General features: G+C 36.5%; 2 protein-coding genes across 2 annotated transcripts; both read left to right on the top strand.

Annotated features, from left to right (window-relative positions):
• Nucleotides 1-19,384: 19,384 nt before the first annotated feature.
• On the top strand, nucleotides 19,385-37,552 carry TRIM69 (tripartite motif containing 69). The gene is made up of 7 exons (XM_087859159.1): nucleotides 19,385-19,420; nucleotides 20,430-20,906; nucleotides 21,716-21,811; nucleotides 24,336-24,653; nucleotides 25,411-25,433; nucleotides 25,516-25,640; nucleotides 37,011-37,552. The coding sequence occupies exons 1-7, from the start codon at nucleotides 19,385-19,387 to the stop codon at nucleotides 37,550-37,552; spliced, it is 1,617 nt and encodes a 538-aa protein (XP_087715285.1).
• Nucleotides 37,553-44,448: 6,896 nt separating this feature from the next.
• On the top strand, nucleotides 44,449-60,243 carry TERB2 (telomere repeat binding bouquet formation protein 2). Its single transcript, XM_045812274.2, has 7 exons — nucleotides 44,449-44,512; nucleotides 44,627-44,708; nucleotides 45,460-45,599; nucleotides 47,314-47,375; nucleotides 50,534-50,619; nucleotides 56,706-56,794; nucleotides 60,101-60,243. Exons 1-7 carry the CDS (start codon nucleotides 44,449-44,451, stop codon nucleotides 60,241-60,243), a joined length of 666 nt encoding a protein of 221 aa, XP_045668230.1.
• Nucleotides 60,244-61,329: the final 1,086 nt, after the last annotated feature.

Below are 61,329 nucleotides of genomic sequence, written 5' to 3' on the forward strand. Positions count from 1 at the left end.
TCTTAATATTTGCAATAATATTTTGTCTAATATTAGTAAAGCCGCTCCCTCTCTCTTTTGGTAACTATTTGTATGGAATATATTTTCCCACCCTTTATACTTTTAATCTATTTGTATCTTTGCATCTAAAGTGAGTCTCCTGCAGACAGCATATAGTTGGATCTTGTTTCTTTTATCCATTCTCCCAAGTTCTTTTTTTTAAAAGATTTTATTTATTTATTTGACAGAGAGAGAGACAGCCGGTGAGAGAGGGAACACAAGCAGGGGGAGTGGGAGAGGAAGAAGTAGGCTCCCAGTGAAGCAGGGAGCCCAATGTGGGGCTCGATCCCAGGACCCCGGGATCACGCCCTGAGCCGAAGGCAGACGCTTAACGACTGAGCCATTCAGGCACCCCCCATTCTCCCAAGTTCTGTCTCTTAATCAGAATTTAAGATATTTGCTTATAAAGTAATGACTAATTATAGAAAGATGCATTTTACCATTTTGCTATTCAATTTCCACATGTGGTATCTTCTTTTTTTCTAAACTCCTCTATTACTGCATTCAAACTGATCTTTTCTTAGTGAGCCATTTTGGTTCCCTTTTCATTTCTTTTTCTATGTATTATTTAGTACTTTTTCTTAGAGGTTACCCAGGGAGTTACAAATAATATCTAAAATTCCAAACAATCAAGTGTAGACTGATACGAACTTAGTTTCAATAGTATAGAGAAACTCTATTCCTTGTCAGCTCCATTTCCCCCTTTATTTTGTTATTGTCACAAATTACATCTTTATATATTGTGTGCCCGTTAACATATGCTTATAATTATTGTATTATATATTTTTCTTTTAAATCATATGAAAAAAAGTTAAAAATAAAAATCTGCAAAAATATTGGCTTTTATATTTACCTATGCAGCTGCCTTCACCATTGTTTTTCATTTCTTCATATAGCTTTGAATTACTTCTCAGTGTCCTTTTATTATAGCCTGAAGGACTGACTCCCTTTAGTGTTTCTTGCAGAGTAGGAACTACTAGTGTTGACCTTCATCAGTTTTTGTTTATTTGGGGATGCCTTAACCCCTCTTGCAGTTTTGAAGGATAGTTTTGATGGATATAGTAATCTTAGCTGACAGTTTTCTTTCTTCTATACTTTAAATATGTCATCCCATTGCCTTCTTTTATTTTTAAGATTTTATTTATTTATTCGACAGAGATAGAGACAGCCAGCAAGAGAGGGAACACAAGCAGGGGGAGTGGGAGAGGAAGAAGCAGGCTCATAGCGGAGGAGCCTGACGTGGGGCTCAATCCCATAATGCTGGGATCACACCCTGAGCCGAAGGCAGATGCTTAACCGCTGTGCCACCCAGGCACCCCCATCCCATTGCCTTCTTGCCTCCATGTTTTCTGAGGAGAAATCAGCTATAAATTTTGTTGAGGATCTCTTGTACATGATGTATTGCTTCTCTCTTGCTGCTTTTAAGATTCTGTCTTTGTCATCTGACCATTTGACTATAATGTGTTTTGGTGTGGGTCTCTTTGAATTTATCCTGCTTGGAGTTTGTTGAATTTCTTGGATGTATAGATTCATGTCTTTCATCATATTTGAGAAGTTTTCAGCCATTATTTCTTCAAATATTTTTTCTTCACTTCTTTTTTTCTTCTCTTTTACTGGGACTCCCATTATGTATATGTTGGTATTCTTGATAGTGTCTCACAGGTCTCTTAGGCTCTGTTTGTATTTGTTCATTCTTTTCTCTTTATGCTCTCCAGTGAATTTTTTTAATTTCAGTATTGTACTTTCCATTTCCAAATTTTCTATTTGGTTCTTTTTTATAATTTCTATCTCTTTATTGATATTCTTTATTTGGTGAGATATTGTACACCTGACTTTCTTTAGTTCTTTGTCGATGGCTCCTTTAGCTGTTTAAGCATATTTAATATGGATGGTTTAAGGTCTTTGTCTAGTTTGTCCTTGGGTTCCCTTAAGGACAGTATCAATTGGGTTGGTTTTTTGTTTTGTTTTGTTTTTTTCTGTGAATGGGCCATACTCTCTTGTTTCTTTGCATGCCTTTTTTGTTTAAAATTGGATATTCTGAATATTTTAATGTGGCAACTCTGGAAATCAGATTTTCCCCTTCCCTGGTATTTGTTGTTGCTGCTTGTTGGGGGTTGTTGTTTTTTGCTTGTTTCTTTCTTTCTATCTTTTTTTTTTAACAGATTTTCTTTATTTATTTGAGAGACAGAGAGAGCGAGCACGAGCAGGTTGAGGGGCAGAGGGAGAAGAAGAATCCCTGCCAAGCAGGCAGCCCAATGCAGGACTCAATCCCAGGACTCAGAATCATGACCTGAGCTGAAGGCAGACGCTTAACTGACTGAACCGCTCAGGCACCCTGCTTAATAACTTTTCTAAACTACTTTTTTTAAGTGTGTTATTTTTGTCACATGTGGCCACTGAAACCTGTTTTCCATGAGATTAATGGTCAGCTAGCAGTTTGACGGAGTTTCCTTAAATGCTTGGAGCCAAGAAGAGAATTAAAAAAAAAAAAGGAAAAGTACTCTTCTAATCTTTTCTAATTGGCTCTGTGATGGGGCACTCCTTGAACACTTAGCCAGGCCACTTAAAACTCTGCTGTGGCCTTTACTTCCTGCTCACATGCACCCTGAAGGTCAGTAAGAGGTGAAAACTTAGGGTCTTCTCAGGCTGTTTATGAGCAGGTATCCAGACCTGGGCATGCACATGGGCTTCTTGATTCCTTGCCATACATGGGAGCTTTTAAAAGCTCTTATTCCCCATGTATCTTATTTTTCAACTTCTTCCTTCCTAGGCATTTAAGTCTATTTCTTGTCCTAACTATCCTCTCTTCCCAACGGCTGCTGTCTCCTAACCTTTTGCCTTTACATACCTTCAGCAAATGCATCCCAGGAAGCTGTCTCAGCCCTGGGAACTCTGAGTTGGGCAAAAGAAAGGCAAGCCCTTGTTCTGGTCCTCAAGGGAGCCACCAGACAGAACAGAACACACCACAGTTCTTTGAGAATAAGGTCCATACTCCCTCTGGCACTAGCAAACTGCACCTACTGCAACCTACAATTTAGGGAGTGAAAAATGTAGATGAATGATTTAAAATGCTACAAGTATACTCTCACTACCATGTGGCAGCTTCTTCCTTAAGTTTTCCCTTGGTTGTTATAAGTTTTTGACTAGATCCCAAAGTTCTGCAAAAGTTAATTCTCACAGTTTTGCAAATTTAATAGTTGTTTTTGTGGAGTTCTCCCTGAAATTCCCTATTCTGCCCTTATTAGTATGTCAGTCCTAGATTCAGTTTTTTCAATCTTCTGCATTTATCACTTAAAATTAAAATTTAGAGATTAAGCATATTTAGTTTAGGTGAGGAAATAAAATGAATCTAGCAGCCGCTAAAGGCCCATTTCAATGTTACCTTGTAGAAAAGTATGCAATGGTTACCATTTCAAACAATAGGAAGGACTGGGCTCCTTTTTCAGTTTAATCCTTTTCCTGACTACTCTTGTTTCATTGATTGATGTTCTTTAAAAAAAAAAGATTTTGTTTTTTTTTATTTGACAGAGAGAGCGAGAGAGCACAAGCAGGGGGAGCAGCAGAGGGAGAGGGAGAAGCAGGCTCCCCGCTGAGCAGGAGCTCAATGCGGGGCTCAATCCCAGGACCCTGGGATCATGACCTGAGCTGAAGGCAGACACTTTACAGACTGAGCTATCCAGGCGCCCCTCATTGATTGATGTTCTTAAAGTACTGTCTGGAGCCTCTGTTGGCTTCCAAAACCAAAATTGCAAAAGTGTTCAGAACTACAGAGAAATAATTTTTCTCCTAAGTACTCTTCTCAAAATGAGGGGTTGGAAATACTAGGTAATTATAGTATCTGCTTAGTTCACTGACTTTGGACTTGGGCACCTGAGTCTATCTAGAATAAATAAGAGCAGATCTGCTAGCTCAAAATAACTGATCAATAGTAAAAAGTCTGGATTATGGAAATCAATCAGAATCTGGGTCCCAATTGGCCCATTGGAAAAGAACCTTGGCTAGACTTCTCTCTTCTTTTCCTCTTCATTTCTTTTCTTTTTCTTTTTTTTTTTCTGTTTTTTACAACTTCCTCTTGGGTAGCCTTATACATAGACAAAGGTGGTCATGTAAGTGATATGATTAGAGCAGAACCAGGAAAGCAACATCTAAAAGAAATTTTATATACTCAAGTCTGAAATTCTGTGATTTAAAATGTATTACTTGGGATTGGAGAGGAAGATCACAGAGTAGGAAGATCCTAAGCTCACCTCCTCCCATGGACATACCAAGCCCACAAGCACATATAGAGCAACTCTCCCAGAGAATGACCTGGAGACTAGTAGAACAGCTCTTCCGCAGCCAAAGATATAATGAAAAAGCCACATTGAGAAAGGCAGGAGGGGCAGTGACACAGTCTGGTTGGAAACCAAATGTTGGTGTGGTAACCCACAAGGGAGAAGGATATCACAGGCACCAAGGTCCTCCCTGAGAAGTGAGGGGTTCAAGCCCCATATCAGGTACTCTCTGCCTGGGGATCTGCACTGGGAAGATGAGTCCTCATAACACCTGGCTTTGATAATCAGTGGGGCTTAAATCTGGGATTGCTGGAGAGCTATAGGAAACAAAAACTCTACTCTTAAAGGGCCCACAAACAATCTCTCTTGCTCCCAGACTCAGCACAGAGATAGTCATTTGAAAAGCATCTGGAGTATAGGTGAAAGGTATTTATTAACTAATATTAGGTGTGTGCTCTCAGGGCAAGGATCTGTAGGAACTTCCTCCAGGAAGTATGGCAGGCATCATTTTTCTTGTCCTCTTTCAGCATAGTTGGACTGATGCTGGCAGATAACAGTTCTAACACTCTCCATGCACCTTGCTAGCACTGATTTCCCAGCCCCAGTGCTCCCCTGCAGGCCCACCATAACCATTCTGACTCATCAAGTGTTCTGCCAAAGTGGTTGCCCCCCAACCACCACACCAAGTGGGCCACTTCAGCTGGGAGCAGTGCCTTGAAAAGTGACTCCTGGGGGCACCTGGGTGATTCAATCAGTTAAATGTCTGCCTTCAGCCAGTGTTATGATCCCAGGATCCTGGAATTGAGCCCCACATCAGGATCCCTAGTTGGCAGGGAGTCTGATTCTCCCTTTCCCTCTGTCCCTCCCTGCCACTTGTGTTCTCTTGTGTGCTCTCTCTCTCTCAGATAAATAAATAGAATCTTTAAAAAAAAGAGAGCGAGAGAGAAAGAGAAAAAGAAAAGATAAGAAAAGAAAAGAAAAGGAAAGGAAAGAAGAGAAAAGAAAAGAAAAGAAAAGAAAAGAAAAGAAAAGAAAAATCACTCCTGTCCTGGGAGGCAAGGGGGCCAGCCCCACCCACCAGCACACCTGAAATGATCACAGCCAGGCCTTGCAGCCAGATATACTAGGAGCCAGCCCCACTCACCAGCATGCTCACAGGAGGTGCAACCCAGGCACAACAGGAGGACACAGGCAGCCCACAGAGGAGACACCCTTGGAGGGCCTGGTTCTGCTGACCAGGAGGGATTGCACTTCTGGGCTCCACAGGATGCCTTCTACATGAGACCACTACCTTCAAGAACAGGAAATGTAGCTGACCACAGAGCATCAGACAAAATGAGAAGACAAATATGTTCCAATAAAAGAACAAGAAAAAAACTCAGAAAGAGAACTAAAAAAAATTGAGATAAGCAATTTACTTGATAAAGAGTTCAAAGTAATGGTCATAAAGATAGTTCAATGAACTTGGAAGAAGAGTGGATGAACTCAGTAAGAACTTCAACAAAAAGGCAGAAAATATAAAAAGAACCAATCAGAGCTAAAGAATACAATAAGTGAAATGAAAAACACACCAGAGAGAAGCAACTGCAGATTAGATGATGCAACATGAATCAGTAATCAGGAAGACTGGGTGATTAATGGAAAGTGTCCAGACTAAACAGAAAAAAAAAATTTTTTTTTTTAAAAAATGAGGATGGGGTGTTTGGGTAGCTCGGTCAGTTAAGTGGTTGATTTTGATTTTGGTTCAGGTCATTATCTCAGGCTCCATGCTCAGCAGGGAGTCTGCTTGAGGAGGAGTCTCTTTCTCCCTCTCTTCCTGCCCCTCCACCTGCTCTTTCATGCACTCTCTCTCTCTAAAATAAATAAATAAATCTTAAAAAAAATAAAATAAAAAATGAAGACAGGTTAAGGGACCTCTGGAACAATATCAAGTGTACTAACAGTCACATTATAGGGGTCTCAGAAGAAGAAGAAAAGAGAGCCAGGGGCAGATAACCTTCTTAAAGAAACAATTGCTGAAAACTTCCTAATCTGGGGAAGGAAACAGACATCTAGGCCTAGGAATCACAGAGTCCCAAACAAGATGAACCCAGAGAGGTCCACACAGACACATAATAAAATGTCAAAAATTAAAGATAAAGAGCGAATCTTAAAAGTAGCAAGAGGAAAGCAGCTAGTTACATACAAAGAAGCACCCATAAGGCTATTAGCTGATTTTTCATGGAAACTTTGCAGGTCAGAAGGCAGTGCCATAATATATTCAAAGTGCTGAAAGGAAAAAACCCTACAACCAAGAACACTATCCCAGCAAGATTATCATTCAGATTTGAAGGAGAGATAAAAAGTGTCCCAGGCAAATAAATGTTGAAGGAGTTTATTCCACCACTAAACTGACCTTACAAGAAATGTTAAAGAGACTTCTTTAAGCAGAAAAGAATAGGCCATAACTAGAAGTAAGAAAATTATTAAAGAAAAAAATTCACTGGTAAAAGCAAACATAAAGGTAGTAGATCATTCACTGACAAAGCTAGTATGAAGGTTAAAAGAAAAAAGTGTAAAATCAACTATATCTATAATAATTAGTTAAAGGATACACAAAATAAGAAGACATCAAATATGACACCAAACATGGAGAGGGCAGAATAAAAATGCAGTGCTTTTAGAAAATGTATTCAAACTTAAGTGACCATCAACTTAAAATAGATTGCTGTGTATGTATGAGGTATGAACCTCATGATAATCACAAACCAAAAACCTATAATGGATATGGATACATAAAAAATAAAGAAAAAGGAATCCAAGCATAACAATAAAAAAGTCATCAATTTAGGGAGCAAGAGAAGGAAGGAACAGAGAAGAACTATAAAAACATCAGAAAACAATGAACAAAATAACAATAAACACATATCAATAATTACCTTAAATGTAAATGGACAAATGCTCCAATCAAAATATATAGAGTGATGGAATGGATAAAGAACAAGACCCACTTATATGCTGCCTATAAGAGACTCACTTTAGACCCAAAGACATATACAAACTGAAAATGAAGGAGTAGAAAAATATATTCCATGCAAATAGAAGTGAAAAATTAAAAGCTGGGGTAGCAATACATATATCAGACAAAAAAAGACTTTAAAACTGTAACAAGAGACAAAAAGAGAATTACATAATGATAAAGTGATCAATCCAATAAGGAGATTACAACAAGTGTAAATATCTATGCACCCAACATAGGAGAACCTAAATATATAAAGCAAATACTAACAGACATAAAGGGAAAAGTTGACAGTTGACATAAATACACAGATCATCCAGACAGAAAAGCAATAAGAAAACAATGCCTCGAACAACATATTAGACCAGATGGACTTAACAGATACACACAGAACATCCCATCCCAGAACAGCAGAATATACATTCTTTTCTACTGCACATGGAACATTCTCCAAGACAGATCACACATTAGGTCACAAAAAAATCTCAATAAATTTAAGAAGACTGAAATCATGTCAGGTGTCTTTTTTGACCATAACAATATGAAACTAGAAATCAATTACAAGAAAAACTGGAAAAAACATAAAGACATGGAGGCTAAACAACACACTACTAAACAGCCAATGGGTCAACAAAGAAATAAAAGATAAAATAAAAAAAATACCTTGAGACAAATGAAAATGGAAACCCAATGTTCCAAAACCCTTTGGGATGCAGCAAAAACAGTTCTAAGAGGGATGTTTACAGTGATACGGGCCTATCTCAGGAAATAAGAAAAATCTTGAATAAACAGTCTAACCTTATACCAAAAGGAACTAGAAAAAGAACAATAAACAAAGCCTGAAGTTAGTAGAAGGAAGGAAATAATAAAGATCAGAGTGGAAATGAATGAAATAAAGACTAAAAATAACAACAGAAAAGACCAATCAAACTAAGAACTGGTTCTTTAAAAAGATAAACAAAATGATAAACCTTTAGCCAGACTCATCAAGAAAAAAATAAGAGAAAACTCAAATAAATAAAATCAGAAGTGAAGGAGAAGTAACAATCAACACCACAGAAACATGAAGGATTATGAGACTAATAGAAAAATTATATGTCAACAAATTGGACAACCTGGAAGAGGTAGATAAATTCCTAGAAACAGGGAGAGTCCAAGATGGCAGAGGAGTAGGAGACTGTAATATCATCTGGTCCCAGGAATTCAGCTAGATAGCTATGAAATCATCTGAACACCTATGAACTCAACCGGAGATCAAGAAAAGAATAGCTACAACTCTGTGAATAGAAAAGTGACCACTTTCTGCAAGGTAGGAGGTGTGGAGAAGTGAATCCAAGGTGATATATGGGAAGATAGACTGCATGGGGGTAGCCTCTGTCAGCTGGCTACAAGCAAGTGATACAACAGCGGAGCACAAAATCATAACTTTAAGAACTCTACTCCGGTGGGGGGGCATAGTTCAGGTGGCTAAGCAGAGACAGATGCCTAGCTGGGACAATGTGGTCTCAGGATCCTCGAGGTCATAGGAGACCGAGGGTGCCTGTGTGTGGCGGAGCTCCCAGGCATCAGAGTGGGGAAGCCGGCTGCAATCAGTGAGTCCTTGGGAGAGCTCTCAGCTTGCGGTTGCCATAGACCACAAACCGTGACACAGTCGGGTGATGGCTCTCTGAGCAGGGGCCTACCAAGTGGCAGAACTGGCGAGACCCCCCTTCCTCCCCCGGGAGGAGCAGTGCAGGAGCACACTGCAGGAGTCTGCAGGGATTGGAGACTCAAAACGGGGTTGTGTGCCTGAGATAGAAGCACTTGGTCACAGGCCAGGTAAGCCTGGAGCATGTCTGGAGACCAGGGAGACAGAAATGATCATCTGTTTTTCTCTGAGGGCTCACTGAGGAGTGGGGACCCAAGCTTTTGGCTCCAGGGCCAGAGATTAGGAGGCCACCATTTTCATTCTCATCCTCTAAAACTGCACAGAAAGCCATCAGCAGACAAAAGCTACATAAAACAAATCAGAGCAGATTACTTAGGCTGGCCGCCTGGCAAGGGTGGTAAAATTCCACCTGGGGCAAAGACTTTTGAGAATCTAGGCAACAGGCCCCTGCCCCAGAAGATGAGGAAGAACACCCAGCCAAGACCAAGTTTACTGATCAATGAGGACTGCCAAACAAAACTCCAGAGGAGGGGATTACAGCACATAGAATTTGTGGCTTTTTCCTCCATGATGATTCTTTAGTCTTTGAACTTTAATTTTTTTCTTTTCTTTTTCAACCAATTCTTATTTTAGCACCTCTTTTAAAAATCTTTTTTAATTTTCATTTTTACAGTTACATCCTATCCCTTCATTGTATTTAATCTTATTTTTGTATATGTATAAGTTTTTCTTTCTTTACAACTTTGGGATGCAGTTTCTTCTAACAGACCAAAATACACCCAAAATCTAGTGTATGGCTCTGTTCTATTCACCTGTCTGATCATTTTCTCTTTTTTGTTTTTTTTTCTTCTTCCTTTTGCTTTGTTTTTGTTTTTGTTCTTTTTCTTTTTTCTTTTTGTTAGTCTTTTTAAATTTTCATCTTTACAGTTACATTCTATCCTTTCAATGTATTTAATTTTATTTTTGTGTATATAAGTTTTTCTTTCTTTACAATTTTGAAATGTAGTTTCTTCTAACAAACTGACCAAAATACACTCAGGAGATAGTGTATTGCTCTGTTTTGTCCACCTGTCTGTTTATATCCTTTCCTTTTGTTGTTGTTGCTGTTAGGGTTTTTTTTCCTCCTATTTTGTTTTTTTCTTGTCTTTTATTTCCATTTTGATAGTTACATTCTATCTTTTCATTGCATTTAATTTTATTTTTGTACATATATAAGTTTTTATCTCTTTATGATTTGGGGATCTAGTTTTCTAAAAAACAGACCAAAATACACACAGAATCCAGTGTATTGCTCTATTCTGCTCACCTGTCTGATTATATTCTTTTTTTTTTCCTCCTGGTTTCAGGTCTCTTCCGATTTGTTTAGCATATATTTCTCTGTGGTCATTGTTGCCATTTTAGTATTCTGTTTTCTTGTTCATCTATTCTTCTCTGGACAAATTGACAAGGTGGAAAAACTCACTTCAAAAAAGAGAACCAGAGGCAATACTGACTGCCAGGACCTAATCAGTGTGGAAATAAGTAAGGTGTTGGAACTAGAATTCAGAAAATGATTATAAAGATACTAGCTGGGCTTGAAAAAAAGCATAGAAGACACTAGAGAACCCCTTTCTGGAGAAATAAAAGAACTAAAATCTAACCAAGTTGAAACAAAAAAAGCTATTAATGAGATGCAATAAAAAATGGAGGCTCTAACTGCTAGAATAAATGAGGCAAAAGAGAGAATTAGTGATACAGAAGACCAAATGATGGAGAATAAAGAAGCTGAGAAAAAGAGAGATAAACAACTACTGGGTCACGAGGGGAGAATTTGAGACATAAGTGATACCATAAAGCAAAATAATATTAGAATAATTTGGATGCCAGAAGAAGAGGAAAGAGGGGGACAGAAGGGATATTGGAGCAAATTATAGCAGATAACTTCCCTAATCTGGGGAAGGAAACAGGTATCGAAATCCAGGAGGCACAGAGAACTCCCCTCAAGATCAGTAAAAATAGGTCAACATCCCAACATATAATAGTGAAACTTACAAATCTCAGAGACAAATAGAAAATCCTGAAAGAAGCCCAGGACAAGAGGTCTGTAACCTACAAGGGTAGAAATACTAGATTGGCAGAAGACCTATCCACAGAGACTTGGCAGTCCAGAAAGGACTGGCATGATATATTCAGGGTGATAAATGAGAAAAGTATACAGCCAAGAATACTTTATCCAGCTAGGATGTCATTCAAAATAGAAGAAGTGATAAAAAGCTTCCAGGACAGAAACTAAAAGAATTTGTGATCACCAAACGAGCCATACAAGAAATTTTAAAAGGGATCCTCTAAGCAAAGAGAGAATCCAAAAGTAACATAAACCAGAAAGGAACAGACAATATACGGTAACAGTCACTTTACAGGTAATACAATGGCAATAAATTCATATCTTTCAATAGTTACTCTGAATGTAAATGGACTAAATGCCCCAATCAAAAGACACAGGGTGTCAGATTGGATAAAAAAGCAAGACCCGTCGATATGCTATCTGCCAAAGACTCATTTTAGACCCAAAGACATCTCCAGATTTAAAGTGAGGGGGTGGTAAACCATTTATCATGCTAATGGACATCAAAAGAAAGCTGGGGTGGCAATCTTTATATCAGAAAATTTAGATTTTCAACCAAAGACTGTGATAAGAGATGAGGAAGGACACTATATCATAATTAAAGGGTCTATCCAACAACAAGATCCAACTATTGTAATTATTTATGCCCCTAACATGGGAGCAGTCAATTATATAAGCCAATTAATAACAAAATCAAAGAAACACATTGATAATAATACAATAATAGTAGGGGACTTGAACACCCCCTCACTGCAATGGACAGATTATCCAAGCAGAAGATCAACAAGGAAATAAGGGCTTTGAATGACACACTGGACCAGATGGGCTTCACATATATATTCAGAACACTCTATCCCAAAGCAATAGAATACACATTCTTCTCAAGTGCACATGGAACATTCTCCAGAACAGATCACATACTGGGTCACAAATCAGGTCTCAACCAGTACCAAAAGATTGGAATCATTCCTTACATATTTTTGGACCACAATGCTTTGAAACTTGAACTCAATCACAAGAGGAAAGTTGGAAAGAACTCAAATACATGGACGCTAAAAAGCAACCTACTAAAGAATGAATGAGTCAACCAGGAAATTAAAGAATTTAAAAAATTCATGGAAACAAATGAAAATGAAAACACAGCTATTCAAAATCTCTGGGATGCAGCCAACGCAGTCCCAAGAGGGAAGTATATAGCAATACAAGCCTTTCTCAAGAAATAAGAAAGGTCTCAAATACACAACCTAATCTTACACCTAAAGGAACTGGAGAAAGAACAGCAAATAAAGCCTAAGCCCAGCGGGAGAAGAGAAATATTAAAGATTAGAGCAGAAATCAATGAAACAGAAACCAAAAGAACAGAACAGATCAACGAAACTAGGAGCTGGCTCTTTGAAAGAATTAATAAGATGGATAACCCCCTGGCCAGACTTATCAAAAAGAAAAGAGAAAGGACCCAAATAAATAAAGTCATGAATGAAAGAGGAGAGATCACAACCAACACCAAAGAAATACAGTTATAGGAACATATTATGAGCAACTATATGCCAACAAATTAGGCAATCTAGAAGACATGGATACATTCTCAGAGACATATAAACTACCGAAAATGAAACAGGAAGAAATAAAAAACCTGAATAGACCCATAACCAGCAAGGAAATTGAAACAGTAATCAAAAATCTCCCAACAAACAAGAGCCCAGGGCTGGATGGCTTCCCAAGGGAATTCTACCAAACATTTAAAGAAGAATTAATACCTATTCTTCTGAAACTATTTCAAAAAATAGAAATGGAAGGAAAACTTTCAAACTCTATGAAGCCACCATTATGTTGATCCCAAAACCAGACAAAGACCCCACCAAAAAGGAAAATTACGGACCAATATCCCTGATGAACATGGATGCAAAAATTCTCACCAAGATACTAGCCAATAGGATCCAACAGTATATCAAAAGGATTATTCACCAGGCCAAGTGGGATTTATCCCTAGGGTGCAAGGATGGCTCCATCCAAGTCAATGTAAATGGTAAGTATCCTTTCTGATAGCTGAATAATATTCCATTTTCTGTATACACCACATCTTCTTTATCTATTCGTCTGTTGATGGACGCCTTGGCTCTTTCCATAGTTTGACTACTGTGAACATTGCTGCTATAAACATTAGGGTGCAGGTGCCCCTTTAGAGCACTACATTTGTATTTCGGGGTAAATTCCCAGTAGAAGGGCATGTGATGTAATGAGCACTGGGTATTATATAAGACTGATGAATCACAGATTTGTACCTCTGAAACCAATAACACATTATAGGTTAATTAGTTGAATTAAAATAAAAAATTAAAAAAAATTCCTAGAAGCATACAATCTTCCAAGACTGAATTGGGAAGAAATAGAAAATCTGTCCAGGCTGCTTACTAGTATTGAAACTGAATGAACAAAACAAAGAAAAACAAAAAACAAAAAAATCCCAACAAACAAAAATCCAGGACCAGACAGCTTCATAGACTAATGCAACTAGACACTTAAAAAATAGTTAATACCTATCTTCTAACTATTCCAAAAAATCAAAAAGGAAGAAATGCTTCCAGATTCATTATGTGAACTTTCATACCAAAATCAGATAAAGATGCTACATAAAAAGAAAATTGCAGGTTAATACCCTGATGAACATAGATGCAAAAATATTCAACAAAATGGTAGCAAACCAAATTCAACAATACATTAAAAGGAACATTCACCATGATCAAGTGGGATTTATTCCAGGGATGCAAGAATGGTTCAATATCCACCAATCAATCAATGTGATACTCCACATTAACAAAGTGAGGGATTAAAAATTATATGATCATCTCAACAGGTACAGAAAAGCATTTGAAAAAATTCAATATCATTCCCAATAACAACTCTCAACAAAACCAGCATAAAGGGAACATAACTCAACATAAAAAAGCCATATATGACAAACCCACAGCTAACATCGTACTTGATGGTGAAAAGCTGAAAGCCTTCCTCTAAGACCAGGAACAATACAAGGATGTCCACTCTTTCCACTTTTATTCAACATAGTACTGGAAGTCCTAGCCACAGCAATCAGACAAGAAAAAGAAATAAAAAACATCCAAATTGGTAAGGAAGAAGTAAAACTGTCTATTTGCAGATGACATAATACTAGACATAGAAAACCCTAAAGACTCCTCCAAAAACTATTAGAAGTAATAAACGAATTCAGTAAAGATGTAGGATTACATATATTATTACATATATTATATAATTATATATGTGCATATAAAATTATAAAAATTCTATACAGAAGTCTATTGTGTTTCTATATGCTAATAACGAAGTAGCAGAAAGAGAAATTTAGAAAACAATACCATTTACAATTGTACCAAAAAGAATAAAATACAAAATACCTAGGAATAAATTTAGCAAAAGAGGTTAAAGACCTATCCTCTGAAAATTATAAGACACTGATGAAAGAAACTGAAGATGACACAAATAGAAAGATATATTGTGCTCATGAAATTCAAAGAATCAATATTGTTAAAATATCCATACTACCCAAAGCAATCTACAGAGTCAATGTAATACCTATCAAGATATCAATAGCATTTGTTATAGAACTAGACAAATAATCTTAAAATTTGTATGGAACCACAAAAGACTCTGAATAGCCAAAGCAGTCTTAGAAAGAACAAAGCTGGAGATAACACAATCCCAGATTTCAAACTATACTACAAAGCTACATTAATCAAAACAGTGTAGTACTGGCACAAAAAATGGACATATATATCAATGGAACAGAATAGAGAGTCTAGAGATAAACCCATGCTTATGTGGTCAATTAATCTATGATGATTAATTGAAGGCAAGCATATACAGTGGAGAAAAGACAGTTTCTTCAATAAATGCTATTGGGAAAACTAGACAGCTAATATGCAAAAGAATGGAACTGGACTATTTTCTTATACCATACACAAATAAACTCATAATGGATTAAAACCTAAATGTAATATCTGAATCCATACAACTCCTCAAATAAAACTCCAAGAGTTTACTGCAGCAAAGTCTTAGCAATATTTTTTTAAATCAGTCTCTTCAGGCAAAGGCAACAAAAGCAAAAACAAACAATGTGGACTATATCCAACTAAAAAGCTTTTTCACAGTGAAGGAAACCATCAACAAAATGAAAAGAAAAACCTACTGAATGGGAGAAGATATTTGTAAATGATACATCTGATACGAGGTTACTATCTAAAATATATAAACTCATACAACTCAACACCAAAAAGAAAAAACAAGCAATGCAATTAAAAAATGGACATAAAACCTGAATAGACAGTCTTCCAAAGAAGACATACAGATGGCTTATCATTATCTGAAAAGATGCTCATTATCATTAATTGTTAGAGGAATGCAAATCAAAACCACAATGAGATATCACTTCATACCAGTCAAAATGGCTAGTATGAAAAAGACAAGAAATAACAAGTGTTAGTGAAGCTGTGGATAAAAGGAAACCCTCATGCACTATTGGTGATAATGTGAATTGGTGCAGCCACTATGGAAAAGAGTATAGAGTTTCTTCGAAAAAATGAGAATAGAAACACAACCTGATCCAGCAATTCCACTCCTGGGAATTTAGCCAAACAAAACAAAAACATTAATTTAAAAAGATATGTACACCCTTGTGTTCATTGCAGCATTATTTACAATAGCCAAGATATGGAAGCAACCTAAGGGTTTAACAGATGAATGAATAAAGATGTGAGATATATATATATATATGGAGAGAGAGAGAGATAGTTTATTTGTGTATTGTATATATACATATATAATACATACATACACAATGGAATGTTACTCAGCCATAAAAATGACTGAAATCTTGCCATTTGTGACAACATGAATGAACTTAGAGATATTATGCTAAATGAAATAAATCAGACAGAAAAAAGTAAATACTGTATGACTTCACTTATATGTGGAATCTAAAAATTAAAACAAATGACTAAGCAAAATAAAACAGAATCAGACTTACAGATAGAGCAAATAATCTGGTGGTTACCAGAGGGAAGAGAGATGAAGGGATGGGCAAAATAGGAGAAGGTGATTAAAAGGTACAAACTTCCAGTTACAAAATAAATAAGCTATGGGAATGCAATGTACTGCATAGGGAATATAGTTAATAAGATGTAACAACTTTGTATGGTGACAGATGATAGCTAGGTTTACTGTGATCACTTAATAATGTATATAAATGTTGAATCACTATATGGTGTACACCTGAATCTTTATGATATTGTACGTCAGCTATATTCCAGTTAAAACAATTTAATGTATTACTTTGGATTACCAGGTCAAAATGGCAGGCTGCACATACTTGTCCACCTTGTCAAAATCCCATAAAAATTTCATAAAGTATATATACCAAAGAATATAATGGTGCTAGAACACAGGGAATACCCTCGCAGCAGACCAAAAACACTAGGGAATTTTTGCATAATATAAAGAAAATGGGATTTAGTGATACAGAAATCAAACTGTTGAAAAATCTGTAGCACAACACTAGAAAAAGAGAAGATGCTGAAGTGTTCAATCTTGACAAAATTCTGTAAAAATTCTAAATTCAGTCACTTATGCTCACAGCAGAATGAGGCTAAGGAGGAGTCAGCTAAGTATAAATTGAGAGATTGGCAAAGATGGACCAATTCAGGCTTTGGGTCAACTCCAAGTATAGCTGGCCAAGACCCTCTCACTAAATAAAGCAGGAGTATGCTGTCATTATGGGAGTGAAAGCTGGAAATAAAACAGGACAGTGCTCCAGAGAACTTCAAATTCCACAACACAAGTGGAACCTTCACACCCTTTAGGGATGTTTATCTCTGGGCACATCCCATCTGATTCACTTAAGTCTGCCACTGCATTAACTTCCTGGAGAACAATGATTTCTAGTATGCCAAAGAGGCCACAGAACTTCATTATTAATAGATCTAGGCTCTCATTTATAAAGACGGATATCCAAGAATCATCAGAAATTTGAGAAATCCTAGCAACATGAAAGAAAAGCCTCAAGTTACATAAATAGCCACCTAAGAAACAGAGTTAGTGCAGGACATAAAAGAGAATTTAAAAAATCTCATCTACACCTTAATAGCAATTAGGAGAACAGGTTCATCCTGTCTTTGAGAGTGGAGTATCTAGAGACCAAGAAAGCAGTCTTGAAATTAAAAACATGATTGTCTTCTAGCCAAAACCCAGCTGTGCGGAAGGGTTGAATATTAGAACTAATACAGCCAAAAGCAAATTAGTGAGTTAAAATACCAAATTTAAAAATTCTCCTGGGATGTAAACAAAGAGAAAAAGAAGCTTTAGAGAAAAATTAAGAAACACAGAAGGTAGATGTAGTAAATCTAATGTCCATCCAGTATAAACTCTAAAGGAAGAAAACTGAAGATAAACAGGAAGAAATAACCAATAAAGTTAAATAAAAATTACCTAATAATGGGTTTTTTTTAGCTAAATAATGTTTTAATTGATTAGGGCTGAAAGGATCACTTAATACTGAGAAATACTGAAAAGAAAAACTTAGAGCCATCCTGCTAAAAATTTGTGACTGTAAAGATAAAAAGATAATCCTACACACATCTAGAGGGAAAGAGACTCATTCCTGAAAGAAATTAGAATTAAACTGGCACTGGATTTCTCATCTGCAACACTGAATGCAAATAATGGAAAATGTCCATAAAGTACTGAGAGGAAAATGTTTGAACCTAAAATTTGAAATCTATACAAACTATCATTCAAATGATAGGACAAAATCAGGCTATTATTACTGGAAGTGAAATTATTCCATTGTAATATACTCCCTCTTCCTTAGATCTGCACCAAGTAAGGAGTTGGACCTGAGACTTTTGAATAAAGCTGGGACATCTGAAGAGGTACAACCTTGGTGAAGGAGTGGCAGTGAGAGATAATAAAGAATCCAAACTATTTTGATCTGGGGTCTGAATGAAAAATAAGAGACTCCCTGGAGAATTTTTAACCACAGCTTGCCCTCATACAGGAGTAGGCTTAAAATTTATAATCTCCCTATGATCTAGAGACTTGAAACCGATAAAATTAATATAAAATGGTGGAGTGTTGGTAGTAACTTGTATCTTCAAGAAGAAGTAAACATAAATATTCCCTGGAAGGACTCATCTTTAATCTAGGCAAAATATAAAATAGATATATATAAACTGAATTACACTAAAATCAAGAACTTCTATTCATGGGAAGACACCATAATGGAAGTGAAAATACAAGCCATGTACTGAGAAATGGAAGGAGATATTTATAACACAAGCCACCAAAATAGAACTAGTATCAGGGTGCGTGGGTGGCTCAGTCAGTTAAGTATCAGACTCTTGGTTTTGACTCAGGTCATGATCTCATGGGTCCTGGGATTGAGCCCGGCAGCCAGCTCTGCACTCAGCCAGGCGTCTGCTTGACTTTCTCCCTCTGTCCCTCCCCCATTCTCTCTCTCAAATAAACAAATAAATCTTTAAAAAATAGCACTACTACCTGGACTAGAGAACTACTCTGAGTCAATAAGGAAAAGACAACCCATTAGAAAAATGAGCAAGACTTAGACATTTCTTAACAAAAAAGGATCCACTAACATGAAAAATGTTAAACTGAATTAGTAATTTAAGAAATGCAAATTAAAGCTCTACTGAGATACCATTACACAGCTGCTGGTTTGGCAAAAATTAGAAAATATAACAACAATAAGTGTTGATGAGGCTGTAGAATAACCAAAATTCTCATTCTCTACTACCAGAGTGTAAATCGCTACATTTATTTTGGCAAACAGTTTGGTATTATCTAGTAAAGGTGAAGAGATGCATATCTCATGATCTAGCAATTCTGTTCCTAGGTATAGGTGCTAGAGAAACTCTTATACATGTTCACAAAGGGACACATACAAGAATATTATTAAAAGCATTGGGTGTAATAGTCAGAAAAATTGAAATGAATGTCTACTAACAGTAGACTGGATGCATATGTTGTGATATATTCACATAATGAAATACTATATATAATTGAAAAGGAACAGTTGCATGGGTTCGCCACAGATTAATCTTATGAACATAATGTTAAAAAAAAAAGAAAACAAGTCATAGAAAAATACATACCATATAATTCCAGAAGAAAAACTAAACACTATATTAGCTATGGATGCAATCATAGATGATGACATAATAGAGAAAAGTATAGTAATGTTTAAGTCAAAAGGCAGAATATTGGGTATCTATGAGAAAAAAAGGAGACACGTGCACATGCAATTAGAAAAGAACACACAGGGGACAACAAAGGTACTGGCAATTAGTGTTTTACTTTTTAACCTGGGTGGTAATTACAAAGTGTTGCTTTGTTATTATTATTTAAAATCTAAATGCTTTATACACTCTTATGAATCTATATCTCACAATAAAAAGATAGTAAGAGAATATAGTTTTATACCAATATATTTATAAACTTAGGCAAAGTAAATTCCCAGAAAAATATAAATTACCATAAATGTGTCAGAAAAATATAGAAAATCTGAATGATCCCATAACTATTCAAGAAGTAAATCAGTACTTTCAGATAATGCAAAACAACAACAACAACAACAACAACAACAACAACAACAACAAAGCATCAATCTCAGAAGTTATGCTGGTGAATTTGGCCAAACACTCAAGGAACAGATAATTCTATTACTTTTACACAAACTCAGAGAAGAGAAAAAGAAAGCACACTTCCCAACTACTTTTATCAGTTAGTATAACTTAGATAAGAAAACCAGACAAGGATGGTTTAAGAAAAGAAAATTAAAAGCAATCTCAGTCATGAACATAGAGGTTGAATCCTAAATAAAATATTACCAAACCAAATCTAGTAATACATAAAAAATATATCATGATCAAGATAGGTTAGTTCCAGGAAAGAAAAGCTGGTTTAACATTAAATAACCTAGAAAAACCATTATGTATATATACCAGGAAACATGTGAAAGAATGTTTATAGTAGCATTGGTTGTATGGCAAAACACCAAAATGGTCCAATTGGCTATCAACAGTAAAACGAGTAAATAAATTTTCAATAGAATATTAATATGGAAGTGAAAATGAATGTGTATCAACACAGTTATGTGTATCAACACAGATGACTCTCAAAAGTTATGTTGAACAAAGAAAGCAAATATATATATATGGAAGACTGGTGCTTTTACTCTGGCTGCACCTATTCTCAGCTCCTTTAAGAATGGAGCCTACTCCCCTGCAGTGCTGAAATGGGCAACAAGAAAGAGAAACTCATTTTAGTTGTTCTTTTCCAAAGGTATCTTCCAGACCCTCCTCCAACCTCGACCCAGGCAACTATGGGGAAGTGCGTGATCTGATCACCCAGATACCCTCTAAAGCGCAGATACAAGATATTACTAAGGAGCTACACTGCCCACTGTGTAATGATTGGTTCCATGATCCATTGATGCTAAGCTGTGGCCACAACTTCTGCCAGGCCTGTATCCAAAACTTTTGGAAGCAGCAAGCAAAGGAAACATTCTGTCCTGAGTGTAAGATGCTATGTCAATATAGCAACTGTACATTCAACCTTGTACTTGAGAAGCTGGTAGAGAAGATAAAGAAGCTACCCTTACTTAAGGGCCATCCACAGTGCTCAGAGCATGGAGAGAATCTGAAACTATTCAGTAAGCCAGATGGGAAACTGATCTGCTTTCAATGCAAAGATGCTCGGTTGTCTGTGGGGCAGTCTAAAGATTTCCTGCAGATCTCTGATGCTGTCCGTTTCTTCATGGTGGGTGAGCCCTGGGCCTTGAATAATGCCTTAGGAAAGCTGGGAAAAATCTTTTGTAGGGTCTCTTCTCTCTTTCAACCATACCCCTTTATTCAGATGATTATTAGGAAGCTCAGAAAATAAAACATATCTTGCAAAGTTCTTTCTCTAGAGTTGCTGATTATAGGAAAGGAGCAGTGGAGTAGCTCTGGTCTACTCCCTCAATCAATCAAATATTTACCTGTACCCTGCCATGACAGCACTCTGCTAGACACTGTGTAGAATATGGTGTACAAGATATTGCTTGTTATAAAAGTCTTGAAATTTAGTCAAGTTTAAAATGAATAAAACAACAGAAGCAAAATAGTCTACTATTGAAAGCTAAATTTTGTCACATTTGTAATTCATAAAGATTTAGAATTTCAAAGAAGATTAGAGAAAACTGAAATAGGGGTTGTATGGTGAATAAAAGCTTGAATTGGGAAATCATTTGCATTTGAATGGGCAGAAGGAAGAAATGAGTATTCTAAATGAGAACAATGTAAGTAAAAGTATAGTTAGTGAGAACAGTGTAACTAGAAAAGAATATGTAGAGTTATCTTCTTCAAACCCCTGTAGTAAGCTAATAAGAGCATAAAACTGAGTTTTTCTGCTGCTGGTTATTTTCTTTACAATTCTTAGAAGAGATAGGAATTATGATTTAGGTGAAAGGGAAGACTTGCAGCAATAGCTCGATTTTTTCCCCTGACACCCTGGGGCTTTAGAAGAGATAGCCCTATGGCCCTTCATCTCCCAAGTTAATGTGGGTTAATTCTATGTGATATTCTCAGAAGGAGCTCACCCTCCATCAAGGTCAACTGGAGGCAATCCTGAAGGAACTTCAGTCCCTGAAGAATACGCAGAAAGATGCTATTGCTGCTTACAAGGTGAGAAGCAGGGTAGAGGGGTTGAGATAGAACTGAAACACCTTCCTTGTAACTTCAGCTATATGAGTAGAAAGGTGCCTGTACATATATTATCAATACACTAAATGGCACGTGGGCTATAGAATTAGAAAGTGGACACTGTAGGGTGGAAAGAAGTATAGCAGTGAAATAAGTTCTCAATGGTTGATCAACAGAGAGAGCAGACTGACCTTTCCTGTTAAATGCTGATCCTTCTGATGGCTCAGTCACTAGGTGATTGTTCTGAGGTTGTGATCTGTCTGGTCTTTCCCATTATATATGGCAAAATATGGAATTTATCAGAAAAATCCACTGAAGATTGTTATGTCCAAAGAAATACCTTTCTTTTCTTTGGGTTTATAACCAGGCTACCTCTGATTGAAGGTCTCTCGGATTGCTGGTTTTTACCATCCAATTTGATCTTTCCTAGCTTCCCCCAAACTAAATAAACTATTACCTAGAGCTTCACAGGAGCTCTAGGAGAACATTAATAGTTAGAAACTTGGCAAAGCAGACCCTAGGTTATGGGGCTAAATTGGGGGTTCTATTTCTTCACTAATTATTCTATGGAGGAGAATCTTCTCTGGCTTTTGGCATCTGGAAGAAGAAATATGTACGATGAGGGAAAGAAGAAGGATAGATGGAAATAATAATGTCTCCAGAGAATGTTGCTTCTGTTGTAAGAGTTCCCAGTTCAGCTATTACAGTCGACATTCATTCACTCGAAAAATATTTATTGAGTGGGTAAGGTATTACCCACTAGGTAATACCTCCTAGGGTGGGAGACAGATTAATGGGATTAAGTAATCCCATTAATAGCAATAAAATGACAACTGTGATAATTACTATAAATGAAAATAAAGGATACCATAAGAATATATACATGAAGAACTAATCTAGGCTAGGGGAAGGGTATTCTCTGAAGAAATCACCCATTAAAAATTGAGAATTGAAGGATAAGTAACTTAGCCAAGTGAACTGGTTGAGGGGAATATGAAGGAAGTGGCCTGGAGAAGAATGTTCTATGAAGAGCAAAGAGCATATGGAAAAGTCCTGATATAGGAAGCTAGCTGTTATGTTAAACAGAGAGGCCAATAAAATTGGATCATGGTATACCAGATGAGACTGAAGAGGTAGATAAGAGTCCGATTATGTAGGTCCTCGTAGATAACATTAGGATATTTGAACTTCATCCTATGAATAAGAAGCCATTAAAGGGTTTAAATAGGACACGATTTCATCTCATTTTGAAAATAGGAGTCTAGTGGCTGTGTGAAGAGAGACAATGACAAGGATAATTTTAGAAGGCTATGCAGTGATCCCAGAGAGTAATGATGGTGGCTTGCACTAGAGGGGCAGCAGAGATAGAGAAAAATAAACAGCTTCAGCACATGATTTAGAGTTAAAAACAACAACAACAACAACAACAACAACAACAAACCTGGATGTGGTGACTGATTAGATGTGAGGGGGTGAGTGGAGATGTCAAATAGACAGTTGGATACAGGAATCTGGAGCTCAGAAGTTGGTTTAGGCTGGAAATAAGAAGTCAGCATAGAGATTGATTTAAATCTGTGGAAGGAGAGGATATTACCTAAAAAGAGAATGTAGAATAAGGGGAAAGAGCCCAGGACAGAATGTCAAATAACTCTAATATTTAGAGCTCGGTTAGAGGAGACAGAATCAACAAATAAGACAGAGAAATAGCGATGAAATAGGTAAAAGGAAAACTGGAAAAGTGTGAGCTAGAGAATAGAGTGAATTTTAAGAGTGCCGTTATAACGATGGACCGTAAAATCCAAGCTGGATAAGAGGAGACATGGAACAGAAGAAGGTGAGGAACAGAAATGAAGGGGTCAGTGAGTAAGAGGTTTCAATGAGACCCAGTAATTGTTGCAATAGAAGTACCTGAGTAAGTAAGAAATTAATTTTGGAGATAGTGAAATTGCTGGGGATGATAAAGTCCTGTGTGATTAAGAGAATGAGTAGATAAAGGTTGAAATCACTAGAAATGAGGAGGATAAGGCAGATGGTTCACCCCTCAGGATGTTGCAGTTTAGAAAAGGGGTATAGCAGTTATCAAGTTCAGTGCTTCAGACATTGTTCATCTCCTCTTTCTTCTATATTGTCCTGGCAGTGGAAGTTGCATCCCCCCAACTCTGATTTCTAGATAAGAGTAGTTCTTTCAGCCTCCTTATGGCCCTAGTTTAACAGCATCACTTGGTAGACATCAGTTTGTACTTCTGGGTAGGAGGGTACTATCATTCATTCTAGAATGTTTAATTAATTAATTAACCTCACAGCCTTATTTAATATGGCATTGGTTACCACCCTCGCTACTGCAATAGGTACCTAGAGACCACTTTTGACTATTTCATTCCTGAACTATTAACCTAACTGAGAAAAACAAAGTAAGTTTCCCAAAGGACTCCTACTATTTAATATGGTTGAGTGATGATACTCAAGAGCCATTTTAATGCATTTTCCTGTTATGGTATTTCCCAAGTTGTATGAGTACGGGTGGTGTGGGTCCTCATCCCCAAGTGCTAGTCTCAGTAATTACCATGGTGATGATCGTGGAGGTTTCCAGGAAAACAAGCTACATCTGCAGCAACACATCTCCTTGGAGTTTCTAAAGCTACATCAGTTCCTGCACAGCAAAGAAAAGAACATTTTAAATGAGCTCCGAGAAGAGGGGAAAGCCTTGAATGAGGAGATGGAGCTGAATCTGAACCAGTTTCAAGAACAGTGTCTCTTAGCCAAGGAGATGCTGGTGAGCATCCAAGCACGGATGGAACAGCAGAATCCCTTCGACTTTCTCAAAGTGAGACTCCCTATCAACATAATTATGGGTACACTAGTGGGAAGAAGAGGGATAGAAAGATGGAGAAGCAGCTTTTCCCCCACCAGGAGGGGAAAAACCTACTGTAGTGTTCCCTGGGAGAAAAGCAGAAGGCTACTTTTGCCTTACACTCAATAGGAAGCTGTACTTTCACCCTCCTGAAAAGATAATAAATGTCATTAATAATGGTATCTATTAATATTTTAATATTTCTTCATAAAGAACTTTGAAGGTTTATTTCTCGAAGATAAGAATGTTGCAACCTGAGTTGTATCTTAGACTGGCTTTCAAATGACATATTTGAAAGTGTTTGCCAGTCTTTACTACCTGAAGCTTGACCTCTAAAGAGTCATTGATTATCACCTCAGCACTCAGAAGTTTACTTAGCCAGAGTAAGGAAAAGCGGCTTTGGGACTGAAAGACCTATGGTGTTTTTCTACTGAAACCATGTAGCAGTATAGGTAGAAATAGCCTAACTATTAATTCCTCTTATTCCATGTAAAAGGGAACTCTAGAAAATCAAAATAAGATAAAGTCAGTTTGTCCTGGGTTAGATGAAGGACACCTGAGCAGAAAAGGCATATGGAGGATGGGAGGAGTTGGTGGTGATAGAATGGGGACATCTGCACAGGATCCCAGTATTGATGGTCAAATTGTGGTGGTGGCCAGTATCGCCAAAGAAATTTCTGGTGTTGATAAGCAGACATCTAACTTCTTTATTACTCCTTTTCTCTTCTAGGATATCTCATCTTTCTTGGATAGGTAAGTGTTTCTGTATGGTATTAATATATTTCCTTCAGTCCCTGGAGGATGTTTAAGAGTAAATGATTTATGTGCCCTGCAGATTGGAACAAGGAACAAAGGTGCTGATGCCCAGAGAGCTTATCTCCAGAAAGCTGAACCCTGGCCTGTACAAAGGTCCCATCCAATACATGATGTGGAGGGAAATGCAGTTTTCTCTCTCTCCAGGTATCAATGGGTAGTGGTTACTGGTTCCTGGAATCTATGTTCCTTCTGTGGGACCTCTTCTGTGGCACTAATTAGTACTATAGAGTTTGGGATGGCGGAACGGTAGAGTTTAGCCAAAAGAAGACTAGGTATGACTTCCATCAGTATGACTGTTTCTTCTGGTACCATGACTTTTCACTGGTAAATAGAGTCTGATGTGAGAATTACTTCTCAGCCTATGATTTTGTTTCATTTTTCTATCAAACGTGACAACCATTCATTTTACCTTGTTTTGCTAAATCAGTTCTATAAATCCCTGGTCTTCTCTGCCCTGAGTGAGGAGGTTACTGCATATACTCTTGTATGTAATAGAGTCTTTATAGATCCCCTTGTGTTTGATGTTCATAATGTAGAGTATAACATTTTAGGAGACTGTTTAGAGATCTTCAGTGCTTCAAAAGAAAACCAATAATTTCCACAGATGGGCCAAATAAGGACAAAGTTTTTATTTATCCTGCAGATACCAAAGGACTGAGCAGGAGAAAAGAATACAAATGGCAATTCAAGAACATAAAATAAAGTTCTAAAATAAAGCCGGCTTTATTTATAAAGTTCTAAATAAAGTTTTTTATTATGTTTTTAAATTCACATAGATTCATTATTATTATTGCTTATAGTTAGTGATTTAATGAAAATCACAAATTTATTCCTGTTAACAAATTTTCCAAGTAATTGACATTGAAAACACAGCTTTGCTGAGTTTTAACTAACATAGAATAAAATTTGCCAATTTTAAGTGTACAATTTGATGAGTTTTGACAAATGTATAAACTTTTGTAAACATCTCTAGAAGTTTCTGTCACGTGCAAAATTCCTGCATATCCCTTTGCAGTCAGTTCCTTCATTCTCTCCCTAGCCCCTAACACTCACAGATCTGCTTTATTTCACTTCAGTTGTGGAATCATACATTATATAATCTTCTGTGTCCGGCTTTTTTCACTTAGCATAATGCTTTTTGAGATTTACTTATGTTGTTGCATATATCAATAATCGTGTTTTATGGGTACATCACAGCACAGTGAATCTTTTTCCATCACCTTATTTTTAACTTATTAGTGTTTTTATATTTTCAGTGCATTTTATATAGTTAGCATGGAAAGCCTTGTGGTTTTTTAAATCCAATCTGACAATCGCTTTTAATTGAGGCATTTTGACCACTGGCATTTAATATTATTATCAATATAATTGGGTTTAAATCTAGCATCAGGGTATTTGTTTTTATTCATACCATCTGTCTTAGCTGAGGTAGTATTTGTCAGGTTTCCCACTATAAAGTTACTTCCCCACACCTTTATACTTTGGAAGGAAGTCACTATGCACAGCCCACACTTAAGGAGTGTGGAGTACCTACATAAATTATTTGGAATTCTTCTGCATGGGAGATTTGTTTCTTCTGGCTTGTTATTTTTTATTGAATGCCAAACATGATCAATTTTACATTGCTGTTCACTGGATCTTGTTGTAATCCTTTAAGCTCTAGTGGAGCTTTAACTTTGGCATGTAGTTAAATAACCTTTTTTCCTTTTGACACTTCCTTTAAGCTTTGTTGAGGTGTTTAAGCTTTGTTAGGGTGGTTCAAAAGCAGTCTTTAATCTAGGGCTAACTTAGCCCATTTCCTAAGGTAATACCCTTCTGAGTACTCTGCCTGATGTTCCACATTGTATAACATTTTCCCGTTATGGCTGTCAGGATTGAAAACTATTGCCAGACTTGTGTGAGCTCTAGAAAATGTTCAGCCTACTGCTTTCTAGAGATTCTTTCATTGGCCCTAGTTAGTTTCACTGCATATCGGTACAGCCTTAAAGGAATCCCTTTGTAGATATTTGAAAGTCTCTGTATAGCTCCCTCTTCTGTGTTACTCTACTCTGCAAATTCTAGCAGTGTTCAGATCACATTATGTTTTTCTTTTGTACTCTTTGCCCTGTAAAATCAAAATTCACTTCTAGCAATCATTTAAAGCACAAACTGATTTTTCTTTATTTTTGGTATAAGTCTACATCTAAGAAAATCAAATAAGATTCACTTAATCTATGGCTATTTTACTAATAATATAACTGTGGTCAAACCTTGGTAAAATATACTTCATACTTTTTATTTCTAGGCCTTTGCTTATTCCTCAGGCTTGGATTTTCTCCATTCCTGCCTTACAATAGAAGCTATTGTTTTAGGGCAGAGGCTGGTTCTTTTTTAATAAATGGTCTGATAGTAAATATTTAAGGCTTTATGGGTTGTGTGTTTCCACAAAACTTAACTACTTAACTGTCATTGCTGTGAAATGGCAACCATATACAATGTGTAAATGAATGGCTGTTAATGTGTTCAATTTTCAATTAATGTTTTCAAAACAAATTTATTTACAAAACAGGCAGCAGGCCATATTCGGCCTGCTGGTTGTTGTTTTATCAATTTCAGTGTATATTAAAACACTTTAATGTATTTCTTTTAGTGTGTATCAGTAAAATGTTACTGAAGTTCATTCATTTATTCAACACACTCTTATAGAGAGCCTACTATATGCTAAGCACTAAGTTGGACTCAACAGATACAGAAATAAAAGACATAGTTTCTGTTCCCAGGAAGGAGAGGCTAAAAGCCAAAGCAGAGTCTATACCAGCTACCTAGGTGAAAAGTTATTAAGAGCTAAGCCAAAGGTATGGGAATGGGAATGAAAAATAAAGAATAAATTCTAGAGACAGAATTCCAGAAGCTGAAATATACTGGACAGGAGCTGGTAATAGGGGATAGAACTATAGGGGGTGCCTGGGTGGCTCAGTTGTTAAGCGTCTGCCTTCGGCTCAGGGGGTGATCCCAGAGTCCTAGGATCGAGCCCCACATCAGGCTCTTCTGCTATGAGCCTGCTTCTTCCTCTCCCACTCCCCCTGCTTGTGTTCCCTCTCTTGATGGCCATCTCCCTCTGTCAAATAAATAAATAAAATCTTAGGGAAAAAAAAGAATAGAACTATAGGAGATACAGATTTTGGAGGAGTTCAATTTTGGTCATGTTGTGTTGAAGGACCTTTGAGGAGTTCAATTTTGGTCATGTTGTGTTGAAGGACCTATAGGAAAACCAAGTGAACATATTCAAATGGATAACTATTCTAACTGGAGCTTAGAAGAGACCAGGGCTGGAATAATCAGTATAGAGTAGGGTGGCTGAAGCTATTGATGTAAATGAGATTTCCCAAGAACAGTGAGAACATACAGTTAAGGAAGGAACATCTTATATAGAAATAAATAAAGGGAAATGAAGCCTCCCAAAAATATTGAGGAATTTTGGCAAAAGAGGTAAGAGAAAAACCAGGAAATGAAGTTGACACAGAATCTAAGGAAAGAGAGTGTCAAGAAGAAGGGAGCGGTCACTCATGCCAAATGTGAAGATCAATTTAGAAAATGATTGGAGGGGTACCTGGGTGGCTTAGTTGGTTAAGCAGCCAACTCTTGATTTTGGCTCAGGTCATGATCTCAGGGTTGTGAGATCAAGCCCTGCATTTGGGTTCCACATTGGGCCTGGAGCCTGCTTAAGATTCTCTCTTCCTCTCCCCTTTCACCCCCCCAACCCCACCATCTCTCTCCCTCTCTAAAAAAAAGAAAAAAAGAAAGAAAGAAAGAAAGAAAGAAAAAAAAAAAGAAAAAAGAAAATGATTGGAAAGAGATATTTTTAACAGGAATTGGGAGTTTGGTAAGGACAATTTTATTTTTTATTCAAGTATAATTAACACATCATGTGTTATATTCATTTCAGGCATACAATAAAATGATTCAATGATTCATATATTTTTTTAGTGCTCATTAAGATAAGTGTACTCTTAATCCCCTTTATTTTACTCATTCTCCCACCCATCTCCCCTCTGGCAACCACCAGTTTGTTCTCTGTATTTAAGAGTTTGTTTTCTTGCAACACCTGGTTGGCTCAGTCAGTGGAGCGTGCAACTCTTGATCTCAGGGTTGTGAGTTCAAGCCCCCCATGTTGGGTGTAGAGATAACTTAAAAATAAAATCTTTTAAAAAAGGGGGGGTTGCCAAACCAGGCAAAGACCCCCTCAAAAAGGAGAATTACAGACTGATTTCCCTAATGAATATGGACGCCAAAATCCTCAACAAGATACTTGCTAATAGAATCCAACAGTTCATTAAAAGGATTATCCACCACGATCAAGTGGGATTCATACCTGGGATGCAAGCGTGGTTCAATATTTGCAAATCAATCAGCGTGATACATCATATCAACAAGAAAAGACTCAGGAACCATAGGATCCTCTCAATCGATGCCGAAAAAGCATTTGACAAAATACAGCATCCTTTCCTGATTAAAACCCTTCAGAGTGTAGGAATAGAAGGTACATTTCTCAATCTCATAAAAGCCATCTATGAAAAGCCTACTGCAAATATTATTCTCAATGGGGAAAAGCTGGAAGCCTTTCCCTTAAGATCAGGAACACGACAAGGATGCCCACTCTCGCCACTATTATTCAACATAGTACTAGAAGTCCTTGCAACAGCAATCAGACAACAAAAAGGGATCAAAGGTATTCTAATCGGCAAAGAAGAAGTCAAAATGTCTCTCTTCGCAGATGACATGATACTCTATATGGAAAACCCAAAAGAAGCCACTCCCAAACTATTAGAAGTTATAGAGCAATTCAGTAACGTGGCGGGATACAAAATCAATGCTCAGAAATCAGCTGCATTTCTGTACACGAATAACGAGAACGAAGAAAGAGAAATTAGGGAACCCATCCCATTCACAATAGCACCAAAAACCATACGTTACCTTGGAATTAACTTAACCAGAGACGTAAAGGACCTTTATTCTAGAAACTATAAATCACTCTTAAAAGACATTGAGGAAGACATAAAAAGATGGAAAGATATTCCATCCTCATGGATCGGAAGAATTAACATAGTTAAAATGTCCATGCTACCCAGAGCAATCTACACTTTCAATGCTATCCCGATCAAAATACCGATGACATTTTTCAAAGAACTGGAACAAATAGTCCTTAAATTTGTATGGAACCAGAAAAGACCCCGAATCTCCAAGGAACTGTTGAAAAGGAAAAACAAAGCTGGGGGCATCACAATGCCGGATTTCGAACTGTACTACAAAGCTGTGATCACAAAGACAGCATGGTACTGGCACAAAAACAGACACATAGACCAATGAAACAGAATAGAGAGCCCAGAAATGGACCCTCAGCTCTTTGGGCAACTAATATTTGATAAAGCAGGAAAAAACATCCGGTGGGAAAAAGACAGTCTCTTCAATAAATGGTGCTGGGAAAATTGGACAGCTACATGCAAAAGAATGAAACTTGACCACTATCTCACACCATACACAAAAATAAACTCCAAATGGATGAAAGACCTCGATGTGAGACAGGAATCCATCAAAATTCTAGAGGAGAACATAGGCAGCAACCTCTACGACATCGGCCAAAGCAACCTTTTTCATGATACATCCCCAAAGGCAAGAGAAACAAAAGATAATATGAATTTATGGGACTTCATCAAGATTAAAAGTTTCTGCACAGCCAAGGAAACAGTCAGAAAAACTAAGAGGCAGCCCACGGAATGGGAGAAGATATTTGCAAATGACACTACAGATAAAGGACTGGTATCCAAGATCTACAAAGAACTTCTCAAACTCAATACACGAGAAACAAATAAACAAATCAAAAAATGGGCAGAAGATATGAACAGACACTTTTCCAATGAAGACATACAAATGGCTAACAGACACATGAAAAAATGTTCAAAATCATTAGCCATCAAGGAAATTCAAATCAAAACCACACTGAGATACCACCTTACGCGAGTTAGAATGGCAAAAATAGACAAGGCAAGAAACAACAATTGTTGGAGAGGATGTGGAGAAAGGGGATCCCTCCTACATCGCTGGTGGGAATGCAAGTTGGTACAGCCACTCTGGAAAACAGTGTGGAGGTCCCTTAAAAAGTTAAAAATTGAGCTACCCTATGATCCAGCCATTGCACTACTGGGTGTTTACCCCAAAGATACAGACATAATGAAGAGAAGGGCCATATGCACCCCAATGCTCATAGCAGCAATGTCCACAATAGCTAAATCGTGGAAGGAGCCGAGATGCCCTGCAACAGATGACTGGATTAAGAAGTTGTGGTCCATATATACAATGGAATATTACTCAGCAATCAGAAAGAACGAGTTCTCAACATTTGCTACAACATGGACGGCACTGGAGGAGATAATTCTAAGTGAAATAAGTCAAGCAGAGAAAGACAACTATCATATGATTTCTCTCATCTATGGAACATAAGAACTAGAATGATCAGTAGGGGAAGAAAGGGATAAAGAAAGGGGGGGTAATCAGAAGGGGGAATGAAACATGAGAGACTATGGACTATGAGAAACAAACTGAGGGCTACAGAGGGGAGGGGGGTGGGGGAATGGGATAGGCCGGTGATGGGTAGTAAGGAGGGCACATATTGCATGGTGCACTGGGTGTTATACACAACTAATGAATCATCGAGCCTTACATCGAAAACCAGGGATGTACTGTATGGTGACTAACATAATATAATAAAAAATCATTATAAAAAAAAATAAAAAATAAAATAAAAAAGGGGGGGTTGGTCTTTTTTTTTCTTTGTTCATTTGTTTTCTTAAATTCCACATATGGGTGGAATCATATGGTGTGTTTTTCTCTGACTGACTTATTTCACTTGGCATTACATCCTCTAGATCCATCCATGTTGTCACAAATGTCAAGATTTTATTCTTTTTTATGGCTGAGTAATATTTCATTGTATATATATCACCTCTTTTTTATCCATTCATCTACCGATGGATACTTAGGTTGGTTCCATATCTTAGCTATTGTAAATAATGCTGCAATAAACATAGGGGTGCATATATCTTTTCAAATTAGTGTTTTCATATTCTTTGGGTAAATACCCAGTAGTGGAATTACTGGATCATATGGTAATTCTATGTTTAATTTTTTGAGGAAACTTCATACTGTTTTCTATAGTGGCTGCACCAATTTGCATTCCCACCAACAATACACGAGGGTTCCATTTTCTCCACATCTTCCAACACTTGTTATTTCTCATATTATTGATTCTAGCCATTCTGACAGGTGTAAGGTGATCTTAATTTGCATTTCTCTGAGGCTTAATGATGTTGAGCATCTTTTTATGTGTCTGTTGGCCATCTGTATGTCTTCTTTGGAAAATGTCTATTCAGGTCCTGTGCCCATTTTTTTTTAAAGATTTTATTTATTTATTTGACAGAGATAGAGACAGCCAGCGAGAGAGGGAACACAAGCAGGGGGAGTGGGAGAGGAAGAAGCAGGCTCATAGCAGAAGAGCCTGATGTGGGGCTCGATCCCATAACACTGGGATCACGCCCTGAGCCGAAGGCAGATGCTTAACCGCTGTGCCACCCAGGCGCCCCCGTGCCCATTTTTTTAAACTGGATTATTTGTTTTTTTGTTGTTGTCTAAGTTCTTTATGTATTTTGGAAATTAACCCCTTAGAGGATATATCATTTGCAAATATCTTTTCCCATTCAGTTGTATAAGTTGTATAAATTCTTTATGTACTTTGGCTGCTAGGCCTGTGAGTGTACTGGTGTGTGGTGTTATCTTTCAGTGAGGTAATTTTAAAAGAGTGGAATGTGTAGAAGTTATATTATGAAGGGTTCAGGAGTGATTTGGAATGAAGCAGTAGTGAAGTGAATAGATCACTCGAGAAGCTCCACTAAAAGGGAGGATGTGAATGTGGCAACAAAGTCAAAAGAAGACTTTTAAATACATTTTATTTAAGTAATCTCTACACCTAACATGGGGCTCAAACCCCTGACCTCCACATCAAGAGTCACATTTGCTTCCAACTGAGCCAGCCAGGCACCCCAAAAGAGAACTTTAAAAAACATAGTGAAGGGGGGGTGCCAGGGTGGCTCAGTTGTTAAGTGTCTGCCTTCAGCTCAGGTCATGATCCCAGGGTCCTGGGATCAAGCCTCCACATTGGACTCCCTGCTCAGCAGGAAGCCTGCTTCTCCCTCTCCCACTCCCCCTGCTTGCGTTCCCTCTCTCACTGTCTCTTTCTCTGTCAAATAAATAAATAAAATCTTTTTAAAAAATAGTGAAGGAAAACAGCCTATAGAAAGGCAGAAACCAATGGTATAAGACAGGGGATAACTGGTGGAAGTAGGGAAGAGTGAGTAAGATCTAGCAGAGAAAAGTATTGACTTTACTCAGTTTCCTCTGAAAATGGAGAGAAGATAAAATGGTAGAGGCAAACAACTTTATCAGATGGAACTTGCAGAATGAGTGGGAAGAATTGAGGGATTCCTACAAGATGTACTATAGTTTCTTTGTGAAGCAGGAGGTGAAGTCACCTGCCTGGCAGTAAGGAAGGAAGTGATGAAACTGAGGTGTGAGGAGGGAGATTCACTTCAAAAGAAGAGTGATTTTTACATGAGGATAAGGATTAGAGTAGGGGTCTAGAAGTGGCAGTGGTGGCTCCTGGATCTCTGGTTTTGAATTTAAAAAATGAATAGTCTAATGAACTTTTCAAGTTGTATTTTTTGGAGAAGAACCAGTCAGGTTTCTGTTAAAGTAAGAAGGTGATGAGAGAATTTTGTAAAGCAAGGATGCAGGAGAGTTATTTAGGGAGGGAGTTCTAAAGGGCAGAGTGAAAAGGGACGGGTGGGGGCAGTGGGAGGATGGGTGAAGGTAGAGGAAGCAAAGAACAGAATAATGGGGATAAGAGTACATTAGGGGATAAATCATTGGAAGGGTCTACATTATGGGTTTTGGCCAAGGATAACAGGAATATGAGGCATGGTGGAATTAGTTGGGTGTCAAGGATTCAAGTGGAACTCTGAAGTTCATTTATTTATTTAACAAATAGTTACTTGAATGCCTATGAACAGTTCCAAATTTTGAAGGTATGTGAGGAAACAAAACAGATAAAGTCCCCACCATCTCAGAGATTACATTGTAGTGGAGGAAATGGACAATGAAACAGTAAATAATTTCACATAGTGATAACCATTGTCAAGCAAATCAAGCAAGGTACATTCAGTAAGTAAGTATTCATGAGAAAAAATAAAGTAGGATAAGGGTACAAACAGTGATGGATAGATGAACATGCTATTTTTGGTATTAGCCAGAAAAAAAAACGTCTTTGAGGAGTTAACTTCCCCCTCCCTATGTTTTACTATGGACATTTCCAAACATACAGAAAAGTTTAAAGAATTTCATCGTGAACACTGCTATACCTACCTAGATTCTATCACTAACATCTCACTGAACTTGCATGAACAAGGGCTGGAATAATGTAAAGGAATGAACCCTATGGGGAAAGAGTGTTTGAGGACAAAGGAAAGAAAGCGTAACAGCCCTAAAGTCTGAATGACTTTGGTATATTCAAGAAACAGCCAATAGGTAAAGGTGATTGGATCAAAGTAAATAAGGGAGGTATGTGTTAGGAGGTGAGGTCACAGAGGTAGGTAAATCATGTAGATCCTGTTTGCTCTGTAAGGACTCCAGATTTTATCTTGGGTGTGATGGAAAGCATACGAGTGTGTTGAGTAGAACTGGATGATTTCATTCATATTGCAGAATAGGATGCAGATGGGTAAGAGTGGAAACAGAACAGTTAAAAAGCTATTACAATAGTTCCAGGCCAGTAGTATTTGTGAAAGTTATCGGTCTTTAAAATATATTTTAAAGGTGGAGTTGATAGAATTTACTGTTGGACTCAATATGGTATGAGAAAAAAACAGGGGAGGCAAAGCTGACTAATAGGAATCTTTGGAGCCTGGGCAGGCTGAGTTAGCTGGAAGTATGAAAGGCTTGGTGACAACAGCAGACTGGGGTTCTAAAAAGGTTGGTAAGGAGTCTATATGACATCTCCAAAGAAATCCCAGTTCTCACGTTAGAAAGAGCAACAACCCAAGACAAATGGGGATATGTGAGGGAGGGAATATTCAGCTTCTATGGAAAAAGTCAGGATTCTACAAAGTCTCCTGTTAGAAGAGAATTCCTTGGGATGTTAAAGACTTTGGCTTCTCTGGGAAGAGATTTGGACTGGATTGATCTCACTTCCAAGGACAAATAAATCCATTAACAACAAGTGTATGCATATATGTATCTGTGCCCCTTACATGAACACATAATTTTTTTGTTTCCTTTATCAAATTTTGTGCCAAGGTTTGATGACCTGACACCTAAAATTTGTGTCATCTCCTTGCTGATATGCTTCCAACATCTCTTCATTTAGAATTTCTTTTTTACACTGCTGCCCACTTACTTGTCTAAACCAGTGCTTGACAAATAATGTGAGGAAGGACCAGTTTTTAAAATCTCAACCTGTCATGGACTAATATATTTGTAGAAGACAATATAAATTAATTACCAAAAAAAGTGGAATAAAAAAACATTACAAAGTACAAGCCCAATTGTTTAATTATTAGATCAACTGACATAAAATTACTCTATCAGATTGCTATGAAAGATTCTAAGAGAGGGGTGCCTGGGTGACTCAGTTGGGTAAGTGTCTGACTCTTGATTTCAGCTCAGGTCATGATCTCAGGGTCATGGGATCCAGCGTCAGAATGGGCTGCTTGCTCAATGGGGAGTCTGCTGGAGATTCTCTCCCTCTGCTCCCCACCCCTCACTCGCTTTCTCTAAAATAAGTAAATAAATCTTAAAAAAAAAAAACTTTCTACGAGCTTACTCTTAATTTCTGTACTATTTTGTCCCAATTGGTGACCCACATTCTGATTAACGTGGCATAAACCACTCCACATCTTAAAAGTCCCATTACCTATTAAATCACATATAAACTTCTCACCATTGTCCTCTAAACCCTCCCAGTTAGCTCAGACTTACCTGCCTCTAATAGGTATTTACTCTCTCGCGTAAGCTACTATTTTTAACCCATTCCTTTTTGCCTCTGTTTACCCAGTACATCCTGAATACATCTCATAACTGAAATATTTATTGTCTTTAGAAAGTTTTCCAAGGACAAACTTACCTAATCTTTATGCTTTCAACATTTGTATTTTCTTAAATTTATTAGTACAGATGAATATTATTTGTATTGTTTTCTTTGTTGGAGCATAAATTGCTTCAAAGTAAAGTCAGATTTTTACCACAAATTTAAAAATGTCTAGAATATAGCCACATGGGTATAAAACAATAAAAAGTATATAAGTAATTATTTGTCTAAGAGCATATGTACATGGGAAGATAAAGTACTGACGTCTGTGTAAATACGGTCTTTTACTATGGGAATTTACATTCATCCCTTTTCTCCCATGCCCTGCTTTTTTTTCTTAATAGGCCTATCTTCATTAACTCTAGACCCTAAAACAGCTCACCCAAATCTGATGCTCTCCAAAAACCGGACCAGTGTGTGGCATGGTGACATTAAGCAGGTAATGCCCGATGATCCAGAGAGGTTTGACTCAAGTGTGGCTGTGCTGGGCTCAAAAGGCTTCACATCTGGAAAGTGGTACTGGGAAGTAGAAGTAGCAAAGAAGACAAAATGGACAGTTGGAGTCGTCAGAGAATCCATCATTCGGAAGGGCAGCTGCTCTCTAACTCCTGAGCAAGGATTCTGGCTTTTAAGACTAAGAAACCAAACTGACCTAAAGGCTCTGGATTTGCCTTCTTGCAGTCTGAAACTGACTAATAACCTCAACAAGGTGGGCATATACCTGGATTATGAAGGAGGGCAGGTGTCCTTCTACAATGCTAAAACCATGACCCACATTTACACCTTCACTAGCACTTTCATGGAGAAACTTTATCCCTACTTCTGCCCGTGCCTTAATGATGGTGGAGAGAATAAAGAACCCTTGCATATCATACACCCACAGTAATTAGTCATACTATTGTATAAATTCAGGGTGTTATTAAAGAGGTATTAAAATAGTTTACCAGTCTCACTGGTTTCTCTTCCCAGTTTATGGGGAACTCTAGAATAAAGAAGAAATGATTCAATTCACAAACTAAATTCTATTCTCAGGGTCTTAAGTGGATTTCACCGGAGCTTTTCAAAATGTCCTTCTAATTCTCTGGGGTCTTCTAGGACACAGGAGCCACTCTTCATGAGAATGATCATCATGCTATTATTACTGGAGCAAACTGCAACTTCAGTTCGTGATGCTTGGAAACACTTTCCAAACATACCCTGAAATTCTATTATGCTGTCATTATTCTCAGCACAAGACTCTTAATAGATAAATTTTCAGATGTGTACTCTTCTTCCTATTTATCTTTTATTTTTTTAAGATTTTATTTATTCGTTCTGAGAGAGAGAGAGCATGAGTGGGAAGAGGAACAGAGGGAGAAGGAAGAGCAGACTCCCTGCTGAGCAGGGAGCCCAACAAGGGGCTCAATCCCAGGACTCCAGGATCACGACTTGAGCCAAAGGCAGACACTTAATCAACTGAGCCACCCAGGCTCCCCTCCCCATTTATCTTTTAACATAAATTTTGCAACATATTTCTTTTCTAGAACTTGTTACAGTGATTAAAAAAAAACTGTTCCAGAGATTTATTGAAAAAACTAGGAAATCATCTGGGCTAGTTTATAATTTTGTCTTGAATTCTCTTAAGATACTTGTTTAGTCCAGCAAATCTGACTCTCTCACTCTTTTTCTTGCTTTATTTGTCTGTGGAGGTACTTGGTTTTTTGTGTTCAAATACATTTAAGTATTTCAGTCTGCTTTTGACTATGTCCTATATATCATTCGTGCCTATAATTTAAATATCAATATTTTTTAATCTTGTTCTCTCCAGTATACTCATTCTCCAGCATGTTCCTTCTAAGTCTAAAGTTCTTAGTATTGGGGCGCCTGGGTGGCACAGTCGTTAAGCGTCTGCCTTCGGCTCAGGGCGTGATCCTGGCGTTCTGGGATCGAGCCCCACATCAGGCTCCTCCGCTGGGAGCCTGCTTCTTCCTCTCCCACTCCCCCTGCTTGTGTTCCCTCTCTTGCTGGCTGTCTCTGTCAAATAAATAAATTTAAAAAAATCTTTAAAAAAAATTAAGTTCTTAGTATCGTTTATCTCAGTAATACCCTTGATGAACCATCCCTTCTTTTCCTTCGAAGTCCTATCTAACTGGGCTTCCTTCTCTATATCTGACAGGGGTTTTTTTTGTATGTGGGGGGGGTGGTTATCTAGGACCTGCAACACTGGCCCTTTAAAATTACAATTAGCACAGCTCTTTGGCAGGGTAAAAGCCCCCTATCTTATCTATCATAATGGGAAGGATACACACATACCACAGGTAATATTCCTGTAGTGTTGGCATCTACAATATATTCATAGCTGCTGAGTTGGGTAAACAGCCATGACATGATTATGGCTACTTTTAAGAAATTACTTTAAAAAAAAAGAATAAATAAATTCATGGAACCTGGCTGGCTCAGTCAGTAGAGCATGTGACTCTTGATCTCGAGGCTGTGACTTTAAGCCCCACATTGGGCATGGGGCCTACTTAAAAATAAATAAAAATAAATAAATTGCGTATCTTTTTTTGCAAAAGGTTTTATTTATTTTAGAGCGAGAGCATGCACAAGTGGGGGGAGCGGCAAAGGGAGAGGGAGAAGCAGGCTCCCCCCTGAGCAGGGAGCCCAATGCAGGGCTGGATCCCAGGACCCCAGGATCATGACCTGAACTGAAGGCAGATGCTTAACTGACTAAGCCACCCACATGCCCCAAATTGTGTATCTTTAAAAAACAAATAAATAATAAATAAATAAATAGATAGATAGATAAATAAATAAATTCGCTTCAATCAGAATGTAATAAGGACTTGTTTTGTGCTTGAAACCTTGCTAGATGTTTCGAAAGACATAAAAGAAGCATAAAAAGAAAAAAAGGGCTTATTTGGGGAGACATAAATTCAGGTGCTTGGACACCACCCAGAACAATTAAATAAAAATCTCTAGCAGGTGGGGCCTGGGCATTTGTAATTCTAAAAGCTCTCAGGTGATTTTAATGTGTAGGTAAGGCAGAGAACTATGGACCTAAAGGAACTTTTTCTTTTTAATCTTTTTGTAAGAAAAAAATTTTTGTAAGTTTGAATTTTGTAAGAAAAATACAAACACAGAAAAATTGCATTTTGTATGATAAACTCTTCTGTACTCCCCCTCAGATTCATCAGTTATTAACATTTTGCCACATTTTCTTATTCTCTCTCCCCCATATCCACCCCATATGATTTTGTGTGTGTAGTGTATGGCTAATGTTATTTTTGCTGAACCACTTCAGATTAAGTTACAGACATTATGATTCTTTTTCCTAAATACTTCAGTGAGTATCTCCTAAGAACCAAGATACTCTCTTCTCTCTTTTTTTTAAGTAAGCTCTATACCCAAAGTAGGGCTTGAACTCATCACCCCAAGATCAACAGTCACATGCTCTACTGACTGAGGCATGCTCCACATGCCTGCACCCCCAGGATACTCTCTTACATGATCACAGTACTAAATTATCAAATTCAGAAAATTTAACATTGGTCTGGTACCACTTACTAGCTAACATATAGACCATATTCAGTAAGTAATGTTTCTAATGATAGGTTTTAGGCACTGTGGTAGAGAATTTCAAGTAGTACAACAACGAATTTGATATATAGAATAGGGCCTAGCCCCTACCTATTAAGTCATATACAGAGTTCTAGATAATTGATATCTAAAGTCTGTCCTTGGGGATAGACAAGTAATAGAGAGTTCAGAGAAAGGGGAGGTTTATATTCACCAGAATAGAAAGAGAAAATGCTGAAGAAAAGTTGTGGTTAAGTTGCAGATAGTGAAAGATGAGTAGGAATGAATAAAAATTCGAATCTGAAATTGGTAAATATACTTCTTAAAAATGAATGGTGTTTTTTTTTTTGTGGTGAGGCTGCATAGCTATATAGATATACTAGAGATTAGTGAACCATATACTTATAATGGGTAGATTTTATGGGTAGATTTAATGTAAATTATACCACAATAACATTTTTTAAAAGAGGAAAAAATGATTTTTTTTTTCAAATCACCAGGAGAACAAGAACAGACCACAGGTGTATACATATTTTCCACTATCTGTAGGTATCCACCTTAATACTTTCTCTAACATACTACCTCAACTTCCCAGCATTTGTCTTAAAATAGATGACATAAATTTATTTTTGCACAGTTTTCCCAGATAATTGGTTATTTTATACTGAATAATTTGAATAATCCTTCTATGTAGAACTCAGATTACAATTAAAGGCAGGAATTCTTCCAATGAGTATGAATAATAAAACATCTATATGAGACTTTCCTGCTAGAAACAGACTCTGAACGGTATTCATTAAGAATTATGATTAGGGCTATCTTATATATTGTTTTATCCCAGGCTATAGGAGATGAGGCTGCTAGTAACAAAAATATGAAGTAGAAGGTAAAGTCAGTGTGTTAGGATTCGCTGAGGTAAGAACCTGAAAAGTAGAATGGCTTGCATTTTTCTGACTAAATTGACTTTTAGAATAGCAATGGCGATATCATCGCACAGTTGTTTTTGTTTTTTGTTTTTTTTTTTAAGATTTTATTTATTTATGTGACAGAGAGACAGCCAGAGAGAGAGGGAACACAGCAGGGGGAGTGGGAGAGGAAGAAGCAGGCTCCCAGCAGAGGAGCCCGATGTGGGACTCGATCCCAGAACGCCAGGATCACGCCCTGAGTGGAAGGCAGACGCTTAACGACTGTACCACCCAGGCGCCCCCATCGCACAGTTGTATAATATAGTTGAGATATAGGAGGGGGAAAAAGTAATACTGGATTACCAAGTATTTCCAAGGAAAGAGATGCTTTGGACAAATTAATTTTTCAGATGAGTAAAGGTGATTTATTCAAGGCCAAATATTTGCTTAACTACTTTAGATAAAATCCTCCTAAGTTGACCTACTTGATTATTTTTAAGACTTAAATTGTAAAATACACACAAAAGAGTGTATGTAATAATATATATATATATATGCAATTTAGAGAATGACACAAAAAACAAAGACTTATTAGTTGACCATCTAGTTTTGCAAATAAAATAGTATCGAAACCTTTTAAAGCCCCTGTGTGCCTCTCTAGGCCCTAAAGTAATCATTATTCTACATTTTTTTAAAGATTTTATTAATTTATTCGACAGAGATAGAGACAGCCAACGAGAGAGGGAACACAAGCAGGGGGAGTGGGAGAGGAAGAAGCAGGCCCATAGCGGAGGAGCCTGATGTGAGGCTCGATCCCATAACGCCGGGATCACGCCCTGAGCCGAAGGCAGACTCCCAACCACTGTGCTACCCAGGTGCCCCATTATTCTACATTTTGTATCTGTTTTTTTCCTTTCTGAAAATAATTCATAGGTATATTTTTCCAACAACCATACTGTTTAGTTTTCTCTTTACTGCATATATATGTATCCCTAAAAAGAAAGTTTCATTATGCCTGTTTTTTAAAAAAAATTTAAAAATATTTAAGTAATCTCTACACCCAAAGTGGGGCTCAAACTCACCACCCTGAGTTTGAGTCACATGTTCTTCCAATTAAGCCATCCAGGCACCCCCCCTTATGCCTGTTTTTTGAAGTTTAAATGAATGGAATTATGTTCTATGTCTTCCTATGATAAAGAAGTGGTTGTTTCGGGGCACCTGGGTGGCACAGCGGTTAAGCTTCTGCCTTCGGCTCAGGGCGTGATCCCGGCGTTGTGGGATCGAGCCCCACATCAGGCTCCTCTGCTATGAGCCTGCTTCTTCTTCTCCCACTCCCCCTGCTTGTGTTCCCTCTCTCGCTGGCTGTCTCTATCTCTGTCGAATGAATAAATAAATAAAACCTTTAAAAAAAAAGTGGTTGTTTCTAGTTTTGTCTTTGATTGTTGCTGTTGCTTTAGCAACAATGTTGCCATAAACATATTGCACAAGGTGTACTGGTAAAGGGGAGCAAGAGTTTCTCAGGTATATATCTAATAAATGCCGGCACTTCAGTATGTACATCTTCAAGTAAATAATGCTGAATTGTTGGTCAAGGTGACTATGCCAATTTACATTCCTACAGTTCCCATTAATCTATGTTTTTAGCAATTCAATTATTATCAGTACAGTGGGTACATAATGGTATCTCATAGTTTAAGTTTGCATTTCCCTAATTACCCTTATGGCTGAGCATCTTTTTTATAAGTTTATTGGCCATTTAAATTTCTTCTATGAAATGTCTATTCAGCTGTTTGCCCATATTTTCTATTATGTTGTCTTTTATTGATTCATAGAGTTACTTATGTGCTCTAGATACCAATACTTTGTTGATTACTCATACTGCAAATATCTTCTCCTACTGGTTAATACTTGTGTCTGTTAAAAAGTTATTCTCTACTCAGAGGCCCGAGAGGTATTCTCCCGTTTTATTCATATGTTTTAAAGTTTTGCCTTTCATATTTAAGTGCTTAATAGTTCAGTCAAGTAGGAAGTAACAAGTATACGTTAGCATGCACCTAACATAATTACAATATATATATAAAGCAAAAATTAACAAGAAATCAATAAATCCACAAAGGAGATTTTAATACGCTTCTTTCAGTAACTGATAGAAAAATCTGACAATATGATCAAAACACTTGACCTAATAAACATGCAGAATGCTGCGTCCAACACTCAGAATATCCAACAGCTGCAAAATATTCTTTGCAAACACACACATAACACTGACCATATACTTCCATCATAAAGGAAATTTCAACACATTTTAAAAGATTAAAATCATATAGGCCATATTCTTTGACCTTAATGTATTTAAACCAGCAATCATTAACAACAAAATAATGGCGTAATCACGTGTTTGGAATTTTTAAATTAAACACAGTTTTAAGAAAATTTATAGCCTTATATGCACATATTAGAAAATAGAATGAAAGTCACTCATCTCTTTGAAGAAATTAATAAAACAGCAATTAAAGACCAAGGAAATCATAAGAACAGAAATTAATGATATAGAAAATACATTAAAGAGTATCAACAAAGCCAGAAGTTTGTTCTATGAAAAGACTAATAAAATTGACAAACCTCTGGTGCAACTAAGAAATAAAATGGCACAAAAAACTAATAACAGAAATGGAAAAGGAACTATTGTTACAGAGCCTGCAGACATTAAAAAAGATAAAGTTTTACGACCTTTATATGAATATTTTTGAAGTTTTAGATTAAATGGACCCAACACCAGAAAAATACAGCTTATCAAAACCGATGTAAGGGGGTAGGTGGTGGGTGGTGGAAAAAAGAAAAGCACAATTTTGAAAAAAACAAATTTCAACACTGGTGAAATTTGTATTAAAGAATTATTTTTAAGTGTGATAATGGTATTCTGGTTTTGTCTTTCTAAAGGCCTCATCTTTTGGAGATTCTAATTGAAACATTTATAAATGAAATGATAAAATGAGTTTGGCTTCAAAATAATACCTGATGCCACAGAGCCTGCGACCATGCCTGTAACAACAGCACAATAACTTTAACACTGAGGTTTAAAACTCACAAGCATGACTGGCCCTTCTCCGCCGTATCAGGGGAAAGATGAGAGGCTTCTCCACAAACCCACGCTTCCGTCAGCTCTCTGGTAGTGACCAGACTCTTCTTCCTTTAGCCTCAGGCTTTTCCCGCCCATTACTCTGAGAACCAATCATCGAGCTTGGCTTCGCACCTCAGACCAATCAGCGATCCCCGTTAGCCCCCCTTCCCCCACACCCCCGTGTGAGGGCCGATCGCCATGTTTCAAGGGCAGCGGGGTTGGTTCTGCGGCAGCGTCGGCCGAGAACTGAGGCAGTTCTGGGGTAGGCAGCTGGGTGGAAGGCGCGGGTGAGGTGGTGGGCAGAGCATCTCTCTTCTCTATAGTCCTTTGGTCCCAGGGTACTTGATAAGCTCACCTTGTGCTCTTGTCTCCGCAGTGGCCGAAGGAGGTTCGATCAGTGACCCAAGGGCCGCCGACTTCTTGTTCAGCTGTGATGCCTCCCACCCAGACACGCTGAGGTACCTGAAGGCCACCTGGCAGTGCCTCTTGGGTCATGATGATCCAGGAGCTGAAGATGGAAGTCGCAGTCACTAAGAAATATTGATGATAGCAATAGACGGGAAAGGAGCACGTTTTCAGCTCTAGATGGGAAGGGGGGAGGGATATAAACAACCTTTCTCTTCGCCTTTCTGCCACAATGACATGGCCTCCTACCAGGTCCACGAGTCTTCCCGAGTTCCAGTCGTGTGTTTCTAGCTGTCTCTCCCACATCTCTACGTGGTGCCTTGAAGGCCCATCACATACATGTGTTTCAACCAAATCTCCTGACTGCCCCTTCACCCCTGCCCCAGGTCCTGTGTTCTCAAACTTAAAAGCCTAGCAGTTTCTTGTGAATAACAACCCCACTCCCATTAATCAGGCGGTGGCTAAACACCACAGTAAATGTACCATGTAGCCCTGTGAATGTTCTTGGCACTCACTGCTACTATCTTCCTACACAAGGTCATGACCTCTTGCTGGAATCACAGTAGCTTGCAGAGAGGTTCCTCTGCCTCCAATCTGCCCACCTGAGATCCTCCTTCACATTACGATTACAAACCAGAGGTCTAATCACCACCCTGACTGCCCCCTCCCCACTCCCTTATTCCCCAGTGTCCTGATTGCCTATAGATAATTATCCCTGCTTCTGCTCACTTATTCTTTCTTTTGAAAGGTTGAATACATTCTTGTTTATTTTATAACCTAAAATATTTCCTTTCTTTCTTCTAGAATATATCAGAGCCTTGATTACATAGAAGATAATGCTACAGTTTTTCACGCCTACTATCTCTCTGCAGTAGCTAATACTGAAATAAAAAATTCCGTCGCTTTAGGTCATTTCATTCTTCCTCCTGCGTGCTTGCAAAAAGGTTAGCAAAAATCATTTATCCAATCTCTGTTAGCCAAATCCAGCTAGGTTTCCCAACTTGACTGATCTTTGTTCTCAGTCAGATTGCCTTGGGTGTATATTTTAGCATTGTTTATTGCTCACTCACACATTCACTAAACTCCTATGTGTCAGGTTTCAACCAAGGTGCTGGGGATTCAGTGGTGAATAAGACAAAAAGCAGATCTTGCCCTCACAGTGCTCCTTGGCTAGAATCCAATATTTACTGGTTTTGTTATTAAATAGTCTGACATGTGAACATTTAATAAATGTTTGCTAGTTTTGAATCTCTTCATGATTATAATGAAATTTTAAGACTCATTTTAATAATGAACCTATATATTTGTATTGTTCTGTATACATTGGGGTGCCTGGGTGGCTCAGTTGGTTAAGCATCTGACTCTTGATTTTTGGCTCAGGTCATGAGCTCAGGGTTGTGAGATTGAGGCATGTGTTGGGGGCTCCACACTCAGTGCAGAGTCTGTTTGATAATCCCTCTCCTTCTCCCTCTGCCGCATACGCGCTCTCTCTCACTCTAAAATAAATAAATACATCTTTAAAAAATAATAGATAAAATTTTGAAAGATCTGTTTTAAATGAAAACACGCTTCTTTTTAAGAATAAAAAGTATACATTATTATCCACCTAGACCACTATTGTCTAGTAGAAGTGTGAGATACAAATGTGAACCACATACTAATTTTAAATTTTCTAGTATAAATAAGAAATCTATGAATAAAAATAAGTGAAATTAATTTTTTAAAGATTTATTTGTTTTTAGAGATTGAAGGAGCCCAAGCAAAGGGAGGGGCAGAGGGAGAGGGTAAGAATCTCAAGCAGACTCCCCACTGGATCTCATGACCCTGAGATCATGACCTGAACTGAAATCAGGAGTTGAAAGCTTAACCAAGCCACTCAGGCACCCCATGTGAAATTAATTTTAAGAATACATTTTATTTAACCTAATATATCTGAAATATCCTTCAATATATAACCAATATAAAAATTATTGAGATACTTGCATTCTTTTTTTTGATGCTAAATCTTTGAAATCCAGTGTTTATTTTATACTCACAGCACATTACACTTTGGACTAGCCCCATTTCAATATGGTGCCTATATATAGCTAATCCAGTGGCTACAATATTGGACAACATAGGTCTAGAGGAGTGTTACCTTTTTGTCCTCAACTGGGCTACTGTGGAAGCTTTTGAGATCATTAAGGATGATGACATAGTCCTTTGACATGCTGAGCGTTGTTAGAATTCCTATAGTACTATGGCCGCTAGACATGTTTCTCTTCCACTCCTCTTTTACCAAATTATTGAATTATTGAGGACCTCTACTCTACAAATTTAGGAATTCTATGCCTATAATTTTGACTGGACAATTTTCTTTATTAATGGCTGGCCTAAAGACAGATATCTAATGAAGGCATAAATTCTGCAGAAAAAATTTACAACAGTGGTTCTCATAATGCTTTGGAATCATCTGGGGAGGTTGTTAGAAATGCAAATTCCTGAGCTCCTCCTCAGTCTTCTGATTCAATAAGAATTTGCATTTTAAACAAGCATCTTAGGTGAGTTTGATGCAAGTGGAATAACACTGGTGTAGAAATTTCAGACTACAAGTAAACTTCAGAAAATTCTACAAACTTAGTTTAAAAAATAATATTGGATTTGTTTTTCTTACCACAGAAATAAGAAGAAAACTTGGTAGTTTTATTTGGGAACAAGACCAACATATTCTCATAGAGAAGGTAAGAATAAATTAAAGTATTTGGTGAGAATCTACAGTTTCAAAAATTTTTGAAGGCAATGTAATCTGAAAAATGTTTACTTGTGACATGTTAACACCAGTGATCCCAGTTATGTAATTTAAAGGGCATGGTTTTATTGAACATTATGTACTCTGATATTGTTTTCACACTAGTACACTGATAAATTTGAGATATTTTCATATGAATAAAATCATTCATGTAAAAAACTTGAAAATTTGATTCTATTATTAATTAGGGGAATAATAGGTGCACAATATTTACCAGTTTTTTACTGCCAGCATAGATTCCGATTTACTTATTCCTGTGTTGTGTCATTTGTTTAATGTTTTGAATAATACCCCTCAATAAATGTGTACAATACTGAAAATTGACTATTTTATAGCTTTTGCTATTCTGCCTCAAATTTTTTTTTTAAAGATTTTATTTATTTATTCAACAGAGATAGAGACAGCCAGCGAGAGAGGGAACACAAGCAGGGGGAGTGGGAGAGGAAGAAGCAGGCTCCTAGCAGAAGAGCCTGATGTGGGGCTCGATTCCATAACGCCAGGATCACGCCCTGAGCCGAAGGCAGATGCTTAACCGCTGTGCCACCCAGGCGCCCCTGCCTCAAATTTGTCAATGCTTTTGACTTACTTTAAAATTTATGCACTGCCAAATTTGAGATAATTTGAGCATCAAAAAGAATGACAATAATGAATTATAGTACATTAAATTTAAAAGAATCCATGATTCGATAGTGATACCCCAGAAGCATAAAGAAAGAAAAAAAAAAAAGAACAGAAGGAAGGCAGGAAAGAAGGTGAGAAGAGGAAAGAAAGGAAGGCAAGAAGGAGGGTTGGAAAGAAGGAAAGGAAAGGTGGGATAAGGGAAATTTTCCTTATAAAATAGCAACTAAATAGAAAACCCCATTTTACCATCCCCAATAAAATAATTGATTTAGGCAGGGTCACTAATGGATGTTAAAACCTGTTCTCAAATTATCACCCTTCATGTTACTTATTAGTTACAAAGGTAAGCAATGTGCCTTCACAGTAGGGAGGTCTGGTGGACACCACCTTAACCAACTGGTCAAATTTAGCATCACCCAAATTGGAAGAACCTCTCATTATGTTCAGCTGGATGTGATATAATAAAAAGCATACAATGTTATCTATATAGTGTTCTTGTTCAAAATGCTTAACCTGATTAACACTCAGACAATTCCAGAATGTGAGACATATCACATTAGACTCTTTAAAACAATATCATAAAAAACAAAAACAGAAAAAGCAGGAATTCTGTTCTAGATCAAGAGACATAACAACCAAATATGATGCATAAACCTTGATTGGGTTCTGGATATTTTTTAAATAAAAAGTGAAAAAGACATGGTGAGAACAATTGGGAAAATTTAAATATGAATTATTTGGTGATATTGAATTAATGTTAATTTTCTTAATTGTGATGGTATTACAAAGATAAAAGAATGCTTTTTAAAGAAAATGCAAGCTAAAGATTAAGGAGTAAAATGCCATATCTGCAAATCTTTTCAAGTGGTCCAGCAAAAAATAAAAAATGAGAGAAGGCAATCAGAGTAATAAAAATGTCAACATGTTATGAATCTAGGTGAAAGGTATATAGTACTTACCATATTATTCCCTAACATTTCAGAGTTTGAAAATTTTCAAAATAAACAGGGAGAAAATATTTTTATGTCTGAAGCCAAGCAATTAACTTACACATTTTGTATTTCTTTCATTAATCCGTTTTTTTTTCCTCCCAAGTTGTCATCATCTAAAATCATAGTTATTTTAGTATCTTTGGCTATGTTGTACTAAGGACTAAAATATCTAATCCTTGGCTTGCCATAGTGTTTTCAGGGATGTGAGTGGTGATCGAATGGTTATTTAACAATAATTATTGGATATGAAGAACTTTAGAGCTAAAAAGCTCCTTAAAGCCCATTAATTTAATCATTCAGTTTTGGAAATGAGAGAACTGGGGTAAAGAGAAGGTAAAAACCTGTTTTAGTTCACATAGTAGGCATTAGCAAAATGGAACCAAATTTTCTCAGCTCCAAACTAATCCAATATTTCTTCTATGAAAAAATTAGTAGAACTTGCCTGTAGTGACGACTGACTCTAGAAAGTATATGATTTTATGATAAATGATTTTGTTCTTTCAAAATATTGATTGGTATTAGCCAATTATAATAATGTAACATAGAATATATAAGTAGAAAGTACTTCATTGAATGGCAACAACAAGGGTAAATCTGGCAAGTAATTTGGTGAACATTATTATTGTTTGGAGTGGATTTGTAATCTAAACAGAGAAATTTCCTAATGGCATATTAAGTAATTACATTATGTGACAGGTACCAGTATCTGAGTCACTTTCACATAATCTTTTTTTTTTTTTTTTTAAAGATTTTATTTATTTATTCGACAGAGACAGAGACAGCCAGCGAGAGAGGGAACACAAGCAGGGGGAGTGGGAGAGGAAGAAGCAGGCTCATAGCGGAGGAGCCTGATGTGGGGCTCGATCCCAGATCGCCGGGATCACGCCCTGAGCCGAAGGCAGACGCTTAACCGCTGTGCCACCCAGGCGCCCCTCACATAATCTTTTTGAAAAGCTAAATATACATTTTGTTCTTTCGTAACTTCATAGCTAAATACTCCATTTTAATTTTGAAGGGGAAATATAATTTGTTCAGCTTACTTTCTACTTTTTGATTTGTAACTCAAGGGAGCCTAGGAATTTTCAAGTCAAGGATTTTAAGAAAGTTTAAATTAATAAAAATTTTTTGTTTCCTTATCTTTTAAAAACTAAAGAGTAACATGGCCACATTAGGGAAAATGTCAAAAATTGAAAAGAGAACAAAATTAGCCCAAATTTTACAACCTAATACAACCACAGCTGATATTTTAAAAATACATAGCTGCATTACATAGCCTTAAAAACAAATAGTATAATCGTGTATGTGTGCAAAGTATTGTAAGTTTTTGCCACCAAACTAGATTGAATGGACCTAAGTGTATACATATTTTTATGACTCTTGATATATATTGCCAATTTACTTTGTTTTTTTAAAAAACATTTGATTGGATCATTGATGTGCTGATTTTTAAAAATGTGATTTCTTTTGCTATCCCCAGCATGATGAAATAGCACCAAATGAAATAAAAGCCCTTGGGGAAAGCAGTGAACTAGCAACAGATCAGGAAAAAGAATTATCCAAAAGGTATTGAATTCATACACTTCTTTGATATTCAATTCAATGTAGGCATCTTTGAACACTAACTGTGTTTATCTCACTTAATTTTCACAGTCTTCTTACATAATTGATATCATTATCACCATTGCTGTTTTACAGCAAAAGAGATCTAGGATTAGATATATTAATTTGCCCAAAGTCATATAAACTAAGTGGGGAGAAGTTGGATTTGAACTGGGTCAGTCTAATTCCAGAGCCAACCACCATGATGGACTATCCTTGCACAAAAGAAATAAGAATTTGTGTATATTGTGATTACTGTTACATTGTTTTTTAAACAAGGAGATACATGAAATACGAGCAGTAATTTTATTAGGATTGCAAGTTCTGAGTGATTTCCTCCTTTCCTTTCCAAATTGTTTAAAATGTGTTTACTTTGGATTAAGAAATTAAATTTAAAAAGACAGACAATCATGGACTTACCATTATGTTAGAGCCAATCTATAAGAGGCCCCCTTTGTTTTAGAGTTATTCATTATCTAGTCTTAATTCCATATGTTCTAATTCCATGGTTGTCAAATACCCATAGGGAGTACTGGCTATTCAAAGGTCTGGTATTTGGCTGCTGAAATAAAAATGATCACATAGTAGCTGTCTCTCTTCAATATAAAAATAATGGGTTTACTTTATATAGGTTTTTCAATTTTAAGTTTTTCTTCCATAGTTTTTTTCTTACATCTTTGGTACCTACCATTTAGTTGTTATAATTTGAAGTTAGTTATCTAATTTACACAAAGTTGTGTATTTAATTAAGTATAGTAAACTATTGTTTCATGGTCCTGTGACTTCCAGATATTCTACCACTTAAGTTAGAGAATCCATATTTTAAGTCTTGGGATCTCTATGTATAGCACTCCTTTGAACTTGTTATGCTTTTTTGAGATAAGAAACTGGTAAAAAGAGGAAGAAAAGTAAGAATAGGAGAGGTAAGACCATGAAGATATTCTTAAGGGATTAATGAAGGAAAGAATAATTATCCTAAGTGACCTTGTAAGAGAAGGCTGGGAAATAGAAAATAAAAAGTAACTCCCAGTGATTCACCTGACTAGGAAAGATATCAGATACATAAGTTCTTTAAGAAATAGTTGCCCTGCAAAACATGGAAGCCATCAGGGAAAAGTTTGATTAAGTGCGACTACCAAAAGTATTTTAAACTTGTACATGGCAATAAAAACACCATAAACTAAGTCAAAAGAAAAATATACACTTGGAAAAACATCTGACAAAAACTAGTTTAGAATACAAAGGGGGCTTACAAATTTGGGGAAAATATGTCCAATCCAATAATAATAACAACCGATAAAGGATATGAATAGATCCTAGGTACGCATCTAACCTAGAGCCTTTTCTTTTTAGAACCACCAGAGGGTGCAGTATGAACATAGATAAAATAAACTTTGCCCTTAGGAAAAGGGTTTGTTTTGTTGGCATACTACTAATGATATCGAACAGTAGGTGATGAACCAGTTATTAAACACTTGCTAAATGTAAGACACTTGTAAGCTTATCAGTTCATTTGATTCTCATAACTTTGTATGATAGATAAATGCTATTAGCCCCATTTCACCATTGAGGAAACAGGTTCAGAGAGCTGTCACCCAACATCATCATTACATAGTGAAGCTGTATTTGAAGCTAAGTCTAGCCGATCCAGAATCCAAACTCGTAATTACTATGCTTTTTCCACTTCCCAATATGTTCCCAAAATCTTCTGAAAATTGCATGAATTTAATTATTCTGTTATAAACATAATGCATGTAATTTGTCAAAATAGAAAACAAATTTTAAATTATAAGCAACCCCACCACTTAGAGATAACTACCATCAACATGAGTACATTTCTTGCTATAGTTATATACAAAAATTCTTGTTTTAATGTGTATTTTTCTTTGATTACTAATGGCTTTGAACCTTTTTGAATTTATTAGCATTTTATATTTCTTTTCTGTGGTTTGTTTTTATCCTTTCTCCCTTTTTTATTGGGGGTCTCACTGTTTGTCTTATCAACTTGTCTGGCATCTTAATATAACAGCTATATTATCATTTTGCCAATTTGTTACATTATATCCTCAGTTTGTTGTCTGGCTTATACTTTTTTAGAAATAGAAGTTTAAAATTTCTGCATCATTAAATTGATCTCTTTTCCTTTATAATTTCTTCTATTGCTTTTATGTTCAGAAAAGTTCTTTCCCATTCAGAGATCAAATCAGTTTTAAATTCTGAAAATATTTATTTTGATATATGGTAATAGGTGAAGATCTAAATTGATTTTGTTTTGCAAATAAGAAATTTCCACTGTTTTTTTTTTTGAGTAATATATCTATATCCAACTGATATGTCATTTCCCTTTGTCATGTTATTTTTATGTATATGGAGATCTGTTTTTAGACTATTTGTTTTATTCTGCTAATCTGTGGACCTATTTTTATATCAGTACAATATTCTTTTAAGTTATTTAACTTCATTTACGTATTTTAATACCTGACAAGGCAAGTCCCAAACTCATTTACTCTCCTTTTAAAAATCTTTTCCTTAATTCTTCATGCCTACATATTATTTTTCTATTTTCAAATTTTAATTAATCAAAATCCAACATGTACAAAAGGGGATACATGAAAATACTAATCCCTAGTGAGCCAGTTTCCCTCCCAGAAACAACCAATTCATATAAGTATTTTTCTTACAAATAGTGATAGACTATAAGCCCTGTTCAGTCCCTTGCCTTTTTTCACTCAGTAATTTACCTTGGAGATCATTCCATATTATTACATAAAGAGCTTTTTCATTTTGTACTGTTTCATTTTGTATTGTATAGTGTTCCACTATGTGGATTTAATGATTTAATTTAATTATTTGATTTATTTTTTTGTTGCTTATTTTAATGGACTTTTAGGTAATTTCTAATTTGTTATTAAAAACAATGCTTCAGTGAATGATTATGTAATGTCATTTTGTGTGTGTATCTGTAGGGTAATTTTTAGGAGATCAAAAGGCATGTAGATTTGTATCCTTGATACGTCTTATCAAATTGCCTTCCCTACATGTTAAACCAATTTATGCTCCTACTGGCTGTGTATAAAAGTGCCTTTTCCAGCTAGGGCAACCAAACGTCCAGGTTTGCTTAGAACTGTCGTGATTTTAACACTGAAAAGTCCCACGTCCTGAGAAATCCCTTAATCTAGGGTAAACTGGGGATGGTTAGTCATCTCACTTCCCCTATACCTTCTCCAACACAGAGTACTATCATATATTTTGGTCTTTGATAATCTGATAGGTATAAAATGGTATCTTAGTCTAGTTTTGTTTGAATTGCTATTACGATGAATGAGGTTGAGTGTCTTCAGGTGTTTGAGAACCGCTTATATCTCCTTTTCTGTGAACTGTTTGTTCATATCCTTTGCACATTTTTCTATTGATTGAGTTTTGCTTTTATTTTTTGATAAGAACCCTTTACATTTTAGGAGAATTACTTCATTGTGAAATAACTTACAATTAATTCTTAGCCTATTGTCTTTTGACTTTAAAAAATGTTGGATTTTGTCATGCAAATATGTTTTACTGTATACATTCATGCTTATTAACATTTTCTTTAATGGCTTTCAGGTTTTGTGTTGTACTTAGGGAAGGCTTCCTACTCCTAAGATTATTATCATTATTATTTTTTGCTATGGTTTCTTCTTAATCATTTATTTTTCAATTTAAATCTGTGACACATTTGTAATATGTCTTGGTGTAAGATGTGAGGTGGGGATCCACTTTATTTTTTTCTCTTTCCTCCAGATAGCTATCTTGTGGCTATTGATTAAATAATTTATTAATAATTTATTAATAATTAATAAAATGATTAATAACTAAAAATAATTTATCTCCCCCCCACCCCATCTTAAAATGCCACCTTTATCATAGATTAGATCCCTGTAAGTATTTGGGTCTATTTCTGCAATTTATATTTTTATATTTCATTCATTTATCATGCAACAGCACCACTCTGTTTTAGTTATTTATAAAATGATTTAATATCTAGTGCTAGTTTTTCCTCTTTACATTTTTCAAATTTTCTTAGCTATTCTTTCTGGTTTATTTTTCAATCTGAATTTTAGAGCCACCTTGTTCATATATTTTTAAGGAATTACTGTTGTTCTTTCTGGTGACATTACAAAAAATGTATAGATTAACTTAGGGAGACTATCTCTGATACTGAATCTTCCTATCTGAGAAAATGGTATTTTTTCCCCCACTTGTTCAGATTTTCTTTTGTGGCCCTTAAAGAACATTTTCATATTTTCTTCATATAAATCTTATATGTCTTTTAAGATTATTGCTAGGGTTTTTTTTCCCATTCTATTATAAATTTGGTCTGCCTCCTATTAGATCTTCCAACAAGTTGTTGCTCAGGTAAATTTTAGAATTTTTTTTTCTTAACCTCTAAAATCCCTGTTGAGAATTGTGTTATATTTGAGAAGAACTGATGACTTTATAATTTTTAATATTCCTACCCAGGAGAATGTATTTTGTTTTTCTTTATTTTCCTTTTCTATATCTCAGTAAAGTTTCCTATTTTTCTGCATGTAGAATCACAAAATTCTTGTTATGGTTATTTCTAGATTTTTATGAATTTTGTTGCTATTGTGGATGGGATCATTTTTTCCATTTTATTTTTATTTATTTATTTTTTATTTATTTATTAATTTATTTATTTATTATTTTTATTAGTTATTGCTATTGCTGTTATATAGGAAAGTTATTGATTTAGGGATATTTGTCTTATAACTACCCACTTGGAATCTTTAAGATTCTATAAATATTTCTTTTGGCTTTTCAGGGTACACAATCATATCAGTTGTTTATATGAAAGATTGCTTCTTCCTTTTTACTAGATATCACTTCCATTTCTTTCTCTACCCTCCCGCATCTCATTGCTTAGCCAGAAATTTTAGAGCCATAATAAATAACAATAATGGTTATCCTTTTTTAGTCCCTGACTCTTCTGGAAACACTATTTTGCTTTATTTGAAGGATCTTATCCTAACTGAGCTGTAGTTTCTTTTAGAAGAGTTCAGATGAAATCTAATTTTTAAAATTGAAAATAAAGCTTTGACTATCACTAACGATAATTTTAGATTTTTTTAAGGAAAATAATAAATTAAGGATGACCCCAACTTTTAATTATTGAGGTTTTTATTTTCATATAATTCTGTTATCCATTGGTTATACTTTAGGTCTAAATATAGCAAACATTGTTATTTGCTGCAGTTAGAAAACAGAATATTTTAGTTGCAAACTACTTAGCTCTTAAAAGTTAGAATATAATTAATTATACTACACAACTACACTCAGAATACTTTAACTTTTTTTCTTTTTAACTCAGAAGTCACTTCAGAATCTTAGTGTACTTCATGATTTTCCCAGATTTCATTTTTTATTTAAAGTATTGAAGTACTTGGGACACCTGGGTGGCTGTCGGTTAAGCGTCTGCCTTTGGCTCAGGTCATGATCCCCAGTCCTGGGATTGAGCCCCACATCAGGCTCCCTGCTCAGCGGGGAGTCTGCTTCTCCCTCTGCCTGCTGCTCCCCCTGCTTGTGCTCTCTCTCTCTCTCTCTGACAAATAAATAAATAAAATCTTTAAAAAAAATAAAGTATTGAAGTACTAGTTAACAGAGTTCCAATTATTTAAACACTGAATAACAAAAAATGCTGTGATTATTTAAAGTAGAGCCCACTATACTTTCTTTGGCATATTTAAGATTACATATGTATATATGCATTTTATCTAATTATAAAGTATTATTGGATTATTTTGCTTTTAAGAATATTGAGAAAAAGGCTTATGCCTCTACACACACAAAAAATATATTTTGTGAAGTGGCCAAGAAAACTGAAAATATCTGTATAGGAACTTGTATTACTTAGAAGAACAAAAGAAGTCCACACTTAACATTTTCACCCGGTAAGACTGAAGTCTGCTCAAGAGCAAATAGATTACTATTGCCTGGAATAATTTCTCAGGAAAAAACAAATATAAATATGACTTTCTGTATGTTTCATTTTATAGCACAGAAAAGCATTTTATAAGGACTCCAGTTACAGAAAAACAGATGTACTTCCCTCTTCAGAATTATCCAGTGAACAACATGGTAACAGGTAATTTAAAATAAAATAAAATTTAGAGAAAACCCAAGTAGGGAAGAAACAAAAGAATATTTTGCACAGTAAAGCAGTTGTTGTCCTAGCCTAGCCAGTAAAGCCCCCTCTGTTATACGTGCTAAAAGAGGAGATATCACTTGCATTAAATAAATCCGCAGAATTGACCTAGAGAGAGGTCCCATATTTTCTGTTAAAACATTCGTCTATTGGTAGCATGAATACACATCCCTGTTTACACAAGACAGTCCCAGTTTATGTCTGTTGCCCTGGCATCAGCTTTTTCCTCTCAGATGTCCCAATTTGGAAGATAAATTACACGGAAACTCTAATCATAGTTTCCTTTGAGAAGCTGATGAAACATAGACCCCTTTCCCTAGCATACACACACACAACATAACACGCCAACTTTACATATAATTTAAAGAGGTTTGCAGGTGTCCACGGACTCTATATTTGGGTTTTCTGGTGCCTGACATAAAGACAAGACAGCTTACTACATGAGAGGATGGAACCAAGGGAACCAGGTGAAAGTGGCCATTGGGATTTGGATAGTAGTGCGGTGAGGTCATATATTTAGATACTTTGATCTGGGTAGTATTCAGTAGGGTCATTGATCATTTTAAAAATAGAGGTTCTTAAAAAATTGTGTTTAAAACACAGCAACTTAAAAGATACAGGTTTTTGAAATTTCATTTTAAAAATCATTTGTATATTTATCACATTTTCTTTATCAGTGTCAAAACTAACTTTTGCAACTAGTCCACAAATCCCTAGATGTCTTCTCTCCTAGTACTATTCCTTCTTACCGCTTAGTCTAGCCATTTGTTTCATTATTTTTTTTTCTTCTGTTCATAGCCTTTAGAAAAGCACTTTAAAAAGGAACTTTTAATGTGTTGTTTGAGGCTGGGTCTTGGAGACATCAAAGAAAACTGCTGTTTTCTCTTGTGTGTCACTGTTGTGACAGCAGAGAAGTCAAATCTGGGGTTCTTAGGAGCCACTGTGGGCTGCAAAGAACAATGAACTAAGTAGAAGTACTTTAGTTCTAATATCGGGAGCAGCAATTGCTACCCTGATTTAACCCTAGGCTTAAACATTCAGATAAAAATTAGGTAACCCTTAAACCATGGTTGTGGCATATCACTGATATTGATTTTGTGTCAGGCAACTCTATCACCAGATTCTAAATGTCTCATGTTCATTTGGACTTCCCAAGTGTTTGATAACATATTTTAAAAATCAATGATAAATATTAAAATCAGCCATACAATAAAGACAAATGCTTAGATTTGGACATGGAACAATGCTGCTCTGTTTCATTGCTGTCTGACTATTCAAAAGTCATGACAGTGTTGTATTAAAAACAAACTAAAAAAGAACTATAAAAATAATCATTGGTCAGAATTTTTAAAGAAAATTTCAAATTGTGATAACCTTTTGTTAATTTTATTGATAGAACCATAGTAAAATTTGCTAATCTTTTTATTTGCTTATTTTCTTTCCTTATATTTCTACATTAAAGTTTTATTTTTTGTTTGTTTGTTTGTTTGTTTGTTTGTTTTAAGTAACCTCCACACCCAACATTGGGCTCCAACTCAGGCCCTGAGATCAAGAGTCACATATTCTTCTGCCTGAGCCAGCCAGGTGCCCCTACATTAAAATTTTTAAAAATTTTAAATAGCACTTTCTTGGAAGAAAGGTTCAGTCTTTAGAGATGATTCTTTGGCTTTAATTTTGATGTGAAATGACAAGTACTTCTTCCTTTTTTTTTTTTTATCATGCCCATCTGCTTATACAGGAAGGAATTAACTTCTTGTTGGAGTATAGTGAGTGACAGTTCTAATTTAGGCAGTGGTAGCAATTTCTGTGACTGTAACTTCACTATCTCTTCCTCAGAATGGATTGGGTTCAGTTCAATGAATGTTAAGTCTTTTAAAATAGAGCGAATTTGATTTTAGGTTACAGAAAATACAAGTTGGAACTATGCCCTAGAACCTGTGGCCCCAAGTTGTTACAACCAAAAATATCTTTAGAGCCAAATGTGCCATAAAATATCAAGGGATTTTTTTGGGGTCTGTCTTTATTTGTTTTTTTGCTTTAGACTGGAATTAAATTATTTTAGTCTGGTATCACTAGTTATCACCCATGATAAGAAGTTCTGATTGATAGCTACATGTGTGACTAATTTTAAAAATTAATAATTGTAAATATCGTACACTCAGATAAGCAATTGCTATCAAGGTAATATTGCTTAAAGTCATTGAGTTGTTAAACTCTCTATATTCTAGGTTTTTTTAATATATTCTTATCAATTTCAGATTATTAATGGCATCAAAGTTAATCACACCCATAACTTCTGTTGACTAATCAGTAATATGATTTTCCTTATTTTTTTTTAAAGATTTTATTTATTTATTTGAAAGAGGGCCTGGGGGGTGGGGGTTGAGGGCCAGAGGGAGAGGGAGAAGCAGACCCCACCCCCCACCCCTGCTGATCGGGGAGCCCAATGTGGGATTCAATCCCAGAACCCTAGGATCGTGACCTGAGCCAAAGGCAGATGCTTAGCCGACTGAGCCCCCCCAGGCCCCCCTTTCCTTAATTTCTTATTAAAGAACGTTATCCCTGTGTTAGCAGGGCAGGAAAGTGTTCCCTGCTCTACTATTGAAGATGAGCTATTTGTGCTGTTAGTAGCTACTTGGATAGATAGTTCTAAGTGATTACACTCTAAGCCAGACACACTTCCCAGTTATTTTGGTCTAAGTACTTTATGTTTTATCCCCAACCAGGGCATTACACTCTCAGTAGTCAAAGTGGATAATCAAATATTTGTGTTTTAAAAGGAGGTAGAAGGGGCTCCTGGGTGGTTCAGTTACTTAAGTGTCCAGTTCTTGGTTTTAGCTCAGGTCATGATCTCAGGTCCTAGGATCGAGCCCCAAGTCAGGCTCTGCGCTCAGCGTGGAGTCTGCTGGAGATTGTCTCCCTCTCCACCTGCTCCTCCCCTGCTCACACTCTCTCTCTAAAGTAAATAAATAAAATCATTGAAAAATGAATGAATGAATGAATAAATAAATAAGTAAAAGAATAAATAAATAAAATAGGTAGAATGTTGCAGGGAGTGGGGAGTTGGGAAGGAGGGTGTTCCCTGGTAGTTATCAAATTTAATGGAAAATCTTCTCCCTGGCCTTATTTCTTCTTTTTACTTCTTTCTAAAAACATTCTTTAGAAATAAATAAATAATAAATAAAAGATACTGAAAAATAGATAGTATGATAGTATTTCAAATATGTATTTTTTTTTATTTTGTAGGTTATATATCAATTGATGCCATGAAGAAATTCCTTGGGGAGCTACATGACTTTATTCCTGGAAGCTCAGGATATTTGGCATACCATGTTCAAAATGAAATCAACATGTCTGCTATAAAAAACAAATTGAAGAGAAAGTGTTAAGTTGTCTTTATATCTAGGCACTTATTTTTTCTAAAATATTACCAAAGATATGCATAATTTTACATTCTCCCCTTTGGGACAGGGGGTTGGGGAAATAGGGGAGAATTCTGTTTCTTTCTCAAAATATGTCTTTAGGAAATTCAGAATCATTCTGGCTCCATGATTTGACATTTGGGCTGGATTTTTTTCCCCAGCTTGTAATGTTATGTCCGCAAATCCTGAGTACACAGTTGTTATGGAGTAACTGTCATTGAAACACTTCATAACAAGTCTCAGTGTCTGTCTCTCTCTCTCTCTCTGTCAGATGCTCTTTTGGTTTTAACATTCTATTAATTATATATATTTTTCTAGGTTCGATGCTGTGAATACTAAGTTTAATGATTCTGTTCATCTTATTTTGATTTAAAAAATTACAGTGTTATCGTTGAGTTTGGAATTACTGTTTCTGGCTTGAAAAATATGGAGTAAAACATTTTAATGATTCAGACTTCATGTGTGAACAGTTCCTGATAACATGTACCAGAAGTGATTTAATGTAAACAATGTTATATCATCTGAAATGAGCCCTCAAGTCACCTTAGAATCACAGTGCTGGAAAGAACCTTAGAGAACAATGAGGAAGTGAGGCCTTGAGAGGGTGTCTTGCCTAGGGTGACTAATTGGGGGCCAAATAAGGACTAGAACATGACTGTCTTGGTTTTCCAAAGTTAATTCCTCCCCACTGTCTCACATGGTATATGCTGTAGCCTGTTTCAGATATAATTGATAGCAGATCTTCAAAGGGGACCAGAAACCAGCCAACATGCTTGGCTTATTTTTTATTTTTTATTTATTTATTTTTTTTTTTTAAAGATTTTATTTATTTATTCGACAGAGATAGAGACAGCCAGCGAGAGAGGGAACACAAGCAGGGGGAGTGGGAGAGGAAGAAGCAGGCTCCTAGTGGAAGAGCCTGATGTGGGGCTCGATCCCAGAACGCCGGGATCACGCCCTGAGCCGAAGGCAGACGCTTAACCGCTGTGCCACCCAGGCGCCCCTTGGCTTATTTTTTAAATAAATATTTCAAGACAGCAACTTCTTATCTTT

The sequence above is a fragment of the Ursus americanus genome, chromosome 36 (genome assembly GCF_024610735.1).
Source record: "Ursus americanus isolate L20-20 chromosome 36, mUrsAme1.1.p, whole genome shotgun sequence".
In the NCBI taxonomy this organism is placed as follows: Eukaryota; Metazoa; Chordata; class Mammalia; order Carnivora; family Ursidae; genus Ursus; species Ursus americanus.

Excerpts from the sequence above, each read along its gene's own strand:
- TRIM69 (XM_087859159.1), top strand. The coding sequence starts at position 19,385 with ATGCAATTAGAAAAGAACACACAGGGGACAACAAAG. Across the intron at positions 19,421-20,429 it reads ACACACAGGGGACAACAAAG|GTATCTTCCAGACCCTCCTC; the intron begins GTACTGGCAATT and ends TCTTTTCCAAAG. Across the intron at positions 25,641-37,010 it reads GCAGTTTTCTCTCTCTCCAG|GCCTATCTTCATTAACTCTA; the intron begins GTATCAATGGGT and ends TTTTCTTAATAG.
- TERB2 (XM_045812274.2), top strand. The coding sequence starts at position 44,449 with ATGTTTCAAGGGCAGCGGGGTTGGTTCTGCGGCAGCGTCGGCCGAGAA. Across the intron at positions 50,620-56,705 it reads GAAAAAGAATTATCCAAAAG|CACAGAAAAGCATTTTATAA; the intron begins GTATTGAATTCA and ends TTCATTTTATAG. Across the intron at positions 56,795-60,100 it reads AGTGAACAACATGGTAACAG|GTTATATATCAATTGATGCC; the intron begins GTAATTTAAAAT and ends TTTATTTTGTAG.